Below are 68937 nucleotides of genomic sequence, written 5' to 3' on the forward strand. Positions count from 1 at the left end.
TTATCCTAAAATTAGACCAGATGATGATTGTAATGGTGATTAATTACAACCTTTTGGATAAATTGGATAATTAAAGCAAGCGACAGACGCCAGGCAGTTATACTGTTGGGAGTTGGCAAAAGTAATAGCTCCACAAAACTCTAAAAGTTTGACTCAGAGCTGCATTCTGCAGCCAAGAATTAAAAGTATGCAAAGCTGCCTCCTGTTGTGACATCAATGAAACTCAATTACAACAATTACTATGCCTCAATCCTAAGTAAGTTGAGATCCGCGTTATGAATTCTCATTCCTCTTATTTTTCAACCATTTTTGGGGATAGGAAATTGCCGATGCGTTATTGATTTCCCACCGGCGTTCATCACTCGCATTAGGAGCCGACTAAACTTGTGTTCGCGTTAGAAAGTTTCACATTAGGGATAAAGTGCTCCCTAACAAAGACGATTTTATACTCAGGGCTAGAACCTAAGATCTTTGATTAAAAATGAAGGACTATTCCATCAAAATCCTTATTCGTGTGAGAGAATTTTGTTGCTTTATACTTCAAAAACACAGCATGCACATAATAGTATCCGATGTATATATACATAATACATTATATAAGTTCAGTTGTTAATGTTTGTTGGCGGCAATTTTTTGAGTTACTGTGGTATATCACGGTTCATTTTAGTGTTTGTTTTAGCATAATTCATTCATTAATTCAGATTTACCTCGACTTAGCTTGCTTCATTTTTCGTAGTTTCTTAATCCGAAGTGAATAAACAGTTTCTTTCTTTATCCCAACAGTAGTTTTTACTTGATATATAGTTATACCTAACCATTGCAATACTATGTTTGTGCAATTTATAAAATTCTTCATAAGATCCACCAAATTAATTTTTATTTGCTCTAATTTTACTTTTGAAAATGTTACTCCATTTATGAATTTAGGGGATGTTCATAAGTTGCATACTTGATAAATATTACTGCACTTGTCAAACTATGAATGTTAATAATATTTCGATACAACTAAGAATATGTCATACATCTAATGCAAATTGTTAGTTGGGGAAAAAGGATTTAAAAAGTATTGCTTCAAGTAAAGTTGAGAAAAAAATAGAAATAGTGAGATTCATAAATGGTAATTGAAAAATAGCTACAATTTTAAAAGTATTCGAATTTTAACCATTTTTTCATGTAAAAATAAAATATGAACAAAAAATCCGAAAAAATTGTTAAATTTTTTGCATATGACATTTTAGTATAATGTGCTGGAATTCCAACATAATATGTTGGAAGTTTATACGGAGGACCTCCATAATCCATCATATTATGCTGGAACTTTACGTGTGCTGGAGTTCCAACATAATATGTCGGAAGTTTATATACATGAGCTTCATAATCCAACATATTCTGCTGGAACTTTTTGTGTTCTAGCAAAACAATGGATATTTTTCAATGACTTTGTAAATGTCGGTTATTTTTTAATTACCAGCCCGAAAATTGGCTACCGTACTATTTTCAAGTAAAGTTTAACGTGACCCGGGTTTGCCCGCCCCGGTAACCAAGTCGAGGAAAGCCATAGGGTGCGAAGAATCATCGAACCTCACCTCTATACGAATGCCACGTAGGCATCTCGCTCAAAAACCTCGAGTCCCAGGGTTTAATTGAGATGCACACTTTCTCCAATAGTAAGTCGACACTCATAGTTCTCAGTTGATGCTGCAGCCATGAAGCTCCTCCGAACCCTCTCTGGTACTCAACTCAAAATCTCAATCTCTATTCTCTTCATATATTTTGATTTTTAATAAAATGATACTCCTATCAGTTTTAACGAATTTGTTGTTTCTTCAAAATCGTTTTTCAGGACCCAGAAATCTACTGATTCGAACTATAGGGCGTCGAAACTTCGCGGCTACACCGGAAGAGTACGCAAAGAGAAACTACGCTAACAATGAGGCTGAATACAGCACTGTTATTAGCTCTCTAACTGCTCAGCGAAGGTAATTTTTTTTTTTTTATATAATTACTCCAATTGATTAAGGCGTAACTGATTGATTTGAATTACGGTTCATTTTTATGTATGAATGTGAATTAGGCATTATTTGTTGAGGGATGTTTATGATGACATGATGCTGGATGGTGTAAAGCCAGAGAGAGATACATTTCATTCGCTTCTTATTGGGACAATGAAGGGTGCTCGATTGCAAGATGCTTTCTTTTTCCGTGACGAAATGAAAGCCATGGGCTTGGTCCCTGATGTATGTCTCCTTCCTATGCTTGCTTTTCATATTTGTATAGAGTTTACATATTTGTTGAATCACTGAATTATCAACAAGAGTTTACGCGAAATGAAGTGAGAGAGAGAGAGAGAGAGAGGAGAGAATTGGGGAGAACTTCTTAGCTTTCTCTACAAGCTCTCCAAAATGAACACATAACGAACTACAGTTAATTACAACGCCTATTTATACAAGTAACTAACTACATATAACTAAATACTAAATCCACCTGACTACAACAATTGACTTACTACTTCAGCTGCCTACAGTTAAGCTGACTGGACCTCGGTTAACGAGAGTTAGGCTTAAGTGACACCACTACAATTACAGCAGCTAATATCCTTTACCGTTGATTTGTATGTAATTTATACCCAGCCTTGAAGTTATTATAACAACGAGGGTTGTTGTTGTTCTTCCAATATCACAGGTTGCATTGTACAATTTCATGATATCTACATGTGGAAAATGCAAAAATTCAGAACAAGCAGTACGGGTATGTATCCTTACTCTGTCTTGCAGTGTTATCCTGATCCATATTTTCTGAAATTATCAACAATGATATGATTCATTGAAATAATTACTGATGTTTTTCTTCTTTGTAAGTAGCTTTTGGAAGAAATGAAGAGATTTGAAGTCAAGCCTACTGGACAGACCTATATCTGTCTCCTCAATGCGTGTGCAGCTGCTGGTCGGGTAGACAGAGTGTAAGAAAGCTGCTCGCTGGTTGCAACTGTATCTATTGCTTGTACACAATTGGTCGTGCGTATATTTGAAGGCATATGTTGGTATCTGTTTAGTTAGTTGTACGATTAGATCCATCATGTAGTGGATAGTCTGGAATGCAGCAAATTATTAGATAATTACACAGCATAGCATGTTGATACGATTAGAGTTCATTTGACTGAAAGAATCTGCTTATTCAGTGAAAACAGTTTTTGACTAATATGCTATAGGAAGCTACTGGATGCAGAATGCAACGTCAAAACTTCTCTGCTCTCCTTGTTGATGTTTCAGTGTCAACTTTCATCCAATCTTTCCAAAACATGATGTTACGTGGTTTATTTTTCTGTTGGATTCATAATCTTCGTTTACTCTGGCATCTGATTGGCTGCCCTTCCAACTTTGCAGGTATGCAATTGTTAGGGACATGACTGCTGCTGGTCTTGGTCTTAATAAATTCTGCTATGCTGGACTTATAGCTGCTCACAAGAATAAGGAACCTGTCACTGATGATGTAGCTTCCAAGGTGAGTAACAAGTGCATCCATGTGCTTTTACAATTTTTCCATTTTTTTGGTATATCATCTTTCTTTTTTTTTTGTTATTTTTCGGAGAAGATTCTTGAGCTAGTTGAGCAGTCCAAGGGTTGGTCAGCAGTTGAAGCACCTAGTGACATTCCAGTAAGATCCATGATGGGCATGTCCGAAGAAGAACTTTACAATATCCCAACTGCTGAGTTTGTTTTCCGGCGTGGTGGATTTTTAAATAGGGAATTCACCGTTTATCATGTTGCATTTCATGCCTGTGCAGACCTAAAAAATGTGGAGGTACCATATTCGACATCCACTAACAAGATCATTAGATGTGATTCAGTTTTTTTAATAGATATGGCCCAAATCTTTCTGTTAGTTCTTCCTGTAAAGTATCCTGTCATATCTTGGCATTCATTTAATTTAGATGTACCAATCCAACATGGCACTCCCTAGCCCCCCCCCCCCCCACAACCACCCGGGCCGCACCTCAGATTCAGTAAGCGTCTTAAATAACTGGGTTTTGAGAACGGATAAGACAGACCGAACATTGTTTAATTGCTTAAACGTGAACTCGTGAAGTAAGTTTAATACTTTCAAAGCCTAGGTTTGAGAATTTATCTAGTCGAATCTTTATATCAGCTAGTCCTTTGCAGGTATTCTTTCTATGAGAGAAAAAAAGAAGTGAAATGAGCCTTGCTTGAATATTGAATTCAATCTTTTGAAGAAAACCTTAGTATGGTGTCAGGTGTTGTGCACTTTTAAGTTATAATGACACCAATGGATCATAAATCTCTTAATAGTATAAGCAAAGTCAGTATTATGAATTTAGTATTTTCCCTCCTACATAAAAGTCATTGAAGATTTTGATGAGATCATTTTGTCCTAAGTCTTTGACAAGTAAACAAACACTTTATTGAAACAAATAAATCACAAATTTTATGATGTGAGTTACATCATAGCCTTATGAAAGTGACAGTTTCCCTTTCTATGTCTTGAGAGTGTAAGTCATGATGAATATCAATTGCCCGAGCCTTGTCCTTACAGTACTTGATATTGCATTTCCATACCATTTTGTGATAAAGGTTGCTTTGTTAAAATTGAAGGAATGCTAGAGGTGCAAGTGATGCTTATGAGCTTCTTTTGTGAAAGGAAGATAATAATCCTTGATAAGTTGGTCTAACATTATTGTCAGTGGCTGCATAGCTACATTAAGCTTTTGTGCTTTAAGTATCTACCTACTGCCACCTTTTGAGTTAATCTATGAAGCATGGTCATCCTTAATAATTTGTCAATCTCTATTTGATCTTATGTTTCTTCTTCATGGCAGGCGATCGATACACTTCTTGAGATGCTTAGCAAGGACGGTAAAACACCTGATGTGTTCATTTTGATGGAAACCATGAGGTATTGTATTGTGTCCTCCTTCCAACTGTTTAACTCTATAGTTTGGTTAAAAGGGTTAGAGTATTATAAATCTCACAATCCACATAGAGGAGAGATTAAAACTCTGTGTAGGATTTAAGCAACTAAAAAGGGAGATAGGGGACTTTTAGTCAAAGCATTAAAATTATGAAGTCACACATAATGTAATTGCACCATGAAGTTTGTCAGAGTTGGTTGCCACAGATGCTGTGTTCAATCGAAAAGGTTCTTAATGTTGGATGAGACAAGGTGGTCCAAATATTATTAGGCTCCGCGATGATAATTCTAAAGTCTTTCATAGTTTCCTTCAAGTTGGTCTTTTCAAATCTCGAGCATTCTAGTTATCCGTGCTACCATTTCTATTAACTGTGTGTTTATTATGTGTCCCATTTGTAAATCTGACTTGGTGTCATAATATTTTGTCAATAGATGTGAAGTGGTATGGACCATCTGGTGTGTTTTTTTGTTTTTTTATATAGAACGTAAAGAACATTTTCATGAACAAAACTAAACTATATTATAAGCACCATTGATGAATGGATCAAAGAACTGTACAAGAAAAGGGAAACCAAGAAAAGAAAAAAGTTTTATCTTGAGTATTCTGGGTTCCTTTGACTTGTATCAGCTAAACATAGCTATAGACTCTTGTCTTCGTCGTAGTTGAAAGGCAGTGGTACGGACTTGGAGGCACGATATTTCCCAATGTTATTCAAGTGCTCATTTTCCAACCTGAACAATGAAAACAGCAGAACTACTGTTAGATAGAAGCACACTATCTTTTACGAGATGTCAAATAAATACACACAAGTAGCTGGCTAACTCATCAAATATCTGCTACACTATTAGTGTATTTTAATTTGTTGCCACTCTTTATGGACAGTTAGTTGTAGTTATTTTTTAGATGACTTGATAATGGGTAAATGTTAAACTCAAATAGATAATGCTCCCGGCCTGAAAAAGCTCCTCATGCCTCGGCGAAGGATCTCTAGACAGGCAACTATTGCAACCATTGCCTTCTTGTGCAGAAACGGTAGTTCTTGAAAATCTAGAACCAACTGCATCCATACTAGTCTCAGAATTATGTTAAGAACCTGCATTTAGGCTTCAATCATCAAAAACTTAATTTTCACCGGAAGAGCTTTATGATATAACCTGCTTCTGCACTTACAATGGCAACAAAGTAGACAACTTTGTGTGGCACAAGTAGTTTGTCTCTCAACCGATGGTTTCTTGAATTCCTTTGCAATAGACCCCAATCTATGACAATGTCCAAGGAGGCATTAAGCTTCATACATTATGACTCTGGTGGTGTTGTTCAACTGACATTTGAACATAACCGGCGGACTTTTATAAGAGCACATATTTTATTTCCACAAAAAGAGCAAACTCTGCAAACAAGTAGTATACAAAATTCAGAAACCCTTTGCAGATAAATGGGTCTCTGGATATCTCCTTGGACGTTGAGCTTTTGATCTAAGGATTTCAAGCCAATCAAGATGAAACGACTAACTTTTAATCCATAATATTTCCTCTTCCTCTTTCAACAGAGGCGGATCTAGGATTTCTAGTACATGGGTGCACTACTAAAACAAGGAAGAAAAAATGTATCTAGTGGGATTTGATCCCTATACCTCTTGGACAATAACTCAACATTCAACCAAATGGACCATTCCATCTTCTTGGAGCATGGGTGCCAACAATTAATATTATACCAATTTCAGAAAATATGTACATAAAATATCTAATTTTACGAAGAGACCATGGGTTCACGTGCCCCATATTTAAGCCTATAAATCCGCCCCCGTCTTTCAATATCTTTAGTTAAGAGTAGACACCTTTACCAAGAGATAATACTGTAGAAAGGAGCTCTTGCCAAAAGGAAAAGAGGTTCTTGGACAGACATGTTCGTATAGGGATGGCTTAGGTATTTCTCAGGAGACATATCCATAATGGGTATTTTACTTCATGGACGAGTTCCAAGTAACCACAGTTGGCTCAAGCAAGTGGGGAGGAGAAGGGGAAGCGAGTGGTGGCTTAATTGATTTACTTTGATTTGACATCCCTGATCCCTCCTGTCCTGTTGTTTGGTCTAGTTGGAAGGGAAGTGAAAACTGTTTACATCCCTGATCTAATAAACACTAGTTACTGAAAACTTAAAAAAATAAATGGTATTTCAAATCTTACATGTGATGGGAAAGTGTCAGCTGCAGTTCTCTGTATGTTGTTGGAAATTAGAGAATTTTTCATTCTATATTTCATCTTTGATTCGCCTCCATGTGCTTGATTTTGTGCTTGTGCAGGTGTTATCTTCATTCTGGGGATCTGCAACGTGGTCGCAAACTGTTTGAGGACTACATGAGTTCGGAAAAACCACCTATGATTGAATTATATGTGGTAAGTTCCAAAATACATTTAGGTATGGTGTGTTTGATTATGTTCCAAAAAAGACAATGTTAGCTCTAATCAAACACATCATACCAGTGTCTTCATTCTAACCTTTTGTAACAGAGCTAACATTTTCTTTTTCTTTTTCTTTTTCTATTCCTTTGCTCTGAAAATTCTGAATTTTGCATCTTCTTGATGCCTTCTATGAAATCCATTAACTTATCCGGGAAAAAAATTAAAAAATCTTGCCCCATAAAGTTGGCGTTCTATCACAACATAACACCACCCGTTAAAGAACTTGGTAGCCTAGTGTATCTTCCTGCAGCTGTCATCTTAACTCAGGCATGCTCTCTTTTAGTGGATTTTCTGCTATGAGGCAGAAAGCCTGCAGAAAGCCAATTTATGTGAGCTTATAGAAGTAATTAGTTGAGCAGGAATCTTATTCTCAATTCTCAACTTTTATTTGACTGTAGACACTTGTTGAGGGAGCAATGGTCGGTTACACTCCTGACGGGATGCAACTCGCTCAAGAGACACTGGTACAGTGTGTTTGATTATGTTATAACAATTTCTCGTTATGTAAGAGTGGATTCCATTTGATAAAATTTCTCACTTGTGCAGGTAAACATGAACTCCAGGAACTTCTTCTTGAGTCCTAAAATGGGAAGTGATCTCCTTCTTGTTGCTGCGGGTGAAAAGGTGGGAAAGCAGATAGAGAAAAACTTTTAGCCCTTACCTTTCTCTTACATTTCTCTTTTCTCATCACAGTAGCACATATGTCGAGTTATTCAATTTCTTAACTGTTTGCAGACTGGTGGATATACTACTGCAAATCTGATATGGGACATGATGCAAGCTCGTAAAATCGTACCAACATTTCCTGCTGTTCAAGCATACTACGACGGCTTGAAGGTGAGTTTTCGTTACTTGATGACTAATCCATTGGTTCTTCCATCACGTGAGGAAAGGGCAATTATTAGATAATGCTAAGGTTTGTAGATTGCAAGCAGCTCTTAGATGCTGTAGACAAAGTCCTTTGCTGCTCTTATTTTTGACAACCAAAAATTCCAAGTATCTTTTTTTCACAAGTCTACGAGATAACTGATTAGGATTCATTCCAAAGTATATTCATATCTTATGGTTTGTCTGGATCAGCAGCAAACTGCATGTACTTGCATTCTTTCAATTTGATTTTGTTGAAAGGTTGAAATAGAATGATGCAAAACCAGTGAGCTATAGTCCACCATTATTTTGTGGTTATTCAAAATTAATTACTTCTCCAGCCGGGAATCGAGATGCATCTGGAAATAGGGCACTTCCATTCTGATGTATGTGGTCATAATTTTTGGTAATTTCTGTGCATTTCAGGTTCGGGAGATACCAGCTGATGATCCAAGACTGCAACTAGTTTCTCGAACCTACAATAATCTGAGAAAGAGGTTTGGTGGGGGAGGTGGTGGAGGAGTTGGACGACCGTAGACAGAACATTGAGGCCGTACAGCAGCTACATTGCCCCGAACCATTGGGTTCTTTTTGTACCCTAGAATGTCTGCCTTTTCCTGTTATTCCATAATTTAGGCCATTTGCTCCATGTACCCGGGCCGACCAGATATATAGATTAATTGACATTGTTACAGAGGTAATGGTATTTATTTGCAACCTGCTAGTCATACTTTTTCTTGACTACGTAATGCTTAGAGAATGTATAAACACCAAGCTGTGGGACGTGTGTCTGTGTAGTGCCAATGTCTTAGGAGTGAGTTTGGTTTATTATACGTCTAGTTTCACATAAGGTTCGTAAATAAGTACTAGTACAAGAGTATTTATATTAAGAGGATAAATGTTTTTTGTTCTTAACTGATTTGCAGAATTGTTACTTCTTAAAATGATTACATTAAATTCATTTAACTTTTCTCTAAGTCCTTCAAGGTTCATGTTGCAACATAAAATCTATTTCTATGTACGTTCCCAAAAAAAGGATAAATTAAAGAGAAGTTTCAAATGTTCGAGTTCCTGTACAGAAGTCTGAGTTGCAAAGTCTAAATTTGCAAAAATTACTATGCTTGGATTTAAGCGGTATTCTTCACTGTGTTTTTCGCGTTTTGTTTCTAACTGTCCCGAAACTTCATTCTTGTGCTCACTAAATAGAGATTTGCTAATGTGACATTTTCTTTTCCCTTTAAAAGAGAATACACGACTCTCAAATTCAAATACCAAATTTCGTGTTTCTTTCGTCACTTTAGTTACTTGTTAGTATACTAGTTTCTGGACACGTACTTTGCACGTGTATCTCATGTCAATTAGTACAAATTTTTTAAAATCAGACAAAATATTAAACATGTCAATAAGATATAGAACAAAATTTGAAGATTAGGAAGTGCACGGTCAATTAGCAAAATGTAAAATAATTATTAACTGCTATATATTTTATCATAATTCGTTAAACGGAAATTTTAGACTGATGATCATCGTTGATATGACGGTGAAATTGATCACTCAATATCTGAACTTTTTTCAGAACCTTATTCACTGTCTTTACTTAAATCTAATTTTTTTTCTAGGTGTTTCTCGACTCCAGGCCAATCCCTGCAAAACACCCTTTAGCAAGAGATACTTGTAAGAATTTTGGCTAAGAAAATAGCAAAAGTACTCATTTGAACATATTTTATAGTTATCGATTGAAAAGAACAAAATAAACAATGAATAGATAATGAAGCACGAAACAAACAATAACGTAAAAATAGCACGGTATAGCCAGTTTTCGGACTGGTCATTCAAAAATAGCTAGCGTTTACCAAGTAAATGAAAAATAGTCACTATTTTGCTGCAACAGAGACCGGTCCAACATAATATACTGGAGTTCGGTGCACCTGTGTATGAACTCCAGTATATTATGCTGGACCGGTATATTTGCTGGAACTCCAGTATATTATGTTGGAATTCTAGTGTACTTATGCTGAAACTCCATCATACTTATTTGTGGACCCCAATCTTACACTTCTGAGTCCACAGAAATCTGGGTCCACAAAACTGTGAGACAAAAAGGAGCCTCATACAACTAGTGTCAGTTGTATGAAACACAAAATAAAAATTTTCCAACAACAAACCCAGTATATTCTCAATACGTACGTGGGAAAGAACATGTGTCGAGAGTGGGATAATGAAGCATGAAAGCAATATTAGAAAATGAAGGATGAAATGGTCTTTCAGCTTTTGTGGGGTAGTTTAGTAATTCAATTGACTTTGGAGCTTCCCTTTTATCTATCTATCTATATTATATTAAAAGCACGAAGGCCCTTAGTGAAATGTCATTCACCTTTTTTACCCATTAAAAATAGATTCCACAGTGGATAAATTAGTAATTTAATTATTAGTTTAAAATCAATTAAATTATTAATTATTAATTCTTTCCTTATTTAAACCATGTAGAAAATCTAAATATTTTAGGAATTCAAAATCAACTATGATTTTCTTTATATAAATTCTTTCCTTATTTGAACTATGTAATATAATTTTTATTCCTTCCATATTATTTGACTTGATAGTATAAAAAGGCTTGCTAATTTGTAGTACTTTGCCAACGATATGTGATTGCTCCTTAGTAGGTGAGTTCTTTATACTTTTTCCGATCGTTCTATAGAATATTGTTGTTATCTTTGGAGTTTTTTCTTGTTTTAGTTTGTTTTTGCTTTTGTTTTAAATGCTTTTATATGGGTTTTGGAAGATTATTTTTCATTAATTCTTTTTCTTTTCTTATTGACCATCCAATTCAACTTTTTAGGAGTAAAAGAATATGCTGATTTTGGATTAAAAGATGTTACACATTTAAAGCCTAATGTAGTTCAATATGGATTTATGTGACTAATCTGCAGGTTTTCTTTCTTAGTCAGAAGATTCTAAAATTTTTGAGGCTACCTTCTTTCCTGTTCTTACTTTACATCCAATTTAATTTTCGTTTAGTAATAAAAAATTATGCCTTTTGAGATTTTGGGTTAAAACTTAAAAGAGAATTTCTTACGTTTGACAAAAAAAAATCCAAAATACTATTGTAATTCCTTCTACGCTACAGTCAAATATTTCATACTTAAGATGGCTAATATTAAGAATTTTGATCAATCTATTCATATATATACTATATTAAAAGCACGAAGCCCCTTAGCGATATTGTTTGCTTTTTTTACCCTTTAAAAACTAATTTCATATTGGATAAAATTGTAATTTAGTTGTTTTTTCTATATTTAGGACTTCTAAATCAAACAAAATTTTAGTTATTAAATTTTTCCTTTTTTGAACTAGGTAAGAAATCCTAATATTTAGAACTTTAAATGAATAATATTATTTTTCCATATTTAGATTTTGCAGAAGTTGTAAAAGTATGTAAAACAACAAATATATTACCAAGCACACTATTATGATGGATAGTGGTACAAAGTTTATGCGTAGAACAATGGCTAACACTTTAAAAATTTATCCCATTTTCAAAATCAACTAAAAATTTGTTATCCTTTGAATCATGTGAGAAATTTTAAACATGAATTTTAAATAAATTAGTATTTTAATTATCTAATATAAATTATTTATTTATTTAGAGAAGATGTAACATAATTGTAATCTATTAATTTTAGACGTAATATAATGGTTAATACTTTAGAGAGTTATCCCTTTTTGAAATTCATTGTAATATTATTTATCAAATCATTCATTAATTAACTACGTAAGAAGTCTTAATATAGGACTTTAAAATCATTTAATATTTTAATTATCTAATATAAATTATTTATTTATTTGGATAATATAACATTACTGTAATTCTTTGCATGTGTGTGTCTATATATATATGAACCATAATACACTTGCATATCAAATTTGTGCTACTTTTTAACCCAAAAAATATTTTTATATAATATTTAAATATAAAATTCAATAATTAAAATAAATAACAAAATTTAAAAATATAAAAGATATAAAAGAGGTAAGGAAAAAGAGAGTCATAAAAGTAGTTGACCAGAGTCAACAACACTAATTATTCTACATATAAAGATTCAAAAGTAAAATATGATCATATTAGTTTTTTAATCCTTTGGAACATAGAATTCATAGTATATACTTATACTATGAATTATTTTCATTTATATTGAGAATAAATAATTAAGTATCTAAATTATATAAATAACTAGCTAAAGAATCCTATTAAATTCTTTTTCAAATTTATCATAAAATAAAAATACATTTTCAAGTTTACAAACTCTTTATTAGGGTACATAAATTTATTTTTATAGAAAGAGCACTGATAGTGAAAGAAATAAAAAAATCAATATAATATAGTATGAGGGTCAGATTGATAAAATGTAAATTTGAAGTAATAAATATGAAATAGTAAAAGATAAGTTGTATTCTATTTGAGTTGTCATAAATTAACTTTTTCTTTGTTTGCATTTATTCCAGCAAATGACCGGTCCATTTTCTTTTATATATTAATTATTTGTTCTAAATTGTTAACTAAACGTTAGTCAATTTTAGATTTTGTATTGTCATGTATCAAATTAATATTTAAGAGCTATAAGCTAAACTTCTCATTTCCAAAACTCTAAAGATCAAAGATTAAATTTCTTGATATATATTATTCATCAAATCATTAAATAATAGTTTGAAAAATATATTTATATTATTTATTTTCAGTACAATTTTCTTAAAGATTCTCATAAAGTCCTCAATATCACAATAAGCCATTTGTAGAATTTAATGGGATATGATTACTTCCTTTATTGAGCTATAGCTGGATAGGGTCAACATTCATTATTTTTAGGAACTTATAATTTTTTTAAACTTTTATAACTCAAATACATTATTTGATACTCCCTCCGGTCCAATTTAATTAATTTTTGGCCTTTTTAGTAGTCCATAATATATTTTTTTTTGAAAATTGCCTTTGTAGTATTTGTTGTATTTGAACAAATTAAGATTAATATGGTCTTAAGATTAATATGGTCAGTTTTATTGTTAATTAATGTTCAAAGGTGAATTTTTTAATATCAAACAATAAAAAAATCAATTAAAGTGGACCAAGAGGAGTAATATCTATGTGATTTTTTAAACTTATGTACTTATCAAAAGCTCCTACCCTAACCTTAGCGAAATGTTGTCCGCTTTTTTTTACCCTTTAAAATAGAGTTTACACTCGACAAAATAATCATTTAAATTTTCTTCTAATATTTAAGAGTTTTAAATCAACTAAAACTTTGAAGTGCTATATAAGAAATCCTAATACGTAGGATATTAAAATTAATTAAATCTTTACCTTATATAAATTAAAATATTCACTTATTCTTTTATTTATGTAGACCAAGCAAGGGAAGTTTAGCATCAAGACAATGTATATAGCAGCAAGGTCTCAATTTCAGAAAGTTACATGGAAGAATCTTGTGCTGGGAGATGTTACTATATCAAGGCATCTATTTATTCTGTGGCTAGCTCTCAACCAAAGGTTAGCAACAGTGGATAGACTGGCAAAATGGAAGATTGATGTGCCGAAGGAATGTGTTATGCACTAGCCAGAAAGAAGAGACGTTGGATCACCTTTTCTTTGAATGTGCTTATGCTAGATCAATATGGGCTGCATTAGTAGGCTGGTTGAAAGAAAAACACAATGTTGGAAGCTGGGAACAAGAATTAAAATGGCTGATCAAGAGGACAAACAGCAACAGACCACGAGCTCAAGTTCTCACATTTCTATTTGCAGCAACAATTTATTACACATAGATGGAGAGGAACAAAAGAAGATTTCAGAACCAGTGTATTACATATGCAGAAAGAGTTCGAGAAATAGCCTTACAGCTGCATATCAAAGGCTAGAACATGAGCAAATGGAAGTCAATGTTAGAAAAGTTAAATAGATATTCTAGTGGAAACAATGTATAAATCACGAAGAGATTAGAAAAAGTACATAACTGTAGTTATGAGAATTAAGAATTATAAATCACGAAGAGCTAGATCTTTATAAATCACGATTATTCATAGCACGATTATAATCACGAAGAGCGGAAACAATTATTCATAGCACGATTATAAATCTCAATATTTATGTAACTAAAATAATGTACAATTTTCTCAATATTCTTCTTAATTCTAACAAAATATATAGATAATTCAACTGACCATAGTTCTAACTTCTAACAATTTCTCAATATTTATGTAACTAAAATAATGTACAATTTTCTCAATATTCTTCTTAATTCTAACAAAATATGTAGATAATTCAACTGACCATAGTTCTTAATTCTAACAAAATATAAATATACTTTCAACGTTAATTCTAACAAAATATAAAAGATGAATAAATTATTATTATAATCTTATTATTACTTTCTTTATAACAAATTCCGCTAATTATTCGCACAAGACAGAAGATAATCACTTAACTTGGTGAATTGGATGTAAAACGTAAATAAAATGTCTGAGGTAGGTGGGCCGAAAGTTATTCTTTTATTAAGCTTGCTAAATCGATTAACTTCAACATTGTAAAAAACTTACCCTTATTTATATATTTATTTATTTTATAGCTCAAAATAATATTTAATAATATTTACGTAATCTTTATGGATTGACGTGATGCACACGTGCAACGCACGTACATTGAAACTAGTTATATTAAAAGCACGAAGACCCTTAGCGAAATATTGTTCGCCTTTTTTATCCTTTTAAAATAGTGTTCACACCAGACAAAATAGTCATTTGATTATTCTGCTAGCTAATATTTAGGAGTTTAAATTAAACCAAATTTATTACTTATTAAATCTTTCCTTATTTGAATCAAGTAATAAGTCCTTATAATTAGGACTTTAAAATCATTAAAATTTTACCGTATATAAATTTTACAATTAAAGTATGATTAAATTATACAAAATCTTTATGCCTAATATATTCCTTATTTGAATTGGGTAAAATAACTAATCTTTAACTCCAAAAATATGAACCCTCTCACGCTAGGTAGACTTATAATTTATTTTTATTATAATTATGAGTATGTTTACCTAAACATTTATAAAGTTTAAAAGAACGAACAAAGCCAAAAAAAATTATTGATTGGAAACGAGCATTTTAGATTTGAAAGTATTAATTAGTGTAGTTTTCGAAGAATTAATTTTGAAAGTTACCTACATAGTTATTTTTTAAAAATGTTAATTTTGAAAGTTAAATAATTTGAAAGTATATGATAAATATAAAGTTCTGAAAATAAACCTAACTAAAAATAAAATTTTTAAGATACCTAACAATCTAAAAATATAGTTGTCACAAAGTTGAAGTTGGTCAACATCTTCACTTTTATAGCTTTTAAAAACTAAACTGTCCCTTCCACAAATAATTCTATGTTAATAAATTATATTAACATTTAAATTTTTATGTAATATTTAAAATTTTGAATCCAACTAATTAAATATTTTCTCCATAATTTTGATGGAATATAATTTAAGTATCGATGTTCGCGTTATTTTTTCGATAGACGAGTCTAATCTATCTATCTATTGACACAATATATCATATCAATATGAAATATTAACATGAAATGTTGATCAACTTTTATCCTTCATAAGTGACGTTCATGTTGAATAGAAATCGTAATTATAATTAATAATTTATTTTTAGTAGAACTAACATTTAAGATTTTAAGGACTTTCATGCGGTAGAGCTTCTTTCTTTATTGAGTAAACTTTTATTTTTGTAACTTAAACAAAATTTTCAGTATAAAAAGCATATAATTCATAGAGGCATGTTACACGCGCAAAGCGCGTACTCTAAGACTAGTACTGTATAAATGAATGATGATTACTAAGGGAAGCATATAATCGAGTTTATATGTTGATCAGTTTTGAGAGGAGATTTCTACAGGATTATCCGCCTCTATGCATTTACAAAATTCGTCTATTAAAAAATTACACAACATAGTTTGTACGTTATATATAATAATGTGAATTGTATACCCCCGAAAAACAAAAAAATAATAGTTGAATAGTTGATTCTTACTGTTATATATTGGTGATGTATACTATGACTTGAAAGTATACAACGTACAAACCTAAATATATATGAATTGTTGTAACTTCTTCAAATAAATGTTTTTGGGTAATTATCTTTTGCCACATGAGTATTCCCATTACTTTTCCTTTTAAGAAGCTAGAAGAAATAAAAAAAATAGGAAGAATTAACCCAAATAGCCGCTCACCCAATCACTTAAACTAAAATTAGCCGATGAAGGTATAATATATGCATAATTTATGTATTATATATTTATAATCTATATTTATAGCTAGAAAAAGTAAACAATGAATATGGCCGGCTATTTGTGTAAAGATCCCAAGAAATAATGATTTAATATTGGGCCTGTTAGACTTAAAGTCTTGTTCCTTATTTAAAAATCATAAGCCCAAATTACTGCTAGCCTTTCAGGTGAAATATAAGGGATTGGCCCATGATCTTCAACTTCTCAGTTCTCATCCCGCCAGTCTGAGTGTCGTTGCGCCTCCTTCATCTTCCTCTCCGGCGGCGAAAGTTGCTCTTCTTCTTCGGCGGAATCTACTTGTACGTTCCCTTCGTCTTAATCATTCTATATTTCCTGATTTTAATGCTTTTTGTGTAAAAAAGCACAGCTCGCTACAAGCTTCTTCACTACAGCCTTTTGCTGAACAGTTTCGGTTTTTACAATATACCGTTTCGCTGTAAGAAGGCTTTAATTATTGGTTGTGAGTTCAATCAGTTAATCTGCTCTTTTTTTTTTTTCAATTTGCGTGTTCTCTACTATTTCTGAAATTAACATTGAAATCGCAAGATGTGTCGATTTTCGATTGAACTAAATAAAGCTTCTCGACATAGACCTATCGTAGAATAGCTTCAGTTAGGGGTGGGCATGTGAAAACCGAAAACTCAATAGAACTGAAATTTTCGATTTTTTTGGTTCTCTTGTTGATATATTAATTTTTTTTGTTAATCAGTTCGTTTTCAGTTTTTGGAATTAGAAATTTTGGGTTAACCGAAAACTGAAATTAAGAATATATACAATGAACCTTAGTTTTAGCGCATTCATAACCCAATTACATGTTAATCTAATTATCCTTAGCCCGTGGTCATTGTCACTACTCAGCCTACAAAATCAAAAGTACCAAAATCCATAATAACAAGGCTAGGCTGTCTTCCACCATTTGCTGCTGAGTTGCTGACGGTCTGGATTTCGATTTTGGGCTTTTCAAATTGTGTTGCCGAGTGGAGTCTTCAGGGAAACCATAGATATTTCCCTACCATGAAAAAGAAAAGAACCTTGCTTGCTTTCTTTTGATTTTTATCTATCACATTTATAAGTTACAACTCCTGAACTGATATCATCAATTCACCCAATCACATTGCCACAGAAGAGGTAATAGTTGCTGGTCTAACAATATACATGTTTCTGTAAAAGTCTCGCCTGGCTCATTGTTAAAAAAAAATCTTATCCGGCTTTAGTTTCTTTTGCCAGAAAGATCACAAGGCCCATTTCTTTGTTTGAGTCATTTTCCTTGTGTCCATTTTGGAACTTCATTGTCCAGCTCATTTGGGTGCTCTTTGACTTTGTTTGTGTTTGCAAAATTATATCTGATTCATGTTTCTCTCTCTGCATCAATGATGGTAGCCAATTTTTTGGTCAGAAAAGATGCCAACTCAAGAAATTCAAACCCAAGAAACCGCACTGAAGTAAACTGAACCGAATTTCATAAAACCAAACTGAAATGAGTTAATTTCAGTTCGGTTTCATTTTTCGTTTTTACCAAACGGAAAAACCGGCTCAGTTCTGAACATTTCAGAACTGACCGAATGCTCACCCCTAGCTTCAATAGATAACCTAAAAATACTTACGATAGTTGGATATAGTCTTTTTCTTAAGGTACATAAATAGTTAGATATTAGTGGAGTAACATTCCTATTATTTTTAAATCTGTTGTTCATTTTGTTCTTCTGAGCTAAAGAGTATTTGCTGAATTCTAATATTACTAGATGAATGTGGTTGTCAATCTCTTCTAGCTGTCCTTAAGGTTTTTTTTTTTTTTTTTTGGGGGTGGGGGGTGGGGGGGAGGGAATCTACTAACCTGCTGGTATGCCTCTTAAATACATTGGAAATTATACTTGTAGCTTTGTCGACAAATTCCACAATGTAGCAGAAGTTTATCTGTTACTCAAACCATATTCCCCCCTGCAGTGGTGTCATTTGTCAGTAAATGGGCAAAGATGAATTGGACGTTGAAAAAACAAGTTCAGCATGTGCAGACGATCAGAGGGAAGATGAAGCTAAAACAGAAGTGCGAAAAGTTAAAAAGAAGAAAAAGTCACTTAAAGATGCTGTGAAGGGTGAAAAGCGTGGAGTTTGTCACGTGCGTAGAGTACCGCCTCGTATGGACCACGTGAAACTTCGTCAGGTTCTTTCTCAGTTTGGAGAAATTCAGAGGATTTATCTTGTACCTGAAGGTTGGTTGAGTTCCTTGTTTATGCTCTAATGTCTTCATTATTGGTTAAATGCTTCATTATGCAGCAGTTTCCCCCTTCCCTCTGCTTAGTTGTCCATATTAATTTACCTTGCTTCCAGCTGCTGCTGCTCAAATGAATCGGAAACGGGCAGGTGGATTCCGAGGGCAAGCATTTTCAGAAGGGTATGCTTCATATTGAGGTTTCTTTGATTAAGATATCAGCTTATCTCTTATTTATCCTTCATTAAAATGATGAATACTGCATCTTGCATCTGCAAGATTATGACATTTGTTACTGAAAGTCATTAAACTATCATCTATATATGTAGGTGGGTTGAATTTATGAAAAAGAGTGTTGCCAAGAGGGTTGCAAATATGTTAAATGGTCAACAAATAGGTACAATGACGCGATATCTTGATTCTTTTCGCTTGGTCCATAAGGGTAACATCGTGAATGTTGGAGGAAGTTTGGCATTATTTCTTTTCGAGTATTGACTCGTTACATGTGTTTGTTTTTTACACATTTCTGAGGGGAAACACCAATTAATCATACGTTGGCCAAAAGATTGCCTTCTATTACAAGTAAACTAATGTGGATTTGCTGCTTTTTCCATTTGTGTCTTAACATTATCCTTGTTTATGTTCTTCAGATCAGCTTTCAACTTCTGCTTTTCTTGTATTTTCAGTGGCCATAAAATGTTATTTTCTTTACTGCCAAATTTTCTGCTCCTATAGGTGGAAGGAAGAGATCAGCATTCTATTATGACATTTGGAATATCAAGTACTTGTCTAAAATCAAATGGGATGATATTACTGATGAGATTGGTATGCTGTTTTTTTTTTAATTTATTTTTGTAATGCTGCATCCTTTAGTCTCTTTTCACAACTTAGTTGATGTGTTTCAAATATTTTGCAGCAAAAAGGCATGCAGTTCACGAGCAGAAACTAGCTTTGGAGCTTTCTGCTGCTACAAGGGAGCGTGATTTCTACCTTACACAAGTTGATAAGTCCCGTGCTTTAAGTTCTATTGAGGAACGAATAAAGAAGGTCAGTGAGTCATTTTATTGAATTCATTTGGAGTGGGTTTTTGAACTCCCTTGATTGAATTTCGTATTTATCATCTCAGTCTGCCTCCCTTTTGAGTTTCATTCTTAATGTTTTCATTGTATGTTTTAACTTTAAATAGTTGCTAGAACTTGAGGCAATCACGATGTGGGTCCATTTTTTCTAAACCTTTTTCGGTCCTTTTGTCTGTAAGTTTTTCATCAACAGCTTATACTGTAGATTGCTAAGATATCAATAGGTCTTTAGAAGTTTCTTTTGTCAAAACAAAAGATAATAAGGATATGTATTGGGGGGAAAAAAGAGGGAATGGAGAAGCAACTGTTACCATCTTCTCCATGCTCCGAAAAGTATTCAGTAATTTACTTATAGGCTTATGCTCTGTTTTAGTATAGGTATTCGACCATTCAATTTTAAGTACCTTATGCTATCTGTCTTTCATAGTTGAGTAATATGATCCTATACTTTCAACTGTGCATCTTTTCAGAGGCAAAAGGTCCAACAAGAATCTGGGGAAATTTCTGATCTCCCAAGTGAACAGTTTGAGCCAAAGGTGATACGGCAATTTACACAGAAAAAACCTGTGGCAGGTGAAGCTGGGAAAATCAAGCCAAGGCTGTCTAAGGACATTTTGGCCGGAGTAAGTCCCCTTCCCACCTTTCTACCCCGATCACCTCTTGCTACCTTAACCCAAAAAAAAAAAAAAAAACGATCACCTCTTACTGAAAACTTGCTTATTTTCTGATGGAATGTGCTCTTCACCTTTTACAGGTATTTGGTGGTCAATGATTAGAGCGTTTGCGTGCAAACAGATTCAGAAAGTTTCGCTCATTAACTTTTTCGAGGGCACATTAATCTTCCAGGTGTTCCAAGTATTTTACCTAAGCTGTTTTTAGATGTTGGAAGCATGGTTGAACCTTGTGCAAAATTTTGTCTTTTAAGTGCGGTTAATATTAGATGTCATATTAAATATGTTTGTTGTTTATATATGTAGAACCACTCATCTAATTAAAATCAATTCTTGTATTTCTCATGGATCATTTCGTGTAAGAATCATTACAGTTAGCTCTAACTGGTAACAACTGATTCGATGTGTTGTCTGAGAGAGAAGTATTTGGTTCATCTATGCTTTTCTTTTACCTGGTCAACAACTATTGTTCTTATTCATGGTATTACATAGCAGCTGTTCGGAATCTTTCAGTAGTGGTGCATGCTCATAATCAAGACGTAGTAGATTATTCACTTGGCTGAGAAATGAACAATGATGTCAAAATTCGGTGGAAAAATTTGTCCAAAAGTATTAAGTAGCTATCATATTCTTCCTATTTTATTGCAAAATGTTGCCCCAGGGACTTTGTTGTAAGAACTTAGCTTGTAATGTGTCTGTGTGGGTTAGGCGTCACCGGCTCGAACCTTGGCGCAAGGAATATCTTGGTATTTAGCTTAATATTTAAGTGGAGAAGGGTAAATATGTGGTGTCATTCTCCGCTAAGTCGTTATTGGCCCTCGCGGATTTTTCAACTATTAAAAAAGAATCTATAGCAAAATGTGCAGACGATTTTGTATGGTTTATATTATCTTCTTTATCGTTCACTAGCTTAGTTTTGTTTTAGGAAATCAACATTTCTCAAGTTAATCGAGCTTCTTTACAGCCTCCTCTCAAAACTCATAAGCAGCAAGATGCTTGAATCCTGTGTTTACAATTGTTTGTTGTCATCAAATTAAGCACTATTGATAGTAGATTCGTGTATTGGAAGAGACAGAAGATATGCTTTTATCAAAACGAAATTTCTTTAATTTGTTTGTCCTAATTTGGTTTGGCAAAAAGTTAAATAAAGAGAGGAAGACTTTTGTAATTTGTGGTCGTAATTATGTCATAATATTTGTGTCATAATTTCTTTTTTTGTCCTAGTTGTCATAATTTCTTTAATTATGTCATAATATTTGTGTGGCAATTATGTCATGGCTATAAAAGCTTTTTAAACTCGTGATCTTAAATAAGTCATAATATTTGTATGGTTATAAATGCTTTTCATTAAAGAAATATAGGAATGTGCTAATCTTTTTAAAAAGACTAATAAGAAAATAGTGTCAATATTTTAAAACGGGAGTATTAAGGAATCCCAAGTAGAAGAGAAGAGATAATGCCGTTGGATTTCTCTACATCTTGGAACGAAAAAAACAGATAATGAAGGGGGTCAGTAGGAGGAGCTTCCTTTTGCTGTTGGCGTTTGAGCATTCTTTTGCTGTTGGCGTCATTAGGTATTAATATTATATTATTTCTTTATAAATAAATACCTGGATTATTGTATCACAAAATTGATAAAACTTATACAATTTTATATTTAAAGGTTATTCTTATTGTAAGTAATAGCAGAGTGATGCATTTTAGTTTCATTCGTGTATATACAATCAACTAATATTCATGTGTCAAATTTACATATGAAAAGACTCAAAAGTTGGAATCAAACAAAGGGTATGTATACATGCAATTGTGAAGTACCCAATATTTTACACCTTCAAGAGGAATTCGTAAAGGAGATCCTTTGTCACCCTATTTATTCATTATGTGTATGGAATTATTATCTAGAAATATATCACAATCAGTGGACTACTTAAATTAGCAATCTATCCGAATTTCTAAAGAGGGTCCATTACTATCGCATCTTTTCTTCGCAGACTATATAATATTATTTTCTAAAATAACTACTAAAAGTTCCCATGCAATTATTGATGTGTTCAATAATTTCTCAGAATGCTCGGGGCAAAAGATTAACTTTGATAAATCTAAGTTATTTTTCTCTAAGAATTGTAGTACTAATGATAAGGTTTTTGCAATAAACTCATTTAGTATGAAAGAAGGAACCTTTTTTGGAAAATATTTAGGATTCCCCATGTTCCAAGCAAAGCCTAAAAATGCTGATTTCCAATTCTTGCTTGATAATTTCAAGAATAAATTAGCAGGCTGGAAGTCTAAATTCTTAACACTGGCAGGAAGAGTCACTTTAATAAAATCTACATTAAATCAACTTCCTAATCATATAATGCAATATATACATATTCCTTCTAATATTCTCCATAAGCTAGATCAGTATCAACGAAATTTCCTATGGGGTTCTACTTTGAAGAAAAAGAAATTGCATCTTGTTAAATGGGATGATATTACGAAGCCAAAATATACTGGTGGATTAGGAATACAAAAGTTAAGATATAAGAACAATGCTTTATTAGCAAGTTTAGCATTGAGATTATTTAATTCACCAAACACTATGTGGGCTAAGGTGTTACTGTCCAAATATCTACATACTTCTCATGCTAAAAAGAATTCCAATATTTGGTCTAACATCATCACTGGTTGGAACCTATGCCAGTTAGGCATAAAATGGAATATAGGAAGAGGCACACATATTAGGCTATGGGAGGATCCATGGATTGCACCCGATACAACTACTAGATCAACTATCTTTGGACCTTTACCTTTGGAGTATCAAAACATGACTATCTCATCTTTTACTGATAATGAGAGATGGGATTGGAATAAAATTCCTTTTGACCTGCCCAATACCATTAGACATCTAATTCAATCGGTTTATATTTCAAAATATGGTAACAAAGTTGACAGAATTTTCTGGGGTTTAACTCCTACAGGTATTTTCAGTATTAAGTCCATGTATAATATATTAGATGCACAACATAATATTACTATAACAAATTATATAAATTACGACTGGATTTGGAGGCTACCTGTTCAACCCAAAATCAAAGGGTTCATATGGTTGCTTTTTAAAGAAAGACTACCCACTATGGAATATCTCAAATTGCAACATCATTCAAGATGCTACATGTCAATATTGCCATGAGAAAGATGAAAACACTAAACATTTGTTTCTAGAATGCATTAGTGCTAAAACATATTGGCAGACTTTGGGTATAATTGATTATATCATTTACTTGTCACAAGATTCGAATGATTCTAATTGGATTCATAAGCTTATAACTTTCAAAAAAATTTATGTTCCATACAAGATAAATCCAACCACATACTTGTCTTTGAGTTTATGGAATATTTGGTTAGCCCGGAATAATAATTGTTATAAACATAGTACATCAATAGCTTCTACGAAGTTAACTACTCAACAAACTGCTGAATTTACATATCTTATTGCTAACAAGCATACTATTAGGAGAAAGAGACAACAAAATCTTAAATTGAAACCTCCTAAATTTCCTTTCTATAAACTAAATACTGACGGTGCCCATAATAATAGTAAGTCTGGTATTGGTGGTTTAATACTAAATGCAAATGCGGAATGGGTAATAGGATTTGCAGCATCAATTACAGCGGAGTCACCAACTACAGCAGAAACATATGCTTTAATGCAAGGACTCCAATTAGCCCTTGATCGTAATTTACTACCACTGGAAGTAGAAGTGGACTCAAAGGATTTACTAAGATTACTCACTTCCACTAAAGACATACCTAATAATTTAATTTCTGATTGCAGGTACCTCCTGGACAGGTTGGGTAAACCTATAGTAATGCATGCGTACAGAGAGCAGAATGGAGTTGCGGACAAGCTAGCAAAGGAGGGCTGCAATTTTAACTTACAATCAATGGTGCATATTTTTTATGACAGCCTAGTTTTAGCAAGGTCACTTTTTGAGAGGGAAAAGAGTGTAGTGTAGGGACATGTTTTGGATAACGATAGGCCTAACTCTAGTGATTACAATATTGTAAATATGGATGTTAATAGTAGTAGACCTATGCGTAATAGTAAAATAGTTGGACAAAATATTATAGCACCCAATGAAGGTGCATATGCTTGTAATAGGATGCAAGGTATGCATCCCGCCTCTGTACGCAATGCTTAATATAATATAGCTTATCTTTTAAATCAAAAAAAAAAATTGTGAAGTATATTTGTTAATTGAATTTTTTGATGTTAGTAACTATTAAGTATTTCTGTAACTATTATTGTACTACTTTGTAGGCATACATCATGAAATTGACAATGATCTGTGTATAGATTAAAATATATTTATATTAAATGATAGCACGAGGAAACGACACGTGAAGCAGAAGATACCACAGAGGATGATACTCATAAAGATAAAACGGAAAAGGCCTAAAAATGCCACCTCAATTTTTAGAAATGGTCTATCTATGTCATCCGTTAAAAAAATGTTCATTTCATGTCACTTTCGTTACACATTTGGCTCATCCATGCCATTAGGCCTTTTCTGAAGATAAAATAAATGCCTGCAGTCTGGTAGCATTTAATGAGGAATATTTTACAGCATTAAGTACATGGCCTGTTACAAGGAATATGGCATTCACTGCCTACTGTTACACATTCTTCAATTGCCTTCATAATTGACATTAAAGAAGGGCTTGATCCTAAGACCTTGTTCCTTGGGTGCATCTATAAATAGTGAGCTCTATTATCATTGTAAAGAACACGAATTTTCTGACAAACATACGCTACACTCTATTTAAAGCTCAATATAATTTTATCTTCTTGTTTACTGATATCGTTGTTATTGTCCCCGGAAACCCTGCTTCCCGAATTATTACTTGTGTTGTTTTATCTCCATCTCAAGGCTAAGTATTATATTTTTGTCTAATTCATCTATTATTTTGAGATCAAATTAATTAATTAATTTATTTATAGACTATGTATAAATTCAACTGTACCGTTTTACGGATAACCAATATGTTTATCCGTAAATCAAGATATATGATGATAGCTTCTACAAAATTCTCCAAGCATACTTTACTAACCTTATTAAAATTCTCCAAACCTATGTGGAAGCCACCCATTATGTCCATAAGTGTCTAAATTCTAGAACATCTCAATTCTCAGCAGCCAGTCTTTTTCTTCACCTATAGTTTAATTTATTACTAATTAAGATCAACCCAATAGAAGCTGCCTTGTAATCCCCTCCCTAAAGTCAAACTTTTTTTTTCCTAATATTCAAATAATACAACTGACTTTTCCACCCTCAAGTAAAAGTCTTTTTTCCATCTCTTTGTTTCGATTTATATATAAACCCAAAATATTGAACTCCCTTAGTTTCATTACATCGTCTTCTCCACCCGACTAAAAAACAGAAGGAACGAAATTTTGCATTATATGAGCCATGTTTACCTTTAAAATTCAAGATGGGCTCGTCTATATTCATCTCCTCATCCTCCTGTTTGTATTATCATGTCCGATGATTCCAAATGCGGCGGCGCAGCCATCAGATTCTTCTTCTGGACCCGACAATCAGTTCCGGTACCCAACTGTCAGCCCAGCAATGGCCATTATTATAGTGGTTCTCATAGCTGCCTTGTTTTTTATTGCTTTTTTCTCAATTTACATCCGTAATCGCAGCGCCGCTAACGGTAACAGTATCCGTCAAACACTTTCCATGCGCCGCCGTAGTGCTGCTGCTGCTACACGTGGACTTGATGATTTGGTCATAGGGACTTTCCCCACTTTTACCTACGCGGAAGTAAAGGATCATCATATCGGTAAAGGAGCTTTGGAATGTGCTGTATGTTTGAACGAGTTTGAAGAGGACGAAACGCTGCGTTTGATCCCAAAATGTGATCACGTTTTTCACCCTGAATGTATTGATGCTTGGCTTAAGTCTCATGTCACTTGCCCGGTTTGCCGAGCTGACCTTAGTACTCCTCAACCTGATGAACCGCCGGTTCAAGCCGCTGAGGTACCAAACCCTGATCAAGTAGGGACAGAGAATTTGCAGCAAAATAACGAGGTTTCAATACAAATAGAGAGTGATGAAAATCGTATGCTACAGCAAGAGGAGACCTCTACTGTTAGACCGAAAGTTAATCGAACTATAAGTTTCAACGTGCCGAACCGGCCGATGAGGTCTTTTTCTATAAAGAGGCCAAAGATGTTTAACAAGTTCAGGTCACATTCGACCGGCCACTCTTTAGTGGTACCGGGGGAGAATTTGGACCGGTACACTCTCAGATTACCGGAGAATGTTAGAAAAGAGGTAATGAACCGGGCACTACTGAACCGGACAAACAGTTGTGCAGTCACTGTACCAACCGGAGAGGGAAGCAATATTGGTGCGAGGTCATTCAGGAGAATTGACCGGTTCGACCAGGAAGCAAAGTCGGACCAGTGGGTTTTCAAAATTGCACCACCGTTCTTTACTAGAGGTCCATCAATGAAGTCGCCGAAGGTAAAGCTTGATATTGAAGAGGGATCCACATCACGCAGTGTGAAAATGGCAGTCAAAATGCCGTCGTTCAAATGCTTAGAGCCAAAAGGTGATGAATCCGGTTTGCTGACAGATGACTCGGCTCGGCCTTCGGCCCGGTGATGAACCCGGTTTAAATTAGATCCTAAAATCGGCACCTGTTTTATGCTTGACTTCAATAGCGTGGCGGAAAAGGCAATCTTTTTGTGCGCTGTGTAAATGAGGAGAAAAAGTGGTCAATGCTAGTTTGGCACCCCAACTTGGAAACTTCTGGCATAGACTTTATTGCAAAGTATAATGCCAAAAGTTGAAATTCAAGAATATTGCTTTCTAGAAATTCATTGAAATGTTGATTAAATTATTATTTTATAAGCAAATAATGTTCAACTTAAGGGTTTTTTCAGGGTTAGATGGGGCCAAGTGTGTTTATCTAGCAGGTGGTTTTAGTAATTAAGACACCTTCATGATGTAAATATGTTTTGATTTCATTCTTCGATGCATTTTTGAGAATAGAAAATCTGAAAGGAAATAGACTTGTTGATACTTGTTTTATTTCCTTGGTCAAGATGATTACTGGACGAAAGGGGCAACGATCCTGCCACTTTAATACCTATTTTTCAAAGGTTTGTTAGCATGAAAAATCAATAAATACTAATAAATAAAATTAAATAAGTAGTACTCCTAAAAATATCAAGTCATCAGTTCCTGCATTAGGTCCTAATAATATAGGTACACGCGGCTTCTATCTAAAAATAAAAGTACCTTGAGAAGTAAACCATTTGGTCCTGCATTTAAGCTTGTATAAAAAACACATAAAAAGGCATCTTCCGATGCACTAAGCTTCCTCTATGTGTAGAGTCCGGAGAAGAACCGGACCATAAAGGTCTATTGTACGCAAGCTTACTCTGTATTTCTGAAACAAGGCTCGAACCCGCAACCTCCTTGCATAAAAACACATTTTGAGAAGTAAAATTAAATAAGTGCTGATGCATTCATATTTCTTCCTAATTCTACTGTAAAAGCTGCACTAGAGTTTGTATAGTTATCTTCTCTTTTCTTTTTATTGATTTTGTGTTTGGAAATCAAACCTTCTCAAGTTAACCAAGCTCTGTAAGACTGAACCACCAGTTTTAAAGGCTCGGAAGAAGAGTATGTCTCCTCTCACAACTGATAAACAGCAAGATTGTTAGTGTTAGATCCTGCATTTAAGTGGCTTGAGGTGTTTGGTTAACATTAATTTAAGCACTACAAATGATAAATGGAGATAGGATCCTGGTTAGAGGAGATGGCGAGATGCTCTAATCAAAACCAAAGGAGCTGAACTCAATCCATTTACTAGATAAACTTTGTATGTAACACAAACATCACATGTACCGGAATTCAACACGCTCCTCAAGAACCTATTTACTCTGAATAATAGGAGTAAATTGAGTCATACAGATGAGGAACTGAATTTGAGCTGTACAAGTCTTGTGATCACTCAGTTGAGTGAGGACAAAAGCAAGTTTATCAGTATCATTACAACTTAGACCTATCTGACACTAGCCGCAGCATCCACCTCTTTGAGCAACCGCTCCATCCCGTGGACCAGCTGGACCTTGGGTACGTCCATACCCAATCTTGATTCCAGATGACTGCAAGAGTACGAAGTGAGATATGTTAGACAATGCACCAATGATAACGTTCATCCCAGAGAATGAAAAAAAAAAGGATAACTGTGTCAAGATCGGAAACAACTTCTCCGTTTGGACACCCAGATTCCTGACTACCAAAACTTACCCTTCCATTTATAGGAAGTCATCAATCAACTAAACGACAATTTTACCCAATCTTTGCTGGCCATATCCAAGCTTGCAAAGTGCAAACAAAAGATCTTATCCTATTTTAATACTCGCACAGATTCAAAAAGAGATGCCCATGAAAGCAGTACAATCAGTAACGATGAAAATGTGTTGTCATACATTTCTGCGGGAAACTAATTGTTTACCTCGTTGGAGACATCAAAAACACCTTCTTGGATCTTTTGAAGAATCTTAGCAGCAGTCTGTATAAAGGCCTGGCAATTCATTGCATTAGTTTAGGAACAAGCTTCAATGGAATTTGAGCTTGTAGATAAGAGATGCCATAGGCTCTGGCTAATATGTATTACCTCCTCAACATTCTGAGCTGTTCTAGCGGATGCCTCAAGAAACAAAAGCCCATTTTCTTTTGCAAATTGTTCTCCCTCCTCTTTACTGACAGCTCTACGGTGCGACAGATCACTCTTATTTCCTACTAGCATTATGGTCATATTTGGATTTGCGTGCTGCCTAGCATCTTCAAGCCAGCTGGCTAGATGATTAAAAGTTTCTCTCCTAGACAACAGAACGATTACTAGCTTTAACAAAATGCTAATGAAAATCATACTAGAAATGAATAGCAGAAGGAAATACAAGAACCATTGGAGACAATCATTCGGCAAGATGCGTAAATGTGATCATAAAGGAACTGATATATTGAGTGCTCTGAATCATCACATTGACTTAACCACGTTATCAATAAACCTCATTATTTGATCAGAATACATCATTTTTAATTTGATGGAAAATTTCCCCGTCCAGTTATTATAGTCCAATTTATCCAACTTATTAATTATACTCCAACAATCCAATATTGAGTATGAGAAATCTCAAACATACTTCTCTTATTACAATCTGCTAAATGTGCACATAATACACCAATAACACACACTTCATGGAATTAATACACTTTTGCTATCATGGTTTTCATGTACAACTCAAAAATTCTAAAGTTACTTATGTCACTTTCAGGTAAACAACGGGATGATTTGCCTTAACAAGAACCAATGTTGCAACAGCAAATTATAAGCTATTCCAGGTTTACTCCATGAGATGTACTAGAATACAATAAGCTTTTACATGTCATCTGATTTCTGCATATTTATTACTTGAAGGGAAGTGGAAAATCTACAGGAATCGTCAATTAGTATTTAATATGATCAGCCCTGCTTGACATGTCAGACTTCTGCTGAAGAGGACTTGACATAAAAAGGCAATAAGGACCGAAAATCTTCTCTTACATCAAGTTTCTCCAAAGATAAATGACTAGATTGTTCAAAGAATGTGTCACTTACCTGGTGATGTCATAAACCAGAAGTGCGCCAGCAGCTCCCCTGTAATATGACCTGGTGATGGATCTGAAAGATTCCTGTCCAGCCTAGAGAAAGAAAGACCCATGGAGGAAAAGAGAGTTTTAGATCACTGTAACTGAAGTACCAGATCATATCCCTAAATATAATGCTCAATGACGATGAAAAAGATACACAGTTTTTTCCACAATTATCAATGTACTAATATGTCAAGTATAACATGTCATATGTACCCTCCGTGCATAACTTTTATCTGTATCTTCCGTTATTCAAGAGTCAGAAAAAACAATAGTTGATCAACAGTTTAATGTAAATATGACGGCGTTTTAGAGCAGGAACACCTTATAATACTAGTTTCTTACAATCCAAATTTTATTTCAAAAAGCAGATTAACTCATGTCCATTTGAAGTCCAAAAGTTGGTCCAATTGACCATCAAATAGTGAAAAGGGACAAAAGTTAAGGTATTAATAAGGTTGTCCTTTAACATAGAGATAACAAGTTAGTTTGACATAAGCTTATATCAATCAATTGTTTGAACAATGAACCCCGTAGGTTAGACACGAAAAGTGTAGCAACATATTTAAATTTGATCGTCTCTCTCACAAACTCATGCAAATGAACACATATTTGACATGGTAAAACTCAACACCACCCCCCTCCCCCCTCCCCCCCCCCAAAAAAAAATAAAAAACACCCCCACCCCATGGAAATATTTCCAACCCATTACCAGTGTCTCTTTTCAAACTTGTCCTCTGGGTGACTCAAACCTCAACCCTATATTCGCAGATGGAGAGTCCCTCCTTGATCTGATTGTGTAAAATCATGAATTAGTGTAGGTCTTCTAAGTTGTTATCATTTAGGGGTCGTTTGGTAGGAGGTATTAGAAAAAAATAATGCAAGCATTAGTTCTATACATTATTAATACCTTGTTTGGTACATTTTTTCAACTTGTATATAACTAATACTTGTATTAGTTATACATCATACTTGGCATTATCCTATGCATAAGTAATGCATAGAAAACCATGGCATTAGTAATACTAAGGCTTTAATGCATGCATTAACATGGTTAAAGACAAAATTATCCTTAAAGTCCCTTAAAGCTAGAGAATATGGAGGGCATTTTTGTAAGCAACTATTTTTCTTAAAAATTATGCAATGCATTATAATTTTAATACACCACACCAAACAATAGATAAGAAATAATATTTGCATAACTAATGCTTGCATTACTAACACATACATTACTAATCCATGCATTACTAATACACCTTATTCCGCACTATTCTTATACACCCTACCAAACGACCCCTTATAGTGTGTGGAACACTATCCACACGTCCTTATCATCAAAATACACAATGGACATGTCCTTATCAAAAAACACTATGGACATGTGAAATAAAAACTAAGTCACTAACAAATGAGCATCTCAAAACATGTCTTCCTACTCATAATGAAAAAGGACTAAACGACCTGAGAACTTTACCTAGCACTTCCCCCTAAAGTTATGCAGCACTAGGATTAGATACTCATGTTTAGACTAAATGAATGAAAAATAGTTAACTCTGCATAGGATGATCTATAATTACTTTTCATTGATGAACATAAATATAACTTAGGAAGCTACAAACTCAACTCTATTTTTTTTAAAATGACATGCTCAACTCCAAATTGGCCATTCAGCCTTAAACTGTTCGGACCAGCATCATTTCCATGCTAAATGATGAAGAGAGTGTCACTAGAAACGTTGTGTGCAGAGATTGCCAGTCGTGTGTCACTTGTTGGACGCGAATCATGCACCATCACCTAGCACTCAGCATTCCATTTCTTCACATAAGTGTGATAGTTCAACCTCTTGTCTTCAATATTGTGGCATTAAAGTGTCATGGATGGTGCTGTTTTTAACAAGTTTGACTGGGAGTGAAGATGGAGCGAATTGACGTCACATTTTAATCAGAGTAGGCCAAGAGACATGCGCAGCAAGTTTGTTGACCATTCTTACTATTGTCAGTGGACTCAAAACGACTGTCATCTAGTTCAGTTTGTACAACTATATAGTTTTTCCTATACATTGTTTATATACTTTGAGGCAACGGTAGAAACCTGGGAGCAATCCTCTCCATGGTGATCGCAGAGGAGAACTATATGGAATGGGAAGATATATAATAGTTCTTTGTTGGTTGAGCGAGGGTGCACTAGGGAACTTGGTTGGGTGGGTATCGGATGGTATAGTTTCGGACCATACATCCAAATGGGAATCATTGTAATAAGTTTCTCTCATAGTGAAAGAAAGCTAGCCTAAAAATTGAATATTAACTGAATTCGACCGGGTACTTGATACCTCCCGCAAGCACATGTACCGGGTAACTCCGTCCAGTAAGACTTAGGCAGATGAAAAGAAATTACATAGTGGTTTTTGCCTCTGATAGGATTTGAACCCGAGGATCCACTTTTCGTCCTCGAAACATGTAATGGAATTATAAGTTAGATATGGGACAGAGACTTCTTTTCTCTTCTTTTTTTATAGGTGAGATATATTATTAATCAGAGCAGCACTAAGTTAGATAGAGACTTTTGTTCTATGTAATTGATATTCTGAGGCCACTTTGCTTAAGAGTTAATTCATTTAATGACGAATGAAATTGATGGAAATATGACCGCTAATTCTAAATTTCCACCCCCGAGACCGCTTACCATATACGTATACAGACACCAAATATTCAGAAAAAATTAAGGGGAACAGTAAATTACAGTGTCCCAAATTTGGAGTTTAATTGGCCGGCTGTCAATGGTGACCATACGAGCCCCAAACTCGACTCCAATAGTGAGATCATGCACTGGTTGAAACCTCTTGTCAGTGAATTGCAGCAGCAAACACGATTTCCCCACTCCTGTTCAAAAATACAGTAATCCGTACGGTAAATTAGGGTTTTAAAATTAGACCAAAAATCAGAGTAAACTAGAGAGAAAATTGAAGTGATCAAAGAGACTTTAAACCTGTATCTCCGATGATTATGTACTTGAAGAGATAGTCGTAAGACATTTTCCGATGAAGATGATTATCGCCGGAACTGAGTTATCTCGCCGGAGAAACTATACAGTAGAAATATAAAGGGCAAATGGATAACACTAAAGTAATTTAAGGGGTGACGTCCAGATTTTGTTTAGAGATTTCTGGAGGAAACGTATTTAAGCAAGGCATCTTCTTTCAGAAACAACACCCCCCCCCCCCCTCACGAAACACACACACACGCCGCTCTATTCTTTTGTTTTTACACTTTTTTTTTTCTTATTTATACCAGTCATCTATTTCGTATTTCGTATTTCGTATTTCGTATTCTCTATTTCATACCTTTTATATTGCTGTTATTTTATTATGCGTTTTTATGGTACTAATATATCATCTCTTGTTGCTTTCTTGAGCCGAGGGTCTCCTGGAAACAGTCTCTCTACCCTTCGGGGTAGGGGTAAGATCTGCGTACATATTAACCTCCTCAGACCTCACTTGTGGGATTATACTGGGTCGTTGTTGTTGTTTTTACTTATTAAGATAAAAGGGTCGAAATTAAAATTTACCTCTTTATTATACGAAACTAGTGAATTTCTGCGTTTTGCACAACTGTCAAAAGTACCTCTAAATTCATAACTTATTTTATTATAAATTTAATCAAAATAAAATAAATAAATATTTTTATTAGAGTTAGAGCCTTAGAGGTTAGATGTACAATATTTTTCATAATCTAATTTCCGTAAGAAATGAAAAGAAAAGGAATTGGTATGAAAGTCTTCACTTATGTTACACCCCATATTTTCGTATGTGAAAGTACGCCATAAGTCGATTGATGTAGCTCGGAAATGATATTCTCTTTGAAAGTATATAAAGTGATCTAATGATATTACATCCGTATTTCCGTTAAGCATACAAAAGACTAGGTTGAGGACGAATGCACTTAAACGCGAGAAAGGAGATTTTGGGCAAATAAAAACGAGTTGCTTACCTACCTGACGCATCTGCTTCACCAACTTACTTTCCGTCCTACTTGCTTGAGCCACTCGACACATGTCTTAATTATTTAATGAGGATGAGACACATGTTTCAAAATGAAAAAAGAACCAACATGAATCACCTATTGATTGAGTAGGTGACAAGTAGGTGCATCACCTACTTAGTGCTTGTGGATCAAATTAAAAGGAAATGAAAAAGGATAGAGATGGACAAGTCTTGGGGCAGCCCAAGACCCATATGCCCAAGCCCATTAGTGGGGCCATATAAACATAGATATATCTCCATTTCATTAGAAGCACAATTCATCATCCATCTCACTCTATTGAAACGTGGAGGAGCTCCAAAATATAATCCCAAGATCTCTCTCAAAGTTATCCTAGGGTTCAAGACCAAATCCACAAGTTGGTAAGATGATTTCTCTCTTAGAAGATCAACGTCACCTAGTTATCTCTCTCTACTTTGTTGTTTTGGGGTAAAGAGTTTGTTTGAGCTTGAAGTAAAGCTTAGTTGGACAAGTATTCTTGTTGCCAAGGTAAGGTTTAACTTCTCCTATATGTATTTAAGATCATCCGTGTATATCTAGTTAATTTGTTAAAGGAAACTTGTGAAGTAGGTTGAACTTCATGCTGAAGTGTTGTAGTTGTTGGACTATTTTGGAGTTGAATTCTTGATGTTTTATGGCTGCAAAATCAGTAGAAATAACTTAAGAATACTATTGCTATTGTGGTTGATGTGTTTGGAAGAAGACAAGGCTTGGAAAATGCAAGTTAGAACTTGGTTGTTAGGTGAGATGGTATGGACTGTTTTGGTGATGTATTGTAACGAATATGAGGTTATATATATATATATATGTATGTTTGTTGACATCCTGGACATATTGGTCTTGTTGTTTGATTTGAGGAAGATGAAAAGAATAAAGAGAGGTGTTGTCCAAAATTTTGTAGATGAGCTAGTCGCACATTTGTGTTGAGTTCTACCTTCCGTAAGTTTAACAATGGTACTTTGTTGTTTGTTGTAGATTGAAGTACTAATGGGATGAACCGTCGTAAGTGTGGTTAGGTAAACGAGAAAAGTATGTTAAGGCTATCCCTTCTTTCCTTTTGGCATGATTCATACGATATAAACGAAACGAGTAAACATATAACTTTCATAAATACCTCTATTCATAGAAGCACTAGGGATGCCTATGTTCTTTATTCCCCATGTGTCTTATTATTATATCTTCTGTTCATGGGTCTCAGAAAAATACGTAGTTGATAAACTTTATCCGAAGGCATATTGATCTTATGATATTCCGAGAGATCTTATTGACTTACTTCTTATGCATTGCATTTACTTATACATGTACATTACCCATTGTCGCACCTCCTTTTTCCGCACCCGAGGGGGTGCAAGGGAGTTTTTTCCAATTAAAGGACAATCGAAACGAGATTGGTTTAATTATTTCAGAGTCGCCACTTGGGAGATTTAGGGTGTCCCAAGTCACCAATTTTAATCCCGAATCGAGGAAAAGAATGACTCTATATTACAGTCTGCGTACCAGAAATCCGGATAAGGAATTTTGTTAACCCGGGAGAAGGTGTTAGTCATTCCCGAGTTCCGTGGTTCTTGCACGGTCGCTCAACTGTTATATTCGGCTTATTTATCTGATTTTTAATACAATTATGAACCATGTGCAAATTTTATCTTTTACCGCTTTATTATCATTATTTTTTAGGAATGTGAACACCGCTTAAAACATATCTTTGGACTGTGTCACATGAAATGCACCCACAATCCGAAACATATTTTATTTGATGTTTTAGGATTTGGATTTGGGTCGCATGAAATGCACACCCGAGTTTAAGAAAGTAATTTAATTAAATCGCGTCTAAAGAGGCTAACGCATTATTATCTTTAGGGAAGGCAGTGAAATTCACTAAACGGTCCATCCCAAATTCTAAGTATTTATTATGACTAATTATTGAGGGCCCCGCAATTTGTATTTTTATTTGGCGAGGCTCGTCTCATTCATTATAAAAAAAAAGGAATTTGCAACGTCATGGAAATGCATCTTATACCACGTCACAGTCAATGTACCCGTGATTAGAGACACATTTCGATTTCGTTGAGATTTGGATTTGGGTCACATAAATGTGCACCCGAGTTTAGGGAGATAACATTATTAAAGGCGCGCCTAAGGCAACTAGCGCATTATTATATTGGGTAGGGCCGTGAAATTTGCTAACGGCCCGTCCCGGAATCTAAGTATTTAATATATACATTTAGAGGGCCCCGCAATTCATCCCTTTTATTTGGCGAGGCTCGTCTCATTTTACTTATTTTTTTTTATTATTTATATTTATTTTTTATATTTTTAAAAGGATGCCATTTTATGCCTTTAACAATACTAAACCTTATATCCTATTTACGACCGAAATCTCATAACTCGTTACAAATTTAATAAAAGGAATCTAGCAAAATGAGTGTTTTGGAAGTAATAACAACAAGTAATGCTAGTTTTGTCCGAATGAACTAAGCAAGGGAAAAGACGAACAAATTGACGTTAAACTGCTTCATAGAACAACTAACCCTACTTAATTAAACGATATCAAATAAACAAAAATACATAACACCACAGATGAACAAAAACGCATATGGTGAAAACATAAGCAGAAAATTATCATACCAATTTCTATATTGCATCTTCGAACATTTAACGTAACATTTTCTTATCTAATACTTGAGGTCTACTAACCTTTGAACCTCGGCAAACTCTGGGCGACAAACACGACCCCGACGGGACTCAAGCCAGACCTCTCTGAACGAAGAACAACAACGGAACCTCGGACAAACACCTCGACATACCGGACCTCGACGAACCAAAGACGACCTCGATGGAAAAACAGAAGGCTTCGGCAAGGCAGAATTGCAGCCACCAACAGCTGCTCACGATAAGATGAACAATGTCGACGGTAGTAAGGTCGACGCAAGGAGGCTGCTGACGGGCTTGTTTTGGCAGTGGTCGAGGGCTATTTATTGGTGGTTCCGCGATGGGGGAGCAGCTGTGGGGGCTGTGACGAGCTGTTTGGGCAGTGGCTCAGGTTGGTCGTGGGTATTGCTGGGGTGCGAGATGGTGAGGAGCCGATGGGGGAGTTGGTTGCGATAGACAGTGACGACGGGGAGGCTGGTAACTGGGGCATTGCTGGATGGGTTTGGACGTGGGGGAACAGCTGTGGGGGGGGGGGGGGGTTCGTTTGAGCAGTTGATGGAGTGGTGCTTGGACGGTGTCTGGTGGTTTTGGGTTATGGTTGCTAGGGTTTTTCCTAGGTTTTCTTCAGTAGGAGGAGGAAGACGATGAGCAGCGGATGCCGGGTTCAATGGAGTTTGGGTGGGTTGTTTGGGCAGTAGTTGACGCGGTGGAGCTGGGAACTGGAGGTGGAAGGTCGTGGTGGTGTTGGGTAGGTTTGACGATGGTTATGGCGTTGGAGTTTTGGAGGGGACGGGTGGTCGTTTGGTGGTTTGGACGTGAGGCTGGTGGTTTTCGACAGTGGGGGTGCCGGCGTTAATGGAGGTGGGCGTTTGGTGATGTTACGGCGAGGGGGATGGTGCGTGGGGGTGCCAGAAGGGATGGAGGGAGCTGGGGTTTAGGCGTTGGGGGGGGTGGTGGTGGTGCGACTGGTTCGGGTTGGGACGGGGTGGTGTTTGGGAGGAGGAGGGTGGTCCGGTTTGGTCGTGGGGGAGAGGAAGCTAGTTCTTGCTAGTTTTTTCTGTTTTTTTTCTTTTTCTTCCTTAGGGTTTTAGTTCTTCTTCCTTTTTTAGGAAGAAGATGAGTGAACCAGTAGTATCCTCCAAAAATTTTTCAAAAGTCCTCCTTTGTCCGTTCAAGTCTCGTGCATTTGTAGCTTTGACCAAGACAAAATGAGCCCCACGCGTGGTGGGGTTCGAGACTTATGTCCCCCACGCGTGGTGGGGTTCCCCATGTGTCCTGGACACGGTTTATTATGGGCTAAGTCCGAAATTAGGCCTAAAACCGGGTAGTTTGAACCCGAATATTATTCTTTTGCCCGGACCCGAGAAATAGGAACACGTTGCTTAACTAGTCCTATATAAGCAAAATAGCTACTAAAATAAGACTAATTATTTAAAACAAAACTATATTTTTTTTTAAATATTTTTCAAGATTTAAAATAGCTACAAAATATTAATAAAACTATTTTGTGTAATTTTCGTTTTTTAAATATTAAGATAAAATATGAGGTAATATTTTTTTGTATTTTTTCCAAATTAAAATGACTACAAAACCTTAATAGAATTATATTTTTTTGTAATTTTCGAAATTATATAAAGTACAAAAATAAAGTGCAATTTTTTTGATTTTTCAAGTTTATGAGGGATACATAAACTAAAATTTATATATATATTTTTTTGTAATTTTTTCTTTTGCGAGAAAAATAAAGTAAAAATAGTCAAAATAGCTATATTAGTCCTAAATTAAATAATTAAGCTAAGAATGTAAAAATTCCCGGGGAGGGTCAAAAATCACGTGCTTACAGCTGCCCCTCTTTGACTGGAAACACGAAGAGTTTTCCGACAAAGAACGACTAGACGTGTTTTTGACCCGACCATTACTTGGACGGACTACACTTAAGGAAAGGGAGGGAATGTGACCGAGCCCTGGTATCTGAGCTGCCTACATATCCTTGGTTATACAGGAATCAGGCCACGTGTAGTTCGGGAATGAGAGAGATAGTGAAGTGTACCGAGGTGAAGAGCCGATCGAGGTGCCGTTCCGTTGAGGTTCCGGTCCGCGGTCCTGTCATTACAACAAAAATGAAAACTGAAAAAGACTAACTAAGCCTATCAGCTACTAGTTACAAGGATTCCTATCTCTAAGTCTTCTGAAACTTGATCTTGAGTCTTGAATGGTGCTTCATACAGACTTTGGATTTGAACCTTGATACTTGCTACTTGAGCAGACCACATCTGTTCTCCACTTCCGTATTTTGGGCTCTTTTCTTTCTTTCTTTTTTTCTTGTTTTGTTTTTTTTGTTTTTGTGACCAGCTTCTATTGATCATCCCAGACTATTGATTTGCGTTCTTGAGGCGAGCTTCTAACTTTCATTGAATGCTGGGGATTTCTGTTGTAATCCTTCTGCTTTCCAGTGGGTCACTGCTTGATCTTTGACAGGCGGACTCCTGACTTCTTCGATCTTTGACATACCACAAACTCCGTTCTACAGGCGGGTCCCTGACAGTCAAAACAAACAAAACAAACAAAATTTCCTAACCCAGTTTGCACTGGGGAGGTTTGTGAGTCGTTAGCAAAATCGTAGCTCACTTACACTACTGATGCAATGATGAGAGTAAACTAAAGACTAGGCTAGGATGTGCATCTCCTATGAGTAAAACCAAAACTCTTGCTAGCAAATGTGTCTGCTAAAATAAAAACCTCCATGACTCAAACTAGAAAGTGTGTCTTCTATGGTTGAATCGGAATGAGCTAAACTAGGAAGTGCGTCTCCTAAGGGTGAAAACTTCAGTGACTAGAACTAGGAAGTGCGTCTCCTATGAATAAAATCTCGATTAGGAAGTGCGTCTCCTACGGGTAAACTTCAAAAACTGGACTAGGAATTGTGTCTCCTATGGTCGAACTTAAAATGAATCAGACTAAGAAGTGCATCTCCTAAGGGCGAAATATCGATTCCGGAAGTGCGTCTCCTGAAATAAAATATAATCTAAAAGCCACACTAGGGAGTGCGTCTCCTAAAGCAAAAGTATAACCTGAGCGAACCAGACTAGGAAGTGTGTCTCCTAATAATGAAAACTTAATTCAGGAAGTGCGTTTCCTGTGCATGGAATTAAACTTAGGAAGTGCGTCTCCTAGGGGCAAAACTAAACTTTAGGAAGTGCGTCTCCTAATGGTAAAACTGAACTTAGGAAGTGCGTCTCCTACTGGTGAAACTTTTTAGGAAGTGCGTCTCCTACTTGTGAAACTTTTTAGGAAGTGCGTCTCCTACTTGTGAAACTTAGGTTAGGAAGTGCGTCTCCTATTGGTACAATGGACTTAGGAAGTGCGTCTCCTATTGGTGAAACTGAACTTAGGAAGTGCGTCTCCTATTGGTGAACCTATTCTTAGGAAGTGCGTCTCCTAATGGTAAAACTGAACTTAGGAAGTGCGTCTCCTATTGGTAGAACTAAACTTAGGAAGTGCGTCTCCTATGGGTGAAATGAACTTAGGAAGTGCGTCTCCTATGGTGAAACTGAACTTTAGGAAGTGCGTCTCCTATGGTGAAACTGACTTAGGAAGTGCGTCTCCTATTGATGAAACTTGCTTAGGAAGTGCGTCTCCTATTGGTGAAGCTTTTTAGGAAGTGCGTCTCCTACTTGTGAAACTTTTTAGGAAGTGCGTCTCCTACTTGTGAAACTTAGGTTAGGAAGTGCGTCTCCTATTGGTAAAACTGAACTTAGGAAGTGCGTCTCCTATTGGTAGAACTAAACTTAGGAAGTGCGTCTCCTATGGGTGAAATGAACTTAGGAAGTGCGTCTCCTATGGTGAAACTGAACTTTAAGAAGTGCGTCTCCTATGGTGAAACTGACTTAGGAAGTGCGTCTCCTATTGATGAAACTTGCTTAGGAAGTGCATCTCCTATTGGTGAAACTTGCTTTAGGAAGTGCGTCTCCTATGGTGAAACTGAACTTTAGGAAGTGCGTCTCCTATTGGTGAAATTATTTTTTAGGAAGTGCGTCTCCTATTGGGTGAAATCAACTTAGGAAGTGCGTCTCCTATTGGTGAAACATATCTTAGGAAGTGCGTCTCCTATTGGTGAAACTGAAACTTAGAAAGTGCGTCTCCTATTGGGTACAATAAACTTAGGAAGTGCGTCTCCTGTGGGTACAATAAACTTAGGAAGTGCGTCAACTATTGGTAGAACTGAACTTAGGAAGTGCGTCTCCTATTGGGTGAAACTATTCTTAGGAAGTGCGTCTCCTATTGGTGAAACTGAAACTTAGGATGTGCGTCTCCTGCTGGTGAAACTACTTAGGATGTGCGTCTCCTACTGGTAAAACTTGCTTAGGAAGTGCGTCTCCTATTGGTAGAACTGAACTTAGGAAGTGCGTCTCCTACGGTAAAACTGAACTTAAGAAGTGCGTCTCCTATTGGCAAAAGTAAACTTAGGAGGAAATGCGTCTCCTATAGGTAAAACTAGACTTAGGAGGAAATGCGTCTCCTATGGGTAAAAATGGACTTGTATGCCTCTGTTATCTGGGCGGGCTCCCAACTTCAACACTTAAAAGTAAAGACTGAATGTATGCCTCTATTATCTAGGCGGGCCCCCAACTTCAACACTTAAAATAAAAAGACTGAATGTATGCCTCTATTATCTGGGCGGGCTCCCAACTTCAACACTTAAAAGTAAAGACTGAATGTATGCCTCTGTTATCTGGGCGGGCTCCCAACTTCAACACTTAAAATAAAAAGACTGAATGTATGCCTCTATTATCTGGGCGGGCTCCCAACTTCAACACTTAAAAGTAAAGACTAAATGTATGCCTCTGTTATCTGGACGGGCTCCCAACTTCAACACTTAAAATAAAAAGACTGAATGTATGCCTCTATTATCTGGGCGGTCTCCCAACTTCAACACTTAAAATAAAAAGACCGAATGTATGCCTCTATTATCTGGGCGGGCTCCCAACTTCAACACTTAAAATAAAAAGACTGAATGTATGCCTCTATTATCTGGGCGGGCTCCCAACTTCAACACTTAAAAGTAAAGACTGAATGTATTCCTCTGTTATTATGGGCGGGCTCCCAATTTCAACACTTAAAATAAAAAGACTGAATGTATGCCTCTATTATCTAGGCGGGCTCCCAACTTCAACACTTAAAATAAAAGACTGAATGTATGCCTCTGTTATCTGGACGGGCTCCCAACTTCAACACTTAAAAGTAAAAACTGAAACCAACATATCCTATTTGAGGGCGGATGAACCCAACATATCCTATTTGAGGGCGGATGAACCCGACATATCCTATTTGAGGGCGGATGAACCCAACATATCCTATTTGAGGGCGGATGAACCCGACATATCCTATTTGAGGGCGGACAACATATCCCTATTTGAGGGCGGATGAACCCGACATATCCTATTTGAGGGCGGATGAACCCGACATATCCTATTTGAGGGCGGATGAACCCGACATATCCTATTTGAGGGCGGATGAACCCGACATATCCTATTTGAGGGCGGATGAACCCGACATATCCTATTTGAGGGCGGATGAACCCGACATATCCTATTTGAGGGCGGATGAACCCGACATATCCTATTTGAGGGCGGATGAACCCGACATATCCTATTTGAGGGCGGATGAACCCGACATATCCTATTTGAGGGCGGATGAACCCGACATATCCTATTTGAGGGCGGATGAACCCGACATATCCTATTTGAGGGCGGATGAACCCGACATATCCTATTTGAGGGCGGATGAACCCAAAATATCTTTAAGACTTGAAAATGTATCCTATTTGAGGGCGGATGAACCCGACATATCCTATTTGAGGGCGGATGAACCCGACATATCCTATTTGAGGGCGGATGAACCCGACATATCCTATTTGAGGGCGGATGAACCCGACATATCCTATTTGAGGGCGGATGAACCCAACATATCCTATTTGAGGGCGGATGAACCCGACATATCCTATTTGAGGGCGGATGAACCCGACATATCCTATTTGAGGGCGGATGAACCCAACATATCCTATTTGAGGGCGGATGAACCCAACATATCCTATTTGAGGGCGGATGAACCCGACATATCCTATTTGAGGGCGGATGAACCCAACATATCCTATTTGAGGGCGGATGAACCCAACATATCCTATTTGAGGGCGGATGAACCCAACATATCCTGTTTGAGGGCGGATGAACCCAACATATCCTATTTGAGGGCGGATGAACCCGACAGATCCTTAAGACTTGAAAAATGTCTTATCTGGAAAACTTGGTGGGGATTATTTACTTACCTGTTGGGGGGTAAAATGTTATCAGCTGGGGGTACCTGACTTCCAGAAAATTTTCTAAATGGAAGGAAAATTTTCTGCCCCAGTTTGATAATATCCCTTGTGGCATGCAGTTTTGGCATCAATGCCATTTCCGTTACCTGCTTCAAATCAAACAAAATTTTGTTAGTTTAAAACGCGGTGGTTGGTTGTGATACTCCTGCTGGGATGGTTCTCCCTTTCTCCCTCCTTGCTCTGTGTTCCACAACTTGTTGAGGATGATATTATGTGCTGGGGATAATCCCTTCCTGCTGGGGATATCCCTCTTCTTTTGTGGCATAGCTCGGAAACTGGCATTTTCCCGACCTTTTAGTCTAGTATAGATTTCGCCAAATCATGCTCACTGCTCTCCTTGCTCTGTTCATGGGCCTTGGCCTTTGAGGTTTATAACCTTGGTTTTGGCAAGGATATCTCTCTTGACGCTCGTCAATCCTTTTGTCAATTCCCTTTGCTGGGGATATCTTTTTTGACACTGGCCTCGTGCTTGTTCCTCGCTGACTATACCATTTGGATATACTAGTCAGATCTCATCTTGGAAAGCTGATGGCATATTTTGAAGTCATTTCATACTTGTTCTGACCGGACAGACTCTATTGGGGAAATTTTTTATGAAAGGAGAAAGATAACAGAAACAGAATAAAAGACAAAGGAAACGATGACTCTTTTACAAAAGAAACTATAAATAAAAACCTATCAAACGCAGATACCGACTCTAATGGCCATGACATGCATATGGGGCCTATCCTTTACCGTCAATCATCTTTCAAGATCCTCAATTGGTGATTCCCCATCTGATTCTTAATCTTATTCGACTTGCAGTGCCCGAAGGGTTTTCCCTATCAAGTCTCTGTCATTTTTGGATTTTCTCTCAGCTTTCATCGCCTTATGGTGCCTGTGAAGGTTTTCACCGATAAGACTCTCTCATTTGTATCACTTTCCAGCTGGGGATTTGGAGTGTCGCCGGTATGACTCTCTCTGCTGGAGATTAGAGTCCTTTCTGCTGTGGAACAGAATGTTATGTTTGCCGGTAAGACTCTCATTTGTCTGCTTGGCATCTTTTGAAGACTGGTCAGAAGGTCTTTCTTTGGACCGTAATGTGGGTTTTGGATAGGGCTAGAAAAAAAAGGGTATTAAAGGCTCAAAAATGCGTTAATTCTGGGTTATTAGTTACAACCTTCGGAATTAGATTCATTCACAATAAAAGCAACCTTTGCCCCAGTTTCTTGCTTGGGGATATTTTACTTAATTTTTTTCATTTTTCAAAACTATGACCGAACCGTGAAGCGCCTACGTATCCTCTTTGAGGAATCAGGTCAAACGTATTTCCCAATTCCTCTATTTTCTTCTGACTTTCTTTTCACTCATTTCTTATCTTTCTTTTCTTTTTCTTTTGCTTTTTTCTTGCCTTTTTTTGTGTTTTTTTGTGTTTTTTTTGTTGTTTTGCTATTCTTTTTTTTTATCTTCCATGTTCACATCTTCTAGTCGTTGCTACTGATTCCGAACGAGGGGTATGAAAGAAAAGTAAGTAAGGCTCAAAAGGGGTAACGAAGGATGAAGTGTTTAGGTAGAAGAACAAAATGCCTTCGTCATTCCAGTCTTCAAAACATGCCAAGTGCAAACAACACAATTAAACAAAGATTTGCAGTCTCTTCCGATGGTGCTGGATTTTGACAATTATGTTAAACATTTTATTTTTCCTTTGTCATTTCTAAAGCACCGTTGGGCGACACTCTCATTATCATGAACGGCTCTCATGCCAATTTGGCGAATCTTGATTTTAACGGTTTTCTTTGTGTTTAACTTGCCCCAGTTCCACATGACTCGGGCTTCAAATAATCCCAAACCGTTCTTATTTCCTTTGAATGCTTTGATCACCTTTTCGGGGTTTTATGATTAACTTTTAAGATTAGGCCCAAACTGGGCGCGCATGTCATGTCCCTAGAATCGGCATCGAACAAAAAATGGTAAAAGGACTAAACAAAAGGATGACTGGAAATAATAAAAGACCGGACTTTGTATTAGACTACCGGTGAAATGGTTTAAATAACAAAACAAACAAAACAATCCAGAACAAAATCCTAAAAACAAACTGGACAAGACAACATCCGACTCATAACCCTAATAATCCGAACAACAGAAATGACAACAAAATGAGCCACCACAAGCTTCTCTCTTGCTGACCAACGAACAAAACGTCCTCCCACTTTATCAAAATTGGCATTTTAGCCACTGAGCTTTGCATCAATACTGCCGAGACCATTACCAGCTTCAACCTCATCAACCTCCGTCGGCAAATTCTTGAGGAGGTTCGAGTGCTCCATGTCACTGTTATTAATTGCAACCCGCCCTTCTCGGATCATTTTCTCTACTTCCTTTCTCCAACTATGACAGCTCTCAATGTTGTGCCCTATGACATTGGAGTGGTAGGCGCATCGCGCTGCCGGATCAAAACTTCTTGCAAGTGGATTTATAGTGCATGCGGGGAGTGGCTCAATCGAACCAGCATGCCTTAGCCTTTCAAACAGACTGGCATAAGATACCCCGATGGGGGTGAGAGCCTCTCCTCGTTTCAGCAACCTCTTCATTCTTGCATGTTGACAGGGCCGGAAACCTGATCCAGATGGCTTTTGATGGGCTTGTATGGGTGGGTAAGCATTTCGTGGAGTCGGGTCCCTGGGAAGTGAGGTATGGCTTTTGAGGTCGCGGGGAAAGAAATGGTGTTGGGGAGCGGAGAAGCATTGAGGAGTGATGGAGCTACTCGGATAGCTGGGAAAGCTGCCATAAGTGGGTTGGGATGGAGAGTATGGGGGGATCTTCCATTATGGTGTTGGGTGCTTGGGAAATGACCGAGCTCAAGAGACTTGGCGGTGGAGGGGGTGGTGTTTTTCCCGTTATCCATGCCTGATACATGTCTGCCGCATGCTGTCTCAGCATTCTCACTTCTTCTACCAACCCGCTGTTCCGTTCGATCAATTGATGTCGGTCATCAGTACCGACCCACTCGGTTCTGCGGTTCTGAGCCATTGTCCTTTGATTTTGCTTTGCAGGGAGGAGTTACCACAACCAACCACTTTTCTATATATGAACACAGCAAAGGGAAGCCATCAACGTTAGTGTTAGGGCATTTGACAGACAATCATATATCAGAGATGCAATGCGCCTAAGCAGTCAGACAATTGTGCCCTTCTGAAAATTTCCCACACTTTCCTTTATTTTTTTTATTGTTATTATTATTATTATTATTTTATTTTTTTTAGTGGTGGTCGAATCTTATGGAGATTGCCTACGTATCATGTCCCCGCATGAATCAGACCTTGCGTAGTTCGGACCAATAAAAGCTAAACAATAATACACATTTTTCAATTTTAAAACAAACTAGGTTTCAAAGGTTTGAAGATGACCTGCAAACTTAAAAATCAAACAACCCACATATTCTAATCAAAAGATTTACACACTTAAAAACAAAAGGCTGCTCCCTTTCTCTGTTTGACAAATGCAACCGAACGGTTATTTTTGCAAACGTGGCCCCTTCCAAATTCCACATGAATTCGAGGCCGAGGAGGATTATTTTATGAAACTTTTACAAACTTGTCCGTTCTTTTACGAAAATAACCTTTCGACAACTGAAAGATACTCTAAGGCTATTTCGGCAAGAACGGTTTAAGACGCGGCCGAAGCTGGGTCGGCTTATTTTGACCAAAAATCCGAACGGTATTCACCTAACTACTGACTCTTTGTTTTTTTTTTCAAATTACAATGAAAACGTGGAGTTGCAAACACGGCCCTTCAGCGCCTCAGGGACGAAGTTTTTTAAGGCTGTGCGGGTCAACTGGACCAAACTCCTAAACATGACCCAAAAGGTGGCTGTTTATGCAAAGTCAGCCTTCCGGCGTCCCTTTCGGGAACATTCGGCTATTTCTGACAAAACAGCATCACCCGACTTATTTATGACTCTTTTTATCGTTTTTCGTCAATATTGAAAACCCGGCCTTCAACGCCTCGGGGACGAAGATTTTTAAGGCTGTATGGGTCAGCTGGACCAAATCTTAAAAAAATAACCCAAAGGTGGCTGTTTATGCAAAGTCAGCCTTCCGGCGTCCCTCTCGTGAACATTCGGCTATGTCTTGATAAAACAACGTCACCCGACTTCTTTATGACAAAATTGAAATTTGACATATTATTCTTTTATTATTATTTATTTGTTTTTGTCTTTTTAGCAAAAGGTGGGGTTGGACCCGATAAGGGTTGCCTACGTATCTCACATCCGGTGAGAATCAAACCCGCGTAGTTCGGGCAATCAGGAATAAGTAGATGAACTAACTCCTCTTTTTTGTGAATTTGTGAAAGAACTACTTTAAAAGAAGAAATGAAGTATATTTTTTTGGATTTTTGATTGATTTTTTTTTTTGAAAGAAATACTTCTAAGATATATTTTTTGAATTTCATTTGTTTTTTTTTATTCTAAAGAAGAAGAAGAAAATATTTTTTGGAATTTTACCTTTAATAAAAGCAATGATTCTAAAATGTTTTTTTTTTTGAATTTTGAATTTTCTTTTCAATTTTTGAAAGAAGAATCAAAATATTTTCGGATCTGTTTTTTTTATTTTTTATATTATATTATTTTTTGAAAACAATTAGAAAGACTTCCTAAAGAAGTCAATAATGGAGAAAATATTTTTGGATTATTTTAATTTTGTCATTTTCATAAACAAATAAATAACACAAATTTTAAAAACAAGACTCTTTTTCATTTTTATGGCAAGACAAACTATTTTCTTTTCTATTAATGTTTTTTTTTTAAAAAAAATAAAAAAATAAGACAAAACAATGATTATTTTTTCTACTTTTACTTTGCTTTAATAAAACAAACTAATAAGACATATATTTTTTTATTTTATATCCTCAAAATTTCGGCAGAGTTTCGACACTACTTGGACATTTTTTTTCTAACAATAAGTAGTTATATCTCTACACTGTTATTTTCTCCTATTTTCCACTATTTTCTAATTTGTGGATGATGATGAAAACATACACAATCTTTTTTTTCGAATTTTCAATTTTTTTTATATATATATACATATATATTTTATTTTTTATATTTATTATATTTTCAAAAATGTGGCATGGGGGACATAGGGAACTTCAAGACTTCTTGGATTCCGCAAATGTTCCCCATGTGCTTTCCCCAAAAATGAAGCGTGGGGGACATAGGGAATTCCAAGACTTCTTGGATTCCACAAATGTTCCCTAGGTGCTTTTCCCAAAAATGAAGCGTGGGGGACATAGGGAATTCCAAGGCTCCTTGGATTCCACAAATGTTCCCCATGCTTTGATTAAAATAACACCATGTTGGAAATGACCAAATGACCCATTCGCCCTTGACTAAATACAACATGTAGCACATAGGATGCCAAAAGCTGGTCTATTATTTTCAGGTTGCTTGTCCTAGACGGACCCAACCCCTGTGTTGAGTCCCCTAAGTCAAATGCACATGATGCAAATAAACGTTCATACTAGGGATCCGGCATGTGGCTTTGTTATACTAGGTTCAGACCTGAGTGTTTGTTCTAGACCTGGCTTATCCGAGCGGACAGCTCGAGCCGAGGGGGGGCAGCGTACCGGGAATACAGAAGCTTCACCGGCTTAGCAACTTGTCCGAACCTCGTTCTAAATTGGGATTTGACACTATACAGAAAAGAAGTCGTACGAAGTACACCCTTCTTCATGATTTAGAAGACTCAGAAAGGATATGGGTTTCGGCACAGTTTATATACAGTTCAAATAATATCAAAGCGGTAAAAGCAGCATTTAACACATTAGGCTCAAACATGTAAAAATCAGATAATAGATAAAGCCAAATAATAACAATTATTTTAAGCTCGAATTCTTAACCCTGAACCAGTGGTTCTGGGTCACTAAATCCCCAGCAGAGTCGCCAGAGCTGTCACACCTCCTTTTTCCGCACCCGAGGGGGTGCAAGGGAGTTTTTTCCAATTAAAGGACAATCGAAACGGGATTGGTTTAATTATTTCAGAGTCGCCACTTGGGAGATTTAGGGTGTCCCAAGTCACCAATTTTAATCCCGAATCGAGGAAAAGAATGACTCTATATTACAGTCTGCGTACCAGAAATCCGGATAAGGAATTCTGTTAACCCGGGAGAAGGTGTTAGGCATTCCCGAGTTCCGTGGTTCTAGCACGGTCGCTCAACTGTTATATTCGGCTTATTTATCTGATTTTTAATATAATTATGAACCATGTGCAAATTTTATCTTTTACCGCTTTATTATCATTATTTTTTAGGAATGTGAACATCGCTTAAAACATATCTTTGGACTGTGTCACATGAAATGCACCCACAATCCGAAACATATTTTATTTGATGTTTTGGGATTTGGATTTGGGTCGCATGAAATGCACACCCGAGTTTAAGAAAGTAATTTAATTAAATCGCGTCTAAAGAGGCTAACGCGTTATTATCTTTAGGGAAGGCAGTGAAATTCACTAAACGGTCCATCCCAAATTCTAAGTATTTATTATGACTAATTATTGAGGGCCCCGCAATTTGTATTTTTATTTGGCGAGGCTCGTCTCATTCATTATAAAAAAAAAGGAATTTGCAACGTCATGGAAATGCATCTTATACCACGTCACAGTCAATGTACCCGTGATTAGAGACACATTTCGATTTCGTTGAGATTTGGATTTGGGTCACATAAATGTGCACCCGAGTTTAGGGAGATAACATTATTAAAGGCGCGCCTAAGGCATCTAGCGCATTATTATATTGGGTAGGGCCGTGAAATTTGCTAACGGCCCGTCCCGGAATCTAAGTATTTAATATATACATTTAGAGGGCCCCGCAATTCGTCCATTTTATTTGGCGAGGCTCGTCTCATTTTACTTTTTTTTATTATTATTTATATTTATTTTTTATATTTTTAAAAGGATGCCATTTTATGCCTTTAACAATACTAAACCTTATATCCTATTTACGACCGAAATCTCATAACTCGTTACAAATTTAATAAAAGGAATCTAGCAAAATGAGTGTTTTGGAAGTAATAACAACAAGTAATGCTAGTTTTGTCCGAATGAACTAAGCAAGGGAAAAGACGAACAAATTGACGTTAAACTGCATCATAGAACAACTAACCCTACTTAATTAAACGATATCAAATAAACAAAAATACATAACACCACAGATGAACAAAAACGCATATGGTGAAAACATAAGCAGAAAATTATCATACCAATTTCTATATTGCATCTTCGAACATTTAACGTAACATTTTCTTATCTAATACTTGAGGTCTACTAACCTTTGAACCTCGGCAAACTCTGGGCGACAAATACGACCCCGACGGGACTCAAGCCGGACCTCTCTAAACGAAGAACAACAACGGAACCTCGGACAAACACCTCGACATACCGGACCTCGACGAACCAAAGACGACCTCGATGGAAAAACAGAAGGCTTCGGCAAGGCAGAATTGCAGCCACCAACAGCTGCTCATGATAAGATGAACAATGTCGACGGTAGTAAGGTCGACGCAAGGAGGCTGCTGACGGGCTTGTTTTGGCAGTGGTCGAGGGCTATTTGTTGGTGGTTCCGCGATGGGGGAGCAGCTGTGGGGGCTGTGACGAGCTGTTTGGGCAGTGGCTCAGGTTGGTCGTGGGTATTGCTGGGGTGCGAGATGGTGAGGAGCCGATGGGGGAGTTGGTTGCGATAGACAGTGACGACGGGGAGGCTGGTAACTGGGGCGTTACTGGATGGGTTTGGACGTGGAGGAGCAGCTGTGGGGGGTCATTTGGGGTCGTTTGAGCAGTTGACGGAGTGGTGCTTGGACGGTGTCTGGTGGTTTTGGGTTATGGTTGCTAGGGATTTTCCTAGGTTTTCTTCAGTAGGAGGAGGAAGACGATGAGCAGCGGATGCCGGGTTCAATGGAGTTTGGGTGGGTTGTTTGGGCAGTGGTTGACGCGGTGGAGCTGGGAACTGGAGGTGGAAGGTCGTGGTGGTGTTGGGTAGGTTTGACGATGGTTATGGCGTTGGAGTTTTGGAGGGGACGGGTGGTCGTTTGGTGGTTTGGACGTGAGGCTGGTGGTTTTCGACAGTGGGGGTGCCGGCGTTAATGGAGGTGGGCGTTTGGTGATGTTCCGGCGAGGGGGATGGTGCGTGGGGGTGCCGGAAGGGATGAAGGGAGCTGGGGTTTAGGCGTTGGGGGGTGGTGGTGGTGCGACTGGTTCGGGTTGGGACGGGGTGGTGTTTGGGAGGAGGAGGGTGGTCCGGTTTGGTCGTGGGGGGGGCTTGCTAGTTTTTTCTGTTTTTTTTCTTTTTCTTCCTTAGGGTTTTAGTTCTTCTTCCTTTTTTAGGAAGAAGATGAGTGAACCAGTAGTATCCTCCAAAAATTTTTCAAAAGTCCTCCTTTGTCCGTTCAAGTCTCGTGCATTTGTAGCTTTGGCCAAGACAAAATGAGCCCCACGCGTGGTGGGGTTCGAGACTTATGTCCCCCACGCGTGGTGGGGTTCCCCATGTGTCCTGGACACGGTTTATTATGGGCTAAGTCCGAAATTAGGCCTAAAACCGGGTAGTTTGAACCCGAATATTATTCTTTTGCCCGAACCCGAGAAATAGGAACACGTTGCTTAACTAGTCCTATATAAACAAAATAGCTACTAAAATAAGACTAATTATTTAAAACAAAACTATATTTTTTTAAATATTTTTCAAGATTTAAAATAGCTACAAAATATTAATAAAATTATTTTGTGTAATTTTCGTTTTTTAAATATTAAGATAAAAAATGAGGTAATATTTTTTTGTATTTTTTCCAAATTAAAATGACTACAAAACCTTAATAGAATTATATTTTTTTTGTAATTTTCGAAATTATATAAAGTACAAAAATAAAGTGCAATTTTTTTGATTTTTCAAGTTTATGAGGGATACATAAACTAAAATTTATATATATATATTTTTGTAATTTTTTATTTTGCGAGAAAAATAAAGTAAAAATAGTCAAAATAGCTATATTAGTCCTAAATTAAATATTTAAGCTAAGAATGTAAAAATTCCCGCGGAGGGTCAAAAATCACGTGCTTACACCCATGACTAGATGACTTTATATATGCGTATATTATATGTATATGGGGTATGAGGAAAAGTTATGACATTATATATGCACCACCACCTGATCAGCTGGTATATGTTGATGATTTCGCTCACAATGGCCGAAATAATATGATGGGATGCCCTCAGAGGCTTGATGATGTTATGTACGTATATACCTATGCATGGTATGACATATATACGCATATGCATGATATTATAATAATGTTTCATGATTCACAGAGCTATTCAGACTTACAGGTTGAGTCGTTTACTCCATATTTCTTTCATGTCTATTATATACTACCTTTCATGTCTTACATACTCGGTATTTTATTTGTAATGACGTTCCTTTTGCATGGAGACACTGCTTTTTATGCCCGCAGGTCTCGATAGACAGGTGGTCAGTCGTTCAAGTAGGCTATCAACTTAGTGGAAGGTGTTGGTGCACTTCATTTGCTCCGAAGTTGCTTATTTGGTCAGTATGATTTGGACATGTATTGATTGATATGGCGTGGCTCTGTCCCAACCTTTTATGACATTTATGTACTCTTAGAGGCTCGTAGATATATGTCATGTATATGAATACTTGTATGGCCTTGTCGGCCTATGTTTTGAGTTAACAAATGATCATGTCGGTCGTATAGGCCAGTATGTCACATGTATAAGTTTGTACACCATGTTGGGTCGTCCTATATCGAGTATTCTGATAACTAGGGATTTTGATGTATTTTATACTCTTTCTTGCTTATATTTTGATTAGAAATTCATACAAAATAGTCCAAAAGGCTCACAAGTTGTGCTTGATTGCAGGTTTGATCCACAAAGTGACAAGATGTGTAAGATCAGCTCAAAAGGAGTAAAACTTGCACAAGTATCAAGATAAGAAAAGGCTTAGGCAAAACAAGCCCAATACGGCCGCACACTATTCTGTGCGGTCCGCACAAGGAGGTTCATAGAGGTGGCATTCAGGCAAAAAGGGCAATGCGGCCGCACTAGGTTTTGTGCGGTCCGCACTAGGATTAATTCGGCCGCACTCGATTTAGTGCGGTCCGCAGTAAGAAGGATCAAAGAGTTGCCAACTTTCGAGTTTCAAGCCAATGCGGTCCGCGGTCCATTTCATGCGGACCGCACTAGAAGCCTCCGCGACCGCAGTCCATTCTCTGCGGTCCGCAGTGCTTGAGTTCAGAGAGATGGGTTTTCAAGTGCAGAGCCTTAGTGCGGCCGCACATCATTTTGTGCGGTCCGCACTAGCCCCGCTGGGGTATTTTTTTCCAGATTTTTCAGCTTAGTATAAATAACTTCTTTTCCCATTTTTAGGGTATCAGATAGTTTTTAGCTGTAGTTCGTCTCGTGGGTTCGAAGTCTTTAGATATTTAGGGCAATTTTATCTATATTTCAACATTGAATCTTATTGTTTATCTTATTAATTAATTAATTAATATGAATTGTTCTTCATCTATTTCTTGCTTTTATTCTTCAATTATGAGTAGCTAAACCCATAAGCTAGGGTTGTGGCTCAACCCTAGTGTGGGTAATTAATGGGTCTTGTGTTTTAGGGCTAGATTGACTATGGGTGTTTGATATTTGGGCTAATTTCATGTTTAATTGTTGAATTAGTGGTTGCAATACTAGTTTGTGTTTAGCTGACTTGAGCTCTTCTTCAGAAAGAGAGCTTGAGTCTCTGAAATTGGTCCAACAAGGAATTGGGACGTACTCAAGAGATTGATAGCTCCAATTAAAGAGTTAAACCTCAAGAGAGTAATACCCGACTTGAACCTTGATTGCTTGCGCAAATTTGCATACCCAATTGGTCTTGAGAAAATCAATTCGGGCAAAATCACTCGAACCACCGAGAGGTGTAGAGTGGGTAAAATCATGCAACAGTTATATAATACTCCCCAAATATGTCAATCATGCCTTAGAATCAAGTACCCATTAATTGACCACCTAGGCGGAAGTCACTACCCTAGTGCCTTTTAAACAATTTGAGCAACCCGCAACATTTTACTCTTAACTTATTCTAGCTTAATTCACCATTATAGTTTGATAAAAGTAGAAGTAAAACAAAAACCAAAAAATGTTTAGAAGTGTAATTTGGAACACGTACACAACCCTAAATTAGATAGATACCCGACTCCAACTTCTAGATCTCTGTGGAAATCGATCCCAACCCTAAATCGGGTAAAAACTACTTTGATCCTCTCTCACTACTCAATAGTAGTGCAGGGTAGGCTTCGATCAACTTTTTGGCACCGTTTCTAGGGAGCTAACGATTTTGGATATCTATTTAGTTAGTTTTGTGTATTGTTCTTCTTTCCTTCTTTGTTACTAACTTGTTTGTGTCATAACTCAGGTACTAAATGGCAACGAACAACACTAATGACCCTCTTGGAAATGTGATTGCGGGGGAGGAGGTAGATGATGTCGGAGATGATGAGGTGCCTCTTGTACCTCAAAGACAACGTAGAGGCCGCCAGGCCAATGCGAATGATAATAACAATATTCCAGACCCTCCTCCGCCACCTCCAAGAGTGGCTCCTAGAGTGCTTCGGAACCAAGGCTATGCAAGTGCTATTGTCCCACCCCGAATCCGGGCAGGCAATTTTCAAATAACCAATGTGATGTTGACTTTACTGGAGCAGCGTGGGTACTTCACGGGCGCTGCAAATCAAAATGCTTACAAACATCTCAAGGGATTCATGGATACATGTTGGGGGAGAAAGCAAACTAATATGTCCGAGGATGCACTCCGATTAAGACTCTTCCCATTCTCACTTAGGGGTAAGGCATTGGATTGGCTCGAGCGACTTCCCAACCATTCCATCACTACTTGGGATGAGTTGGAGGATAAGTTCATTGCTAAATTTTTCTCACCTGGGCATATGGCGGCATTGCGAGATGAGATATTGGCCTTTAAGCAAGAGCCCACGGAACCTTTGCATGAGATTTGGGAGCGTTATAGAACAACGGTGAAAGAATGCCCCAACAATGATATGACCGAGGCTATGATCCAACAAATTTTCTACCGGGGCATTAACACCACAAACCAATGCATAGTGAACTAACTTGTCGGGGCAACTTTATGAAGCTGTCATATGATGAGGCATGTGATATACTTGATGAGATGGCTAACACTTCTTCTGCATGGCTGATCGCGGCCTACTCCGTACTACTATTAAGTAGCGAGAGAGGGTCAGAGCAGCTTTTATCCGATTTAAGGTCGGGATTGATTTCCACAGAGAGCTAGAATTTGGAATCGAGTATCTATCTAGTTTAGGATTGCGTATGTGTTCCAAATTACACTTCTAATCATTTTTGGGGTTTTCGTTTTACTTCTACTATTATCAAACTCCAAATGGTAAATGCAACTAGATTAAGCTAAGAGTTAATGCTACGGGTTGTTCAAATAGTCTAAAAGGCACTAGGGTAGTGACTTTCGCCTAGGTGGTTAATTGACGGGTAATTGAATCTAAGACATGATTGGCATAATTGGGAAGTATGATATAACCGTTGCACGACTTTACCCACTCTAAACCTCTCGGTGGTTTGAGTGATTTTGCCCGAATTGACTTTCTCAAGACCAATTAGGTATGCAAATTTGCACAAGCAACTAGGGTTCAAGTAGGGTATTACTCTCTCGAGGTTTAACCCTTTAATTGAGACTACCAATCTCTTGAATACGCCTCAATTCCTTGTTGGACCAATTTCGGAGACTTAGGCTCTCTTTCTCAAGAAGAGCTCAAGTCAACTAAACACAAACTAGTGTTTACAACCACTAATTCAACAATTAACCATGAAATTGACACAAATATCAAACACTCATAGTCAATCTAGCTCTAAAATACAAGACCCATCAATTACCCACACTAGGGTTGAGCCACAACCCTAGCTTATGGGTCTAGCTACTCATAATTAAAGAAGGAAAGCAAGAAATAGATGAAGAACAACTCATATTAATTAATTTCTAAGCTAAATAACAAGATTCAATGATGAAAAGTAGATAAAATTGCCCAAAATAGCTAAGAATCTCGAACCCACGAGCGCATCTGCTTAATTACAATATCTGATACCCTAAAAAATGGAAAAAGAAGCTATTTATACTAAGCTAAAAATTCTGGACAAAAATGCCCCTGTGGGGTTAGTGCGGGCCGCACAAAATGGTGTGCGGCCGCACTAAGGCTCTGAATCTGAAGATCTGACTCTCTGAACTCAGGCACTGCGGACTACAGAGAACGGACTGCGGTCGCGGAGGCTTCTAGTGTGCTCCAAACAAAATGGAATGCGGACTGCATTGACTTGAATCCTTGAAACTGACACTTCTCTGATCTTGGGTTCTGCGGACCGCATTAAATTGAGTGTGTCTGCATTACTTTCAGTGCGGACCACACAAATCCTAGTGCGTCCGCATTGCCCTTTGTGCCTTGAAAGTCATGCTCTCTGAACCTCACAGTGCAGACCGCATAGAATGTAGTGCGGCTGCACTGGCCTTGCTTTGCCTGAGCTTTGTCCTGTCTTGGTACTTGTGCAAGTTTCACTCCTTTTGAGCTGATCTTTGACATCTTGTCACTTGTTGATCAAACCTATAATCAAGCACAACTTGTGAGCCTTTTGAGACTATTTTGTATGAATTTCTAATCAAAGCATAAGCAAGAAGGAGTATAAAATGCGTTAAAATCCCTAGTTATCAACTCCCACAAACTTAAACTTTTACTTGTCCTCAAGCAAACAAAATAAGACCCACCCCTTAAGGGAAAATCCAAGAAGTTTTCAGCTGACCTAAAGTAATCTCATCTAGAATCAATTGGGACTAACAATTGCCCTCAATACAAATGAATCATTAACAACTTTTACTCTTTGAAACACCATGGACTAAGTGCGACACAAGAGCATCAAGAGTTGGCTCAACACATCAAAGGACTCTTTCTATTACTTTGGCCATTGTGGAATCCGAACTCACACATCCTCAACTCTCTCTAAGCAAACCTCACCTTTAGAATAGTCGCACTCAAAACGAGGTTAATGGAAGTTCACTCATCTCTCTCAAGAAAAAAGCCACAAGTCCGGCTTTAGGTACCATATACTTGCCTCTTATGTGAGTATCCACTAACGTAAGTTTCATTCAACTCAAGATCATATAGGGCTTTTGTGGAGACATTGTGAAGGCTTTTGGTTCGGGGTAGAAAATGTTTTGGTCTAAGTAAGTTCCATCTTCCCTTAAGCACTTTTTTGATTCATTTGGCACACATTTACTTGACTCTTTGAGTCATTTCACTTCTTTCTAAGGGGTTAGAGAGACACACTGTCATTCTTTCTTATGCATTTCAAACATTTTCTCCTTTTTCAACTTTCCACACCTTTCATTCTTTGATATTCTTGAATCCATTTTTATTCTTTTTCACATTGAACATTCTTTTTGTCTTTTTGTTTTTCTTTCTTTTTCATTACCTTTCCTTTTCTTCATTTTTGTGCCTTTTACCGCTTTGTTGCAATCCTCATCTCTCCCCCCAAACTTATATTTTTGCCAAGTGCTAAAGGAAAGATCGGGTGCCACGAGAAGGTATCTTTTAGAACAGGTATAGGCTTGTATCATGGTTCTTGAAGGAAAAAGGTCTAAGGCTCAAAAGGGTTGACTATGGATCTTATCATTGGTAGGTTATGGAAGTGTTCAAGCTATCATTTGGATCAAGGAGAGCCTATAATCATGTCTCAAGTCAAAATTCACTTAGGATTTTGCCTCAACAAACATTTAAGGCAAGTTATAGACCAATGACTCGGGACATGGACTTGCAATACAATTACTCACCACACAAGCTATAGGATTGCTAAAGACACAGAGTCGGGGGCCCACAACGACCTTAGATAAGATTTGAGCACACAATGGTCCCGAAAAACCACTTGATGATTATCGGTCAACGCAAAAGTCTCAAGGTCACTACTTTCACCATCCTAAACATAACAATTTATTTTTGACCATAAGATCAAAGGCAAATGTGCTAGGCCCAAGTGAAGCTTTGCTTGAGGCACCCTTAACTACTAACTACTAAAAACGAAAAGAAAAACAGACTCAAACCCTTAAGAAGGTTTTCACGCCATCCATCATTGGGAAAAGTCACCCAGTTCACACAACACTCTACCTTTGGAAAGAACCGTGGCATTAAGAAAACCAAAGGCTTATTGCGAATTTGAGAAACAAGAAGCTACGAATCACAAATAAGAAGCTAAGAACGAAAAATTTGCGGAAAGTAGAATGAATATATACAAGAGGGGATTTGAATATACAATAGATAGGATGAATATGTAGAATGTAACATAACTTTATATATAGACCCAAAGTAAAATAAACGTGCGATAAATGTACGAAATGTTAAAATTATATACAACCCAAAGGTGAAAAATCAAGAAAGCATAAAAAAAGTATCAAATATATATACAATCATCTGAATGAAATAAAAAGTAGGGCCTACCCCTCAAATTAAAGCTGACATTGTCCCCAGTGCCAACTAAACCAAATAAAGCATCAAAAAGAGATAGGAAAAAGGATATAGGGACTCCCTATGGCCTGTCTGTCTCCATAGGCTCCTGAGTGGTCCCAGGGTCCTCACTGTGCTTGGGAACCTCAGACTGGTTCCCAGTGGCCTACTGTTGTGCTGCTGGGACCTGGGTCTGGACTTGGACAGGCTCCTGTGGTGCATTCTGTGACTGACTGTAGGAGGCCTCCAGTGGGTCGGCCAACTGGATGATAGTATCATCCGCTTTGGGAATCATCCTCTTTCTCTTTGGAGGCCTCTATGACTGCTCTGGCTGGGGATGGTCTGTTGGCATAATCATCGAGCAATAAGTCCAAAGTCAGCTGGTCTGCCTTCAACCGGTCAACATCAACCCTCAGCGCCTTCACGGACTCCTTGGAAGCCCGCGTCTTCCTCATTTTCTTGTGCTCCCTAGCAAGCTCCTTGAAAGACTGGTTGTGTGAAACAACTACATCTATGAGCACCTTCTGAGTGTCGAGGATTTTCTTCTGGTTATCTAAAATCTCTTTCAAAGTATCCTCTATCGACTAGGAAACCTATGGGGCTGGAGGTGCCAACTGAGCCTCTACCGTGGTAGTCGGGATTGACAACTTGGATGAGGCAGTTTACATCCAGTTGTTGATACTTAGAAGTGCTTGTCTCTGTCGGTGGGCAGTAATAGGATGGGCTCGGGAATATGGAATCTCCGGGTCTGCTGAGGTGGATGGACCAGAAGGGGCAGCAGTGGAAGTAGAGGCAGCCTCAGCTAGAGTCAGTACCACAACTAGCTCTTTAGACTAGCCAGTTAGAGCAGTAACTGTACTCTTGAAGTTCTTGCTATTGGGGTTATCATCCCCCTGCATGTTGTACCAAGAAAAAGGGCCTTCGCTTTGACTTTAATGTCGAAGGGCCTCTTTTCCACCTTCAAATCCCGGAAGTACATAGTGAGGAAACTGGGGAACGGGTAGTTTCTGTCATGCTCGGCACCCACAATAATAATAATCCACGACATCATATTTCCCACATTGATTGGGTACCCCGCCATGATCGAAGCCAATAACATATCCTGGTGGAGAGGGAGGGAGTTGTCATGCATTGTGGCGTCCAACCTGCTACATACAAAAGGTCTCCCACCCCTGTGCCTCGAAATTCAAACTACGCCTCAGAATTTTGACTCCAGTAGTCAACCAATCGGGAGTAGTACGTGGGATTGCCAGGTACTGTGCCAACCATGGGCGGACCTCCTCGCTCATTTCCATCTTTGCCATGTACAAGGTCTAATCTTCCTTATTAAACCCAAGATAGTTATTGATTGTCTTCCCGTCGAACAACACCTTCAGATTTCGAACCTTGGGCACTTTGGAGCCCTTTTTGATGTGGGCTACATTGCTGTAAAATTCCTTGACCAAGTGTTCGTTGGCATCCACACACTCATCTAGAAAATGTTCCCAGCCGTCTCTTATCCTAAACTACCTCCTCACGTTGGGGTTGTGAGATAGAAAGTCTCTATCAATAAAAATCCGCTCCGGGATTAACTTCTTCACCGGCCACCATTCCCGAAGCTTGTGGTACGCTACCTCACTAACAAACCGGTCCTGCCACACCTCCAGCTTCCTAGTTCGGGCAATACCCCCTACTTGTGGTTCACCTCCTTCTCCTACTTCTTCGTCTCCCCCTACTTCCTCCTCATCACCTACTGCACCCTCTCCAGCTAATGAAGCTGTGGGAGAGGTGTAGTATTCCCCACTACCATCACCTGAGCCCTCAGACGACCTAGAAGAGATGTTCACTGATGTTTGGGCAGTGGGGGATGCTGGAGGTGTATCTCTTAGTCTATGCATCTCCGACCTGTCAGGGATATATTTTGGCACAGAGTCCGAAGAGATCTCCCGAGAGGGTTTGTACTCACTCCCCGACATGTCAATGACTCTGTAAGCAGCTTTTATCGCCTTATGCATGTTTTTAATGTTTTGCCTAGCTTGGGGAGTGAGTCTAACCATTTTTTCTTTCCCTCCCCGGGAGGATCCTCCTCTGCCCGGTTGTTTAGATCATTTGCCTCGTTGTTTTACCATTATCCTTCACTAGTGCGGTCCACACTAAATGTAGTGCGGCCGCACTAACAACTTCAGAGACCTGGCACTTTTTTCCACTATGTCCTGCACTGCACCAACACAATCCTGTAACATATCACAACCAGTTAGCCCAAAAATAAATCCTATCCTACAATGAAAATCAAAGATAAACAAGAAAAAAACACATGGGTTGCCTCCCAATAAGCGCCTGATTTAACGTCGCGGCACGACGCATATTACCATCACATCATTTGAGATAAAGAAGCGCCACCACGTGGCTGTCATCAAATTTTCCAAGATAATGCTTGACCCGGTGCCCATTAACTTTGAAGACTTCACCATTTTTGTTCTTTAAATCAAGAGCACCAAATGAGGTCACACACACCACTTCAAAAGGTCCACTCCATTTGGACTTGAGCTTTCCCGGAAACAAACGTAACCGGGAGTTGAACAAAAGAACCAAATCACCTACTTTGAACTCCTTTCCACGAGCATATTTATCATGACATTTTGTCCTTATACAAGGACGAACTGGAGTAGGCATGGAATCTGAATTCACCAAGTTCATTGAGCTACTCCACACGAAGATTGGCTACAACATCCCACTCGAGATTTAGCTTCCTCAAAGCCCACATGACCTTGTGCTCTAACTCAACCAGTAGATGGCAAGCTTTCCCAAACACCAACCGATACGGAGACATACCAATTGGAGTCTAAGTAGTCCTATATGCCCATAGAGCATCATCCAACTACTTTGACCAATCGGTCCTATTTGCATTGACCGTCTTTGATAATATGCTTTTGATTTCCCATGTCGGGCTGAAATTAGAACCATCCATACAATCAAAAAGAAAGTAAAAGGCATGTCTTGTTGCATTGCGTATCTGTACTTGAGATTTGATTCTTTCCCATAGATTCTAAATTTTTTTGATTCAAACATAATGTTGCTTAGATTTGCTTATTTCCTCCCACTTCTACATGCGAATAGAAAGTAGCAACTTATTTTGGGATTTTGGGCTTTTGCGTTACTGCACAAAATATTTTTTGGTGTCCTGACATGAATGGTATTGCCTCTCTGGATAGTGGTGAACGATCATGCACTGGTTTTGCTGCCTTAATGTTCCACATTTACAAGTAGAACAATTTACCACTTTTTGATAAATTCCTATAAATAACTTTCGCCTTAACCACATAAGATTAATTGATCTAAGTAGATATTTCCATCAACTTAAATTTGACGTTTCTTATTTCTATTAGTTCTGAGATTTATAAAATGTTAGTATTTGAAGTGTCGTTATGGTAGATGAGAAAGTGTTATTTCGATAATGTGTTTTGTCTTTCGGCCTCTACTGTCATGTATGAATGCAATATTGATTTGGGTTACACTGATGTATACTTCATATTCTGGAATTTGGTAAAGGAACTACTGCAACATGTTCCTAAGCTCACGCAGATTATTCCATGCCACCTTTTAAAATGAAGAAAGATGAAATCTTTAGTAGACATGCTAAATCAACTGTCATTTTTTTGTGCTTTCATTACACTGATAATTCAAGCATTTAGGAAGTCTTTAAAGAGTTTATCCTCTTCTACAATTTTCTGCACAAATATTTTACCAAAGAAGATTCCATATGTTCTTTTGTTGTTTTGTTTTACCACAAGACATATATGTTCTTGATTGTTTGGAATATGTGATTTTATCGGGCCTGTTAATTTCCTAAGCCATTTGGAGTCTAGGTAAATAATTCTCCCACTTAGATCAATTAACAAATTCTAACTGCGACATCCATCAACAGTATTGCATGCACCTTTCTACTTCTTCCAATGCCTTCTCTGTTACTGTACTTATGTTTAGCATAACTCCGTGAATTTTCACCAAAGTATGATACTTTGTAAGTCTTAGAAAAAATCTTGTCATATAGTATACCATTAACCTCCACAAATGTCAACTGTACTACTTTGGCAATCTCCTGCCAAATTTATGCAAATGGCAATATTTTAGATATGTGTTTTCTTAAATTTTCGCCAACTCTATGTATGCACTGCTCTTTTATATACGGACTAACACTCTGTTGAAGGAACTGAATTTCAAAATAGTTGCGGATGTCTATCCTCTCTAAAGATCTTGCTATACCTGTGGGTGTCTATCCTCGCTAAAGATCTTGCTATGAGCTTTAACTTTATTTTTTTGCTTCTCTCAACTCCAGTTTCTTTAATTGGCTGTTATTTACCTTCTATTTCAGGGTACATCAAAATCTCCCTATGCTATGGTTTTTGGAATGCAGAAAAATGACTACTAAGCTTGGGAGTTTTAACTCTATATCATTACTGAAGATAGGTAAGGATATGCTTGTGTTGTACTTAAAAATACAAACAATGCTTATATTTTGGGGTACTATGTATCTACTACTTGAAGATGGTTTTAGCAGACAATGTATTTGTGCCTTCTGCACATGGTGTAAATATATTAAAGTTTGCTACTACATCTTGTGCTCAATCAACTTGGATGCTTAATGTGGGTAATAAGGTAACTTAAGCAAGTAATTGTTAATGTTATCCGATGAAAATAACTAGAAATAAATGGACTTGAACTATTTCATGAAAGCGCCTCTCTTGGTTGATGGACATCTTTAACTAAAAGGCCAAAAGAGTTGTGTGCGTCATGTTAGTGATAACTGACCATTGATCTTTTGGAAATAATTCGGTTCACTACTAGCTATATTGTGAAGTAACTCGAGAAACATGAAGTCTTCACTACTGGAAATGAATTACTCCCAAAGGTGTGTACTTATGCTATCAAGTTAAAAATTGAATTCTTAATGTAAAAGTGTTGTGTAATGCTTCTTTTGTCCAAATATTTCTGAAATATCAGGAAGGCATTGAGTATATATTAAGGAAGATGAATAGGATTCTGTAAACTTGCTCTGATCAAGATTATATTTAGTGTGTATATATATGCTACTGAATTCAAGTGAATCCGTATGTCACACTATAGAAAAACCTCTGCATGGGAAAATTGATTTTGTATATATTCCCAGATGCTCCTCGAGTTTTATTGGTGTGTTGAACTGAATTGGTCTTATTCTATCCGATAAATGCATGCATATATTGTGTGTCTATATGAATTATTTGCTAGCCATAGGGATTCTAACTGAGGTTTTGAATTGATATAGGCTCAATCAAATTAATTTTACGCCATTTGCCTTTGAAAATTCAACCATCCTATAAGAACATTCAAATGAAGTCAATCTAATTGATAAATCTTCTTCTGAATAAACTTTTCTGACGTGATTTGACCCATATTGTTAAAAAACTGCCAGATATCCCTCCATAAGTTTTCTTATGTTTTCTGACTTTTAAACTGTTACTTTTACTGCAGGTGCAATCTCAAAACTGTTAGATCTTTATGTAAATTAGCTCTTCATAGCATGTTTCTTTGCAATTTGTTAGATTCGACGCTGGTGCTGTATTTAGTTAGAACATTAACGTTTCTCTGTAATTTTACTTTGTTTGGCATAATATTATGTTGGGCCCGGGCTTAGCACTGGCTTCCCCTACTAGTATATCTCTAAAGGCTTACCTACACTCACTTCTAATGCCGTATACATACCCCTATTCGTTCAAACACGAGCTTACATTTTTTTTTTTAAAAAAAATGCAGCTCGGCGCATTAATTAAGCTCCCGTTATGCGCGGGATTTGGGGAAGGACTGGACCATAAAAGTCTATTGTACACAGTCTTTCACTGCATTTCTATAAGAGGCCGTTTTCATTGCTTGAACCCGTGACCTCCTGGTCACTTGCCAACAACTTTACATTCCCCTTCTAGAAATATAGAAAAATTCGGGTTATTGATAATCTGGAGGCGCACATAATAAAAGACTTTTGAGAATAATAAAGTAATAAGTAATTTTGTATTTCAGTGTAATCTCAATAATATTTCTTGTTCTTACAAATGTTGAGTCCTTCTCCTTTTATAGTTGATTCTTAGGAGAAGATGTAATGCCTTTGTCTTAATGAGGCAATTATGAGCAATAAATGACATTAAAAGAAACGTTACACAATCATTTCCTTTTAATTCAAATTCTCTAACGTATTTGATATTTAATGTTGTATTTAGAGTCTTTTACGTCATCAGATTCGTATCTTCAACTCTTTCCGATCTTCGGTCTTTAAATGACTCGAATAGGTACGAGACTCGTACCTATATTAGTAATGGTCCACACCTATGTTATTTTTTCTCCTCATATCTATTGTCTTCCGTGCCTCTTGGATATTTATTGCATTTTGACCTTTTGACCAGTCCATGTGTCATGACACGTCATCTTGAATATTTAGATTCAGTTTTTCCCAATACAGATAGTCCCCCCACTTTCCATTTATTTATCAATTAAATATTTAGGAAGTGGATCTTCACGAAAAAGGAATTTTCGCCGTAATTAATGCTATGTCAGTACTGACGCTTCAGTTGTCTTTTCTATTTAATGCTCTGCACACATGTCACCTTCTGATATGTATGTAATTCTACAGCGTTTTTCCAAGGCTTCTCCATCCCCTCTATTTACGAAGTGATAGTTGCCTTTATTATAGGCTTTTCATCATTACACTTCTTTGTTTGACGGTTGTTGTTATACACATATGTAACCTTTTTTCCTTTGTCTTCTTCTTCATAAACCCTTAACAGATACTTTACTCTTTACTTTTGTTCCTTTCTCCTTTAGTTCATCCTTTCTCTGCAATGACATCTCCGAATCCTTGTGAGCACGTGAATTTTGCCCTAAATATGATTATTCCCAAAATCCCAAACAAAATAATTTTCCTTTATTTTTTACAATTTTTGTGTATTTTGGTGTCATTTTCTGATAATTGTTGCATTCTATTTGCGCATGTTAATTCTATAAAGTACAAAAATATGCATTTTTGCGTTTAGGTTTTAGTATCAATTAAGGGTTAATTTGTTTTAAAACAAAACATGAAAATCACAAAAATTAGTTCACTTTCGCATTTTAATGATTTTTATTGTGAATTTGTCATGAAATAGCTTTTGAACAATTTTAGGAATTAATTAGTCTTTGTTTTGAAATAACTAGGATTTCATGTTAGTTTTACATCTCCAAAAAAATTAGAAAAAAATTATAAAAATTATAAAAGTAAGAAAATAAAATAAAATGAAAATAAAGAATAGAAATTTGGCCTTAATAGAAGACCCAAATTTGGGCCAATTTGTTGGATTTTCAGGCCCAAATGCCTTAAATCCGTTCCAAATCAGCCCAGCCCAAGTCCCCAACCCGGTCCTCCTCCCAGGTGTTGAAACGTCGTCGTTTCCCCATCATTCAACCACGACCGTTGGATCTCATCAATCCAACGGTCCGGATCTAACTAGGTTGTTTGTATATAAATGTCCGAAACTTCCCCCTACCCCATTTGCCTCGTCTTCCTCACCCCGTCTATCTTCACGAACCCTAATCCACACCGCCATCAAACCCCTAGTCGGCAGTGAACGTTACCTGCACCGTTCAAGCCCAAAATTACACCACTCGCCCTCCTCACTCCCCTCTTTCCGTTCCACCCACTGGTTCCCCTCGAATAAGGCTGGAGCTCGTCGAATCTTCGATTGAAGTTTCCGGTCAGATCGCAGGTTGATCCAAACAAGCCCAAAGTCATACCACACAATCCCCGGCCTTCCCTCAACACTAATCCGTGATTATTTTCCTTCAAACCTCTGTGAAATGGCTCGAATCTTAGATCTAAGAATTTCTGGCCAAAACCCTAAACCAAAATCGTTGTGATTTCGAACCGTAGTATCCTTAACCATGTGTTCTCTTGTAAGAACACATGGTTAGGGATGTTACGCGTCAAAAATCTGAAAGGATTCAGACGTTTGTGACTGGCCGGAGTTCCTCGTGCTTCTGTGAGTTTTTCCTGTTCCTTTTCACTCGCATGGTTGAAGTTTTAGTTACAGTTTTTGTTTCATTAATTGTTCTGTTAATTTTATGATTTATTTGTATTAGTATAGTTCTGTCAATTACTGTTAGTTCTGAGTTGATATTTGTTTGAATGATTGTGAGTTTATGGGTTAAGAATTAGTTTAAATTCATTTAATGTTTATCATGTTAGCTTAAGCTTAGTTTGATTTCTCTTAGTTTGATTAAGTTGGTATAATTGAACAATTGGGTTTAGTCAGTTTGATTAGTTGATTTCTGGTTGCTAATTAATCAATTTCAGTTAGTTTTAGATTAACTTAGGGGATTGGTTATTAGCTATTAAGGATGAGGGTAGGTTCAGTAACTTTGAGAAGCCTTCAGGGGTAGTTTGGGTATGGAAAAGGGTAGTTCTGATAGGAATAGTAATTTCAAAGCATAGGAAATGGCAGTATAGGTATTGTATGGGTAGAAGAATACCCTAGGGCCTTCTAGAACAGGATTTTAGTGCACATTTTAGTACAATAGGGGTGTTTACTTGTTTAGCAAGTCAAGAATAGAGGGACTAAATTGAAATAAGGGGAGGGACTAAAAAAGAAGGCTTAAAATCTGATTTATTCTCTTTGGTTGCCTATATAAGGGCATGAAATGCCTTGGGAAAGGGGGTTCTTCTTCTTCCTTCAGCTTTAAGCTCGAAAATCCCCACCAAAATCCTTCCTCCATGCTTTCAATTCCAACTGGCATTTTAATTCCAAGTTTACTCAGAAAATAAAACATCAAAAAATGAAGAAATCCAAAATAATTTTACAGTTTCATTACTAGTTTTGGATTTTAGTTGGGGTTTGGGTCTAGCAGGATTGCAAGGGTATTTAGATTCAGCTGTGAAGGCTAGGAGTGTATTTCAAGTGTGTGTTGAATTGATCTGTGGGGGTCTGTTGGTATTTCTGGTTTTCAAAAGCAGTTCCTGGCATGTTCTGTGGTGTATAATGTTGAGTTGTGTTGCTGTTGCTGTTCAGAATAGCTGATTTCTTTTCTTCTCATATTTTCCCTTATCCAGGTACATACCTCAAAGTTGTCTCAATGTAGTTCTCCTGAAGGGAAATGAAGCTGCAGTTTCTATTATCAATTTTCTTCTGATATGTTTAAGTACTTCTGTGTATGATTTAATATGATTTAGTTAATTGTTTAGTATAGTTAAATATGATTGGAACTGGACTGTGTTATATGATACTAACTGTAGTTTGCTAACTATAAATTTTTCGTAGGTGAAGTTTTATCTGTAGAATACCGATTGAATTTAGTTTCCTGTCAGGGTAATAGGATAATCTATGTAAATTGGATTTGATTTCTTGCGAAGGAACCTACTTAGATCTGTAATTAACAGGAATGGGTAATTAGTGATTGTTCACATTTTAACCTGTAGTGTTGGATTTGTTTTGTCAAAATGTGATTAGTCATTGCATGAAGCATGCTTAGTTTGTGTAAATAATATTAAAATCAGTAGGTAATTAGAATAAGGTGGATTTTTAGTTAATGTAGGAATGATTATGAAATTAGGATTGCAACCAGTTTTTGACTTGTAATCGTTTATCAAATTGCACCACCGTTTAAAGTATACCGTCACTCAAGTTAAAATAATCCCCAGTTTCTCTTTTTTCGCTGCTTTGTTAACATGGTTGGGATTTTGATTCACTTGAATTGGAATTAAAGTATTGGGCCAATGCTGGCCAATAAAAGGCATTCAAGCCCAAAGGTGAAATGGCAGTTGATCCCTTCTAACAAGAGGGGTAACTGTGGGCTTTAAGTTAGGTAGTGGGTCCGAGCTAAAGGGTACTCCCTTTGGTTTGGTCCCAAACTCGAATTTGAAGCCCAATCTCCACAATATCGAGTAAGTAGGATTTTTATCGTTTAGAGACGAAACAAAAAAGAAAACAATAGTCATTTTAGGATTGACCTTAAATAAATGTTGAGACGAGCCTCACCGAATCAAAATAATTGCGGGCCCTCAATGTGGTTACCAAAAAATACTTAGA

General features: G+C 37.0%; 4 protein-coding genes across 4 annotated transcripts; 3 read left to right on the forward strand and 1 right to left on the reverse strand.

Annotated features, from left to right (window-relative positions):
- Positions 1 to 1538: 1538 nt before the first annotated feature.
- On the forward strand, positions 1539 to 8984 carry LOC107799609 (pentatricopeptide repeat-containing protein At4g35850, mitochondrial). Its single transcript, XM_016622751.2, has 13 exons — positions 1539 to 1731; positions 1844 to 1979; positions 2075 to 2237; positions 2683 to 2748; positions 2862 to 2959; positions 3384 to 3501; positions 3592 to 3801; positions 4835 to 4911; positions 7230 to 7323; positions 7788 to 7853; positions 7936 to 8013; positions 8125 to 8226; positions 8683 to 8984. Exons 1-13 carry the CDS (start codon positions 1707 to 1709, stop codon positions 8791 to 8793), a joined length of 1344 nt encoding a protein of 447 aa, XP_016478237.1. The 5' UTR covers positions 1539 to 1706; the 3' UTR covers positions 8794 to 8984.
- Positions 8985 to 16758: 7774 nt separating this feature from the next.
- Positions 16759 to 20945, forward strand: LOC107771807 (pre-rRNA-processing protein esf2). Its single transcript, XM_016591252.2, has 8 exons — positions 16759 to 16890; positions 18536 to 18801; positions 18920 to 18983; positions 19130 to 19197; positions 19536 to 19625; positions 19717 to 19847; positions 20350 to 20502; positions 20634 to 20945. Exons 2-8 carry the CDS (start codon positions 18555 to 18557, stop codon positions 20649 to 20651), a joined length of 771 nt encoding a protein of 256 aa, XP_016446738.2. The 5' UTR covers positions 16759 to 16890; positions 18536 to 18554; the 3' UTR covers positions 20652 to 20945.
- Positions 20946 to 25765: 4820 nt separating this feature from the next.
- Positions 25766 to 27635, forward strand: LOC107771806 (E3 ubiquitin-protein ligase ATL31-like). Its single transcript, XM_016591251.2, has one exon. It carries the CDS (start codon positions 26004 to 26006, stop codon positions 27204 to 27206), a length of 1203 nt encoding a protein of 400 aa, XP_016446737.1. The 5' UTR covers positions 25766 to 26003; the 3' UTR covers positions 27207 to 27635.
- Positions 27636 to 28399: 764 nt separating this feature from the next.
- Positions 28400 to 33496, reverse strand: LOC107771805 (ras-related protein RABB1b). Its single transcript, XM_016591250.2, has 6 exons — positions 33234 to 33496; positions 32988 to 33127; positions 30217 to 30299; positions 29233 to 29437; positions 29071 to 29139; positions 28400 to 28717 (listed from the first exon to the last, which is right to left on the reverse strand). The coding sequence occupies exons 1-6, from the start codon at positions 33277 to 33279 to the stop codon at positions 28625 to 28627; spliced, it is 636 nt and encodes a 211-aa protein (XP_016446736.1). The 5' UTR covers positions 33280 to 33496; the 3' UTR covers positions 28400 to 28624.
- Between the last annotated feature and the right edge of the window lie 35441 nt (positions 33497 to 68937).

This window comes from Nicotiana tabacum, chromosome 3, assembly GCF_000715075.1.
Source record: "Nicotiana tabacum cultivar K326 chromosome 3, ASM71507v2, whole genome shotgun sequence".
NCBI classification, from domain to species: Eukaryota; Viridiplantae; Streptophyta; class Magnoliopsida; order Solanales; family Solanaceae; genus Nicotiana; species Nicotiana tabacum.

Coding starts and splice junctions, on each gene's coding strand:
- LOC107799609 (XM_016622751.2), top strand. CDS start 1,707: ATGAAGCTCCTCCGAACCCTCTCTG. Junction 1,732..1,843: donor GCTCCTCCGAACCCTCTCTG/GTACTCAACTCA, acceptor ATCGTTTTTCAG/GACCCAGAAATCTACTGATT. Junction 3,502..3,591: donor CTGATGATGTAGCTTCCAAG/GTGAGTAACAAG, acceptor TTTTCGGAGAAG/ATTCTTGAGCTAGTTGAGCA.
- LOC107771807 (XM_016591252.2), top strand. CDS start 18,555: ATGGGCAAAGATGAATTGGACGTTGAAAAAACAAGTTCAGCATGTGCA. Junction 18,984..19,129: donor GGGCAAGCATTTTCAGAAGG/GTATGCTTCATA, acceptor CTATATATGTAG/GTGGGTTGAATTTATGAAAA. Junction 19,626..19,716: donor TGATATTACTGATGAGATTG/GTATGCTGTTTT, acceptor AATATTTTGCAG/CAAAAAGGCATGCAGTTCAC.
- LOC107771806 (XM_016591251.2), top strand. CDS start 26,004: ATGTTTACCTTTAAAATTCAAGATGGGCTCGTCTATATTCATCTCCTC.
- LOC107771805 (XM_016591250.2), bottom strand. CDS start 33,279: ATGTCTTACGACTATCTCTTCAAGTACATAATCATCGGAGATACAG. Junction 29,140..29,232: donor CAGCTCAGAATGTTGAGGAG/GTAATACATATT, acceptor ATGAATTGCCAG/GCCTTTATACAGACTGCTGC. Junction 28,718..29,070: donor TTTTTGATGTCTCCAACGAG/GTAAACAATTAG, acceptor GTACTCTTGCAG/TCATCTGGAATCAAGATTGG.